Source organism: Oncorhynchus masou, chromosome 18 (assembly GCF_036934945.1).
Source record: "Oncorhynchus masou masou isolate Uvic2021 chromosome 18, UVic_Omas_1.1, whole genome shotgun sequence".
NCBI classification, from domain to species: domain Eukaryota; kingdom Metazoa; phylum Chordata; class Actinopteri; order Salmoniformes; family Salmonidae; genus Oncorhynchus; species Oncorhynchus masou.
The window spans coordinates 48,849,434-48,917,749 of NC_088229.1; the positions used below are offsets into that span (position 1 = coordinate 48,849,434).

The following is a 68,316-nucleotide window of genomic DNA, read 5'->3' on the forward strand; positions in this document are numbered from 1 at the left end:
ATGTTCCCGAGCCCAGGTCTCGTCCATAAAACAGCCCTCCGCCCCAGAGTCTATCAAGGCACTGCAGGAAGCAGATGAACCGGGCCAGCGGAGATGGACCGGAAAGGTAGTGCGTGATCCAGAAGGAGAGGCCTGAGTAGTTGCGCTCACCAGTAGCCCTCCTCTTACTGATGAGCTCTGGCTTTTACTGGACATGAGGTGACAAAATGACCAGCGGAGCCGCAGTAGAGACAGAGGCGATTGGTGATTCTCCGTTCCCTCTCCTTGGCCGAGATGCGAATACCCCCCAGCTGCATAGGCTCAGCATCCGAGCCGGCGGAGGAGGGTGGCAGTGATGCGGCAGGTGGCAGTGATGTGGAGAGGGGAGCAACGGAGAACGTGAGCTCCTTTCCACGAGCTCGGCGACGAAGATCAAACCGTCGCTCTATGCGAATAGCGAGAGCTATTAAGGAGTCCAGACTGGAAGGAACCTCCCGGGAGAGGATCTCATCCTTAACCTCGACGTGGAGACCCTCCAGAAAACGAGCGAGCAAAGCCGGCTCGTTCCAGTCACTAGAGGCAGCGAGAGTGCGAAACTCAATAGAATAATCCGTTATGGATCTATTCCCCTGACATAGGGAAGACAGGGCCCTGGAAGCCTCCTCGCCAAAAACAGAACGGTCAAAAACCCGTATCATCTCCTCCTTAAAGTCCTGATACTGGTTAATACACTCAGCCCTCGCCTCCCAGACTGCCGTGCCCCACTCACGCGCCCGTCCGGTAAGGAGAGAAATGACGTAGGCGATGCGGGCTGCGCTCCTGGAGTAAGTGTTGGGCTGGAGAGAGAACACCACATCACACTGAGTGAGGAATGAGCGGCACTCAGTGGGCTCCCCAGAGTAACACGGCGGGTTGTTGATCCTGGGCTCCGGAGACTCGGAAACCCTGGAAGTGGGCGGTGGATCGAGGTGGAGTTGGTGAACCTGTCTTGTGAGGTCGGAGACTTGGACGGCCAGGGTCTCAACGGCATGTTGAGCAGCAGACAATTCCTCCTCGTGTCTGCCTAGCATCGCTCCCTGGATCTCGACGGCGGAGTGAAAAGGGTCCGGAGCCGCTGGGTCCATTCTTGGTCTGATTCTTCTGTTATGAACTTGAGTGAAGACCCAAAAGCGGTTTTAACAGAAAACAGAGTTCTTTAATGAAAATACAGGAATGGCATAAATCCTCTTCCAACGTTGTCAGCGGAACAAAAAGAACGTTAGTATAGTGCAGGATGCTCCTGCCAGGCAGACTCCGACAGGACAGGACAAGGTGGAAGCAAACGAGACGACAGCTTGCTTCTGGCATCAAAAAACACAAACAAGAATCAGACACTGAAAGTAGCAGGAACAGAGAAAGAAATAGAGACCTAATCAGAGGGGGAAGAGAGAACAGGTGTGAAAGAGTGAATGAGCTAGTTAGAGGAGATGTAGAACAGCTGAAGAATGAGAGACAGAGAAGGTAACCTAAAAAGACCTGCAGAGAGAGAGAATGAAGAGAAAGGACAGGAACAGACATAACAAGACATGACAGTTGAGAAATAAGGTGATGAAAGAAATCAGACAGGCCAAGGCAAACTTTTTTATTAACATAATTGGTGAAGCAAAGGGAAATTCTAAATTGATATGGGAGAATCTAAAAAAGTTAACAGGGAAAGACCATAGTAACACTGCAAAAAGACTAGAAATCATGGTGAATAACAATCTAACACAGGATGCAGTCGAAATAGCAATAGCCTTCAATTCCTACTTTATTGACTCTGTCAGGGCACTGACACAGAACCCCTCCACTGGTTTCTTGGGCTCAGTGCTAGTGAATGACAATCAACCTGTCTTCGTCATAAGGGAGGTTTCTGAGTCAAAGGTGAACAAGGTGATTAGCTCACTAAAGAACTCTAAAGCCAAAGATGTGTTTGGGATGGACTAACTTTCTTAAAAACTACAAAGAATCACTCATTGGGCCCATTACTAAGGTCACCAACACATCTATTGGTCTCGGTGTGTTTCCAAGGGTATGGAAGTCGGCCATAATAACGGCCATCTTTAAATCAGGCGACCCTGCTGACGTGAGTAACTACAGGCCCATTAGTATACTACCTGTGGTGTCAAAGGTTGTTGAAAAGTGTGTAGCAGAACAACTGATTGCCCACCTCAACAACAGCCCCTTCACATTACACTCCATGCAGTTTGGCTTCAGAGCGAAACACTCCACAGAAACGGCCAACTGCTTTCTTCTGGAAAATGTGAAGTCCAAGATGGACAAATGGGGTGCTGTTGGGGCTGTGTTTCTGGACCTAAGGAAGGCTTTTGATACTGTTAACCATGAGATTCTCATCACAAAATTGTCCAAGTTCAACTTTTCCCCTGATGCCTTGAGATGGATGAAATCATACCTTGAAGGCAGAACTCAGTGTGTCAGAGTGAGCAATGAGCTGTCGCCCACTCGTAGCTATGATGTGGGCGTGCCCCAAGGGTCAATACTGGGGCCCCTCCTGTTCAGCCTGTACATTAATGATCTGCCTTCTGTCTGTACTGGGTCTGAAGTTCAAATGTATGCAGATGATACAGTGATATATGTACATGCAAAGAGCAAACAACAAGCTGCACAAGAACTCACTACTGTAATGGTCCAGGTTACAAAGTGGCTCAGTGACTCGTGTTTGCATCTCAATGTCAAAAAAACTGTTTGCATGTTCTTCACAAAGAGGGCAACAGATGCTACTGAGCCAGATGTCTATGTGTCAGGGGAGAAGCTCCAGGTGGTATCCGATTTTAAGTACCTTGGCATCATACTTGATTCCAACCTCTCTTTTAAAAAGCATGTGAAAAAGGTAATTCAAATAACTAAATTCAACCTAGCTAATTTCCGATTATTACGAAATTGTTTGACTACAGAGGTAGCAAAACTGTACTTCAACTCTATGATACTCCCCCACTTAACATACTGCCTGACTAGTTGGGCCCAAGCTTGCTGTATAACATTAAAACCTATTCAGTCTGTCTACAAACAGGCTCTCAAAGTGCTTGATAGGAAGCCCAATAGCCATCATCTTTGTCACATCCTTAGAAAGCATGAGCTCTTGAGTTGGGAAAATCTTGTGCAATACACCGACGCATGTCTTGTATTCAAGATCCTTAATGGCCTGGCTCCCCCTCCACTCAATATTTTTGTTAAACAGAAAACCCAGACATATGGCAGCAGATCCACAAGGTCTGCCATGAGAGGTGACTGTAAAGTTCCCCTAAGGAAAAGCACCTTTAGTAAATCTGCATTCTCTGTGAGAGCTTCCCATGTCTGGAATACACTGCCATCAGACACACATAACTGCACCACATATCACACTTTCACAAAATGCTTGAAGACATGGCAAAAGGTCAATCAGATTTGTGAACATGGTCCCTAGCTGTGTGTTGCCGATTTCCATGTTGTCTGTTGTCTGTAGCTTGTGAGGTGTGGAAACACTTTGTTACTTTTATGAATTTTGTCTTGCTGCTTTTTGCTCTATGTTGCTCTGTCTGTATGCTACATCTTGCTTGTCCTATGTTGCTCTGTCTGTATGCTATGTCTTGCTTGTCCTATGTTGCTATGTCTTGCTTGTTCTATGTTGCTATTGTCTATATTGTAATTGTTTTTAATAACCTGCCCAGGGACTGCGGTTGAAAATTAGCCGGCTGGCTAAAACCGGCACTTTTACTGACACGTTGATTAATGTGCACTGTCCCTGTAAAAATAAAAATAAACTCAAACTCAAACTCAATATATTCAATATACAAGCTACAATGTGGGGATCTCATGCGTGGTAATAACTACAGTACATGTACAGTGGGGAGAACAAGTATTTGATATACTGCCGATTTTGCAGGTATTCCTACTTACAAAGCATGTAGAGGTCTGTAATTTTTATCATAGGTACACTTCAACTGTGAGAGACGGAATCCAGAAAATCACATTGTATGATTTCTAAGTAATTAATTTGCATTTTATTGCATGACATAAGTATTTGATCACCTACCAACCAGTAAGAATTCCGGCTCTCACAGACCTGTTATTTTTTCTTTAAGAAGCCCTCCTGTTCTCCACTCATTACCTGTATTAACTGCACCTGTTTGACCTCGTTACCTGTATAAAAGACACCTGTCCACACACTCAATCAAACAGACTCCAACCACTCCACAATGGCCAAGACAAGAGAGCTGTGTAAGGACATCAGGGATAAAATTGTAGACCTGCACAAGGCTGGGATGGGCTACAGAACAATAGGCAAGCAGCTTGGTGAGAAGGCAACAATTGTTGCCGCAATCATTAGAAAATGGAAGAAGTTCAAGATGACGGTCAATCACCCTCGGTCTGGTGTTCCATGCAAGATCTCACCTCGTGGGGCATCAATGATCATGAGGAAGGTGAGGTATCAGCCCAGAACTACTCGGCAGGACCTGGTCAATAACCTGAAGAGAGCTGGGACAACAGTCTCAAAGAAAACCATTAGTAACACACTACGCCGTCATGGATTAAACTCCTGCAGCGCACGCAAGGTCCCCCTGCTCAAGCCAGCGCATGTCTATGCCCGTCTGAAGTTTGCCAATGACCATCTGGATGATCCAGAGGAGGAATGGGAGAAGGTCATGTGGTCTGATGAGACAAAAATATAGCTTTTTGGTCTAAATTCCACTCGCTGTGTTTGGAGGAAGAAGAAGGATGAGTACAACCCCAAGATCACAATCCCAACTGTGAAGCATGGAGGTGGAAACATCCTTCTTTGGGGATGCTTTTCTGCAAAGGGGACAGGAAGACTGCACCGTATTGAGGGGAGGATGAATGGGGCCATGTATCGCGAGATCTTGGCAATCAACCTCCTTCCCTCAGTAAGAGCATTGAAGATTGGTCGTGGCTGGGTCTTCCAGCATAACAACGACCCGAAACACACAGCCAGGGCAACTAAGGAGTGGCTCCGTAAGAAACATCAAGGTCCTGGAGTGGCCTAGCCAGTCTCCAGACCTGAACCCAACAGAAAATCTTTGGAGGGAGCTGAAAGTCCGTATTGCCCAGCGACAGCCCCGAAACCTGAAGGATCTGGAGAAGGTCTGTATGGAGGAGTGGGCCAAAATCCCTGCTGCAGTGTGTGCAAACCTGGTCAAGAACTACAGGACACGTATGATCTCTGTAATTTAAAAAAAGGTTTCTGTACCAAATATTAAGTTCTGCTTTTCTGATGTACCAAATACTTATGTCATGCAATAAAATGCTAATTAATTACTTAAAAATCATACAATGTGATTTTCTGGATTTTTTTTTTTTTTTTTTAGATTCCGTCTCTCACAGTTGAAGTGTACCTATGATAAAAATGACAGACCTCTACATGCTTTGTAAGTAGGAAAACCTGCAAAATCGGCAGTGTCAAATACTTGTTCTCCCCACTTTATATAGGACTTGCATCCTTGGCACAATAAAGTTATTATATTCTACGCAATCCATAGGCTTCATTAATGCCATTCAGACTTGAAGTCGACACAACTGAGGTTCATAGATAGGTTCTGAACTAATATTCATACCAAATGTTTTATGGTCCATACACAGATTGACTACATACTGTAGCTAGCTACACATCCATAGGTATACAGTTATTTTTATCCTCCACTACACAATAAGCAAGTAAATAGTTAGCTATGTTACTTCAGCTGCATTGCAAGGCAAGCTTACAAAACTGTACATTCAATTTGCAGTAAATGCTTTCGCTAGCTATATTCTTTACATCCACTGTTTCACAAGACAACAGCCTGGTTTGCTGGTTTTCTCAGGAGTCCCTAAAACATTAAACAACACGAATTACAAATTAATTCATACTCATGTCATAACACTAGTTAGCTAGTCAGCTAACTTGCTAAATAGCGATTTTTGTATATTAACTTTATGACAAAAAAATATGCACAATCTTTTGTCTCTACAATAACTAACATATTCCTCTCAATTGTACATTTTTTGCCTACTGTAGCTCTGGAAATTAATAATTCCCCCTACACAGTCTGACCCTTTGTCAGGTATACAACACCGGAGTCAATCTCTCCCTGCTATCTGAGTCGAAAAGGAACCGCGCACACCCTCTCAACTACAATACTGCCTACTGCTCTTTGGTGTATAACGTAATTTGCTACACATGTCCTGTAGACTGAATTCAACAGTAAAGCCTAATTTAGTCTTAGATTCCTTGCAAAGGGCTCCAATATGTTGCGACCTGACGAACATTAATCTGAAGACAGTTCGGTAATTAGATAAATAACCATGTTTAATTATTACCTGATTTTAAATTAATCATGTAACAATTAGGATTAGTTAATCCTAATTAACATTGGGATCTGGGGCACCATAAGTGGTTCTTTAAAAATACTCTGAAAAGGTCTTTACCTATAACTAAACAGTAAACTTATTAATCATAACCTCGTATCATATCATCATTCTGAACAGTTGTAACCTCCTTGCATCTGCAACCCCCTTTGATATGAAACCCCTAAATAAGATCTGGTGCAACCAATTACCTCCAGAAGTCACATAATTAGTTAAATAAAGTCCACCTGTGTGTCAAGATCTCAGTTTATATATATATATATATATATATATATATATATATATATATATATATATTAGTATATATACTTAGTATATATATTCTGAAAGGCCCTAGATTCTACAACACCACTAAGCAAGGGGCACCACCAAGCAAGCGGCACTATGAAGACCAAGGAGCTCTCCAAACAGGTCAGGGACAAGGTTGTGGAGAAGTACAGATCAAGGTTGGGTTATAAAAATTATCAGAAACTTTAAACATCCCACGTAGCACCATTAAAAACATTATTTAAAAAATGGAAAGAATATGACACCACAACAAACCTGCCAAGAGATGGCCACTCATCAAAACTCACAGACCAGGCAAGGAGGGCATTAATCAGCGAGGCAACAAAGAGACCAAAGATAACCCTTCAGGAGCTGCAAAGCTCCAAAGCGGAGATTGGAGTACCTGTCCATAGGACCACTTTAAGCCGTACACTCCACAGAGCTGGGCTTTACGGAAGAGTGGCCAGAAAAAATAAGCAAACGTTTGGTGTTCACCAAAAGGCATGTGGGAGACTCCCCAAAAATATGGAAGAAGGTACTCTGGTCAGATTAGACAAAAATGTAACTTTTTGGCAATCAAGGAAAACGCTATGTTTGGCGCAAACCCAACACCTCTCATCATGCCGAGAACACCATGGTGGTGGCAGCATCATGCTGTGGGGATGTTTTTCATCGGCAGGGACTGGGAAACTGGTCAGAATTGAAGGAATGATGCTAAATGCAGGGAAATTCTTGAGGGAAACCTGTTTCAGTCTTCCAGAGATTTGAGACTGGGACGGAGGTTCACTTTCAAGCAGGACAATGACCCTAAGCATACTGCTGAAGCAACACTTGAGTGGTGTAAGGGGAAATATTTAAATGTCTTGGAATGGCCTAGTCAAAGCCCAGACCTCAATCCAATTGGGAATCTGTGGTATGACTTACAAAATTGATGTACACCAGCGGAACCCATCCAACTTGAAGGAGCTGGAGCTGTTTTGCCTTGAAGAACGGGCAACAATCCCTGTGGCTAGATGTGCCAAGCTTATAGAGATACCCCAAGAGACTTGAAGCTGTAATTGCTGCAAAAGGTGGCTCTACAAAGTATTGACTTTGGGGGGGGAGGGGGGGGGGGGTGAATAGTTATGCATGCTCAAGTTTTCAGCTTTTTTGTCTCATTTCTTGTTTGTTTCACAATAAAAAAAACAATTTGCACCAAGACTTAAGGCTGCAAGTACAAACAACCAGACATTGTGACATAATTTACATACAAGCCATACTGCCCCATGTTACAGAACGCTGTGGCAGAGAGCTAGAAGCCGGCAGCATTCACAGAGGCAAATACCAGTGGTAGACATGTTGTGTAAATCAAATGATACATACCCCCCAAAAATCTATTTTAATTCCAGGTTGTAAGGCAACGAAATAGGAAAAAAGCCAAGGGGGTGAATACTTTCACAAGCCACTGTTTTTGCCACCTTCTCTTTAACAACCTCTACCGTCACAACCTCTTTATGTTACCTCCACCCCCTTTACACACACACACACACACACACACACAAATCCATGGGTTACATGTGGGTAGACCTGGAATGCATCTCAAATGGCACCCTATTCCCTATATAGTGCACTACGTTGATCATAACCTTATGGGCTCTGGTCAAAAGTAGTGCACTAAATAGTGCCATTTTAAATGCCGCATGCTTCTTCCTTTGGGGAGCTCAATTCTAAATCCTCCCCATTTCCTCTCTGGCTGGACTTCCAGTGGGGGATTATTCTGAAAGGGGGAGGGAAACATGGCATAACAGTCTTCCTCATGTCTAATGTATGAGTTAGACTAAGCGGTGACATGAACAGGGCCCTTGAGTGAGCATTTTACTGTTTGTCTACACTGGTTGCTTATGTGGCACATTACATTTGATTTGATCAGATCTGCACCCTTCGGCCTCGTCTACTTTACCAGGCTTTCCTGGTTCACTGTGTATCCAATGGCTTATATGAACGAGGATATGGGTCTATTTTTACTGAGTGTGAGAGTGACTGTCAATATCCCAAATGGCACCAAATATCCCAACTGGTAATGGATGCCGGAGGAGATGGCCGCTGTTTTATGGTCTCCTAACCAATTGTGCTATTATGTGTTTTTTTGCGATATTTGTAAATAATTTTGTACATAATGTTTCTGCAGCCGTATCTTATGGCAGAAAATAGCTTTTAGATATCAGGACAGCGATCGCTCACCTCGGATTAGACAAAGATTTTGTCAACAACAACAACAGCAGCAAGCAGGACTCACATGATATTCTCCAAACACCCCACAGGGCAGACATCCCAATTATTCACGAAAGGAAGCGACGCAGAGGAAGAACCCACAGAAGGCAACTAGGACCGTCAATATTACTCGCCAACGTGCAATCAATGGACAATAAACTAGACGAGGTACAATCACTAATATCCTACCAACGGGATATCAAAAACTGTAATATCCTATGTTTCACAGAATCGTGGCTGAATGACGACATGGATATTCAGCTAGCGGGATACACGTTGCACCGGCAGGATAGAACAGCACACTCCGGTAAGAGCAGGGGGGGGGGCGGTCTGTGCATATTTGTAAACAACAGCTGGTGCACGGAATCTAAGGAAGTCTCTAGATTTTGCTATATATTATGATAAATTGCAGGCCCCACTACTTGCCTAGAGTTCTCAGCTATACTTTTCGTGGCTGTTTATTTACCACCACAGACAGATGCCGGCACTAAGACCGCACTCAGCCAACTGTATAAGGAAATACGCAAACAGGAAACCACTCACCCAGAGGCGGCGCTCCTAGTGGCCGGAGACTTTAATGCAGGGAAACTTAAATCAGTTCTACCAAATCTCTATCAACATGTTAATGTGCAACCAGAGGGAAAACAAATCTAGATCACCTGTACTCCACACTCAGAGATGTGTACAGAGCTCTCCCTCGCCCTGCATTTTGTAAATCCGACCACAACTCTATCCTCCTTATTCCTGCTTACAAGCAAAAATGAAAGCAGGAAGCACCAGTGATTCGGTCTATAAAAAAATGGTCAGATGAAGCAGATGCTAAACTACAGGACTGTTTTGCTATCACAGACTGGAACATGTTCCGGGATTCTTCCGATGACATTGAGGAATACACCACATCAGTCACTGGCTTTATCAATAAGTGCATTGAGGACGTCTTCCCCACAGTGACTGTACGTACATACCCCAACCAGAAGCCATAGATTACAGGCAACATTCGCACTGAGCTAAAGGGTAGAGCTGCCGCTTTCAAGGTGCGGGACTCTAACCGGGAAGCATTAAAGAAATCCCGCTATGCCCTGCAACAAACCATCAAACAGGCAAAGCGTCAATACAGGGCTAAGATTGAATCATACTACACCGGCTCCGACGCTTGTCGGATGTGGCAGGGCTTGCAAACTATTACAGGCTACAAAGGGAAGCACAGCCGCGAGCTGCCCAGTGACACGAGCCTACAAGATGAGCTAAATCACTTCTATGCTCGCCTTGAGGCAAGCAACACTGAGGCATGCATGAGAGCATCAGCTGTTCCGGATGACTGTGTGATCATGCTCTCCGTAGCCGACATGAGTAAGACCTTTAAACAGGTCAACATTCACAAGGCTGCGGGGCCAGATGGATTACCAGGACGTGTGCTCCGGGCATGTGCTGACCAACTGGCAGGTGTCTTCACTGACATTTTCAACATGTCCCTGATTGAGTCTGTAATACCAACATGCCTCAAGCAGACCACCATAGTCCCTGTGCCGAAGAACACAAAGGCAACCTGCCTAAATGACTACAGACTCGTGGCACTTTGAAAGGCTGGTAATGGCTCACATCAACAACATTATCCTAGAAACCCTAGACCCACTCCAATTGGCATACCGCCCAAACAGATCCACAGATGATGCAATCTCTATTGCACTCCACACTGCCCTTTCCCACCTGGACAAAAGGAACACCTATGTGAGAATGCTATTCATTGACTACAGCTCAGCATTCAACACCATAGTACCCTGAAAGCTCATCACGAAGCTAAGGAACCTGGGACTAAACTCCTCCCTCTGCAATTGGATCCTGGACTTCCTGAAGGGCCGCCCCCAGGTGGAGAGGGAAGGTAGCAACACGTCTGCCACGCTGATCCTCAACACTGGAGCTCCCCGGGGGTGCATGCTCAGTCCCCTCCTGTACTCCCTGTTCACCCACGACTGCATGGCCAGACACGACTCCAACACCATCATTAAGTTTGCAGACGACACAACAGTGGTAGGGGGCCTGATCACTGACAACGATGAGACCGCCTATAGGGAGGAGGTCAGAGACCTGGCCGGGTGGTGCCAGAATAACAACCTATCCCTCAACGTAACCAAGACTAAGGAGATGATTGTGGACTACAGGAAAAGGAGCACCGAGCACGTCCCCATTCTCATCGACGGGGCTGTAGTGGAGCTGGTTGAGAGCTTCAAATTCCTTGGTGTCCACATCATTAACAAACTAGAATGGTCAAAACACACAAAGACAGTCGTGAAGAGGGCATGACAAAGCCTATTCCCCCTAAGGAAACTAAAAAGTTTGGCAGGGTCCTGAGATCCTCAAAAGGTTCTACAGCTGCAACATTTCAGAGCATCCTGACCGGTTGCATCACTGCCTGGTACGCTATTGCTCGGCCTCCGACCGCAAGGCACTTCAGAGGGTAGTGCGTATGGCCCAGTAATTCACTGGGGCAAAGCTGCCTGCCATCAAGAACCTCTACACAAGGCAGTGTCAGAGGAAGGCCCTGAAAATTGTCAAAGAACCCAGCCACCCCAGTCATAGACTGTTCTCTCTACTACCGCATGGCAAGCGGTACCGGAGTGCCAAGTCTAGGACAATTTTTATTTTATTTTTTACCCCAAGCCATAAGACTCCTGAACAGGTTACCCGGACTATTTGCATTGTGTGCCCCCCCCCCAACCCTTCTTTTAGGCTGCTGCTACTCTCTGTTTATCTTATATGCATAGTCACTTTAACTATACATTCATGTACATACTACCTCAATTGGCCTGACCAACCAGTGCTCCCGCACATTGGCTACCCGGGCTATCTGCACTGTGTCCCACCACCCGCCAACCCCTCTTTTTACGCTACTGCTACTCTGTTCATCATATATGTATAGACACTTTAACTATACCCACATGTACATACTACCTCAATAAGCCTGAATAACCAGTGACTGTATATAGCCTTGCTACTCTTATTTTCAAATGTCTTTTTACTGTTGTTTTATTTCTTTACTTACCTACACACACACACACACACACACACACACACACACCACTTTTTCTCCGCACTATTGGTTAGAGCCTGTAAGTAAGCATTTCACTGTTGTATTCGGCGCACGTGACAAATAAACTTTGATTTGATATAGTGCACTACTTTTGACAATAGCTATGGGCCCAATGAGCCCTGGTTAAAACTAGTGTACTACATAGGGAATAGGGTGCAATTGCCTGATCATTGTCTATAATGTTGGTATTCATTCACTCTGAATATTATTAATTCAATACCGTTTCTCAATGTGGACTGTCTCAGGATATCCTCCAATTCAGTTGAGGCGAACTGAAAGGAGACCCTGTGACAGATGGGTGCCATTGAGCCTCATTCATGAGACTTACAGCAAAAAACATAAGCTTTATTCATAGGCATCCAACATAACACAGACAGACTCCATTCATAGGTGACTGCTGCTACCTTCTGTTCAGCTGGTGAACTTCATTCATGAATTCATTCTTTCTAGAGAAATCTTCTATAGATGGGTTAGTTGACAACGTCAAAACAATGTGCGTGGTTCCATGTGGCAGAAGTCAGAGTGTTGTGATTCTGGATGGCCAGATTGCTATCAAGAATAAGAAACTGCCATGTGGGGAATCGTAAGTGGCTCGTTTGAGATTCATCTTGTTCTTGATACCATGTCTTGTTTTGAGGTGTTTTGACTGATGTGGTGTCACCTTCCTCAGTCCGAACGGCTATGATCACAGGACCTTCCACCTCAGAGTGACAGACTTTAGCATGGCCCAGCGGTCCTCCCTCCTCACACAGCAAGTCCATGGGCTCCCCTGAACAGCACATGGTCACAATTAGTTAGTTATACTGTAACCACCAGTTACATGCAGACAATAATATGATTATTGTGGATAGTCAGATTTAATATAATAGTTTATATGCTTTGCAAGAAGAACGATTCCCTAATAATCATGCTTACATGGACACATCTGAAATCAGGCTCCCTGATGGGACATTGATAAATGCAGAAAATCGGCAATCAAAATAAAGGTTCTACCACCATGTTATTTTTGGGAAGCCTAGTTGAAAACTAATTCTGAACTCCATTGCGCTAAAGAGGGAGGCTCACTCAGATGGTGCTAGCACATGCGCAGATCAAACACACAGCTGGAAAACCAATTAAGGTGTTTACATGTCCTATTAATTCTAAAGATTAATCAGAAAACCAGGTGTTTTAAATTGGCATATGTTTACTTTTATTATGACAGTCTGCCTATTAAGATAAGCAGAGTAAGGCATTTACCTGACCAATGTCAGGTAAATGCCTGACCAATGTCATACTAGGCAGTGACATTTTTTACAAGGAGCACATGTGCTTCCAAGTTGAAAATGTAGGAGCACACAGAAATTTAGGAGCACAATGACAAATATTAGAGCTATTAAAGTGGCAATCAGCAGTTTCGTGGTATCCAATGTTTCGTGGTATCCAATTGTTAGTAGTTACTATCTTGTCTCATCGCTACAACTCCGGGCTCGGGAGAGATGAAGGTCGAAAGCTACGCGTCCTCCGAAACACAACCCAACCAGGCCGCAATGCATCTTCAACACAGCGCACCTCCAACCCAGAAGCACCAATGTGTCGGAGGAAACACCTTGCACCTGGCAACCTGGTTAGCGTGCACTGCGCCTGGCCCGCCACAGGAGTCACTGGTGCGCGATGAGACAAGGATATCCCTACTTGCCAAGCCCTCCCTAACCCGGACGACACTAGGCCAATTGTGCATCGCCACACGGATCTCCCGGTCACGGCCGGCTGCGACAGAGCCTGGGCGCAAACCCAGAGGCTCTGGTGGCACAGCTAGCACTGGCTAGCACTGCCCTAGACCACTATGCCACCCTTACTTTTCTTGATTTTTTACAAACACTGGAAAAACAAGCTTACATTTTGGCAATGGATGGGATATGACTGTTAATCTAAGCTTGTGGGGAATTTATAAATTATATTCAAGAATCAATGGGTTTATTAAGTCCAAAAAGTGATGTAGTAACTGCAAACTGCCCCTAATGACAATAATTGCCAACATTTACAAAACACAGGATTTAGCAGCACCATAAAAAATAGAGATATAGCCTACATTGGGCCTATATGAATCCTAGCTGCTGTACTTTTGAAGCACATCTTCTGAAGAATATCTAACTTTTCCTTTTCCACCACGTGTTTGCATACTACTGAGGCTGTCGGAAAGTGAAGAAATTCTTACAATTATTACCTAGATGATTTTAAATCTAAGGGCACTGATTTTTCCAAATTAAAATTCCAGCTAACACAGAAAGATATTTAGGAGTACAGTGGGGCAAAAAAGTATTTAGTCAGCCACCAATTGTGCAAGTTCTCCCACTTAAAAAGATGAGAGAGGCCTGTAAATTTCATCATAGGTACACTTCAACTATGACAGTCAAATGAGATTTTTTTTCTCCAGAAAATCACATTGTAGGATTTTTAATGAATTTATTTGTTATATACCCTTTGTTGGCAATGACAGAGGTCAAACGTTTTCTGTCAGTCTTCACAAGGTTTTCACACATTCCTCCATGCAGATCTCCTCTAGAGCAGTGATGTTTTGGGGCTGTTGCTGGGCAACACGGACTTTCAACTCCCTCCAAAGATTTTCTATGGGGTTGAGATCTGGAGACTGGCCAGGCCACTCCAGGACCTTGAAATGCTTCTTACGAAGCCACTCCTTCGTTGCCCGGGCGGTGTGTTGGGGATCATTGTCATGCTGAAAGACCCAGCTACGTTTCATCTTCAATGCCCTTGCTGATGGAAGGAGGTTTTCACTCAAAATCTCACGATACATGGCCCCATTCATTCTTTCCTTTACACGGATCAGTCGTCCTGGTCCCTTTGCAGAAAACAGCCCCAAAGCATGATGTTTCCACCCCCATGCTTCACAGTAGGCATGGTGTTCTTTGGATGCAACTCAACATTCTTTGTCCTCCAAACACGACGAGTTGAGTTTTTACCAAAAAGTTATATTTTGGTTTCATCTGACCATATGACATTCTCCCAATCTTCTTCTGGATCATCCAAATGCTCTCTAGCAAACTTCAGACGGGCCTGGACATGTACTGGCTTAAGCAGGGGGACACGTCTGGCACTGCAGGATATGAATCCCTGGCGGCGTAGTGTGTTACTGATGGTGGGCTTTGTTACTTTGGTCCCAGCTCTCTGCAGGTCATTCACTAGGTCCCCATGTGTGGTTCTGGGATTTTTGCTCACCGTTCTTGTGATCATCTTGACACCACGGAGTGAGATCTTGCGTGGAGCCCCATATCGAGGGAGATTATCAGTGGTCTTATATGTCTTCCATTTCCTAATAATTGCTCCCACAGTTGATTTCTTCAAACCAAGCTGCTTACCTATTGCAGATTCAGTCTTCCCAGCCTGGTGCAGGTCTACAATTTTGTTTCTGGTGTCCTTTGACAGCTCTTTGGTCTTGTGGAGTTTGGAGTGTGACTGTTTGAGGTTGTGGACAAGTGTATTTTATACTGATAACAAGTTCAAACAGGTGCCATTAACACAGGTAACGAGTGGAGGACAGAGGAGCCTCTTAAAGAAGAAGTTACAGGTCTGTGAGAGCCAGAAATCTTGCTTGTTTGTCGATGACCAAATACTTATTTTCCACCATAATTTGCAAATAAATTCATTAAAAATCCTACAATGTGATTTTCTGGATTTTCTTTTCTCATTTTGTCTGTCATTAGTTGAAGTGTACCTATGATGAACATGACAGGCCTCTCTCATCTTTTTAAGTGGGATAACTTGCACAATTGGTGGCTGACTAAATACTTTTTTGCCCCAATGTAAATGCACCCAAAATTGTTGCACTGTAGAGCCCTGCTCTGCCAACTGCCAAAATCAGTTTAATATAAATTTATTGGTGTGCATGTCAACATACTCAGTGATTTGCTGCACTAAGAATTGAATGTAAAGGGCTAGCCTGCTTAAACCAGACTGAACAAGTGAAACAATAGTAAGTGTTAACTATTTGAGTACTCACTAAGTAATGTTTGAGTACACACGGGTTAAAAATAATAACACATGCATATTTTTGTAAATTAAAACCATTCTGTTGCCATTAGACTACACCTTTTCTCATTAGGATTTAAATAATGAAAACAAGATATGGTACAGCAGTAAACCTGTTGTAACACACCTGGCATTGATAAAATCGAATATGTCAATTCGTTAATATGTGATGCAAACAAGACTATTTTTTGAGAGACCAACTGGGCTGTCTGTCCATCAAATAATCCAACCACAGCTGCAGGCATGGGGAGGCAAAATGGCAACATCATAAACATAATGTGTCCGATTTAATAGACTATCCCTGTATTTCACAATGTCACATGGACACTCGCTTTTAAAATGTCGACAAAACATTAATTCACCTATCAAAAAATGTGATTACTCGCAAATGAATGCAGACCTGCCAACATTGAAGAATTTTTACCACTTCAGCGTGGCGGCAGCATCCCCAGCCCCCAACGCTGCTCAAATTATGGGCAAATGCACCTTCTTTTGCCTAATAATGAAGCTGGCAGTAGACTACCTCAGTAGGAATGGTATGCTATAGACCAGTGTCTTCCAGAGCTTTTGCAAGATAATTGAATGCACATTTTTCTACCATAAGCCGCATCCAATGTAATTTTAGAGACTTTGGCAGTACGTCCAATCGGCCTCACAACCGCAGACCACGTGTATGGCATTGTGTGGGCGAGCGATTTGCTAATGTTATTGTTGTGAACAGAGTGCCCCATGGTGGCAGTTGGGTTAAGGTATGGCAGACATAAGCTACGGAAGAGGAACAATTGCATTTTATCGATGGCAATTTGAATGCACAGATATACCGTGACAATATCCTGGAGGCCCATTGTTGTGCCATTCATCCGGCGCCATCGCCTCATGTTTCAGCATGATAATGCACGGCCCATGTCGCAAGGATCTGTATATAATTCCTGGAAGCTGAAAATGTCCCAGTTCTTTCATGGCCTGCAAAATTACCAGACATGTCACCCATTGGGTATGTATAGAATGCTCTGGATGGACATGTACAACAGTGTGTTCCAGTTCCCGCCAATATCCAGCAACTTCGCAAAGCCATTGAAGAGGAGTGGGACAACATTCCACAGGCCACAATCAACAGCCTGATCAACTCAATGCGAAAGAGATGTGTCGCGCTGCATGAGGCAAATGGTGGTTGTGATCCACACCCCTACTTTTGTTTTATGGTACCAGTGACCAACCGATGCATATCTGTATTCCCAGTCCTTTGAAATCCATAGATATGGGCTTAATTTATTCATTTCAATTGACTGATTTCATTATATGATCTGCAACTCAGCAAAATCTTTGAAATTGCTGCAGGTTGCGTTTATTATTTTGTTCAGTATATTATGGTCTGAGAATAACAATACTGGCAGACCAGGTATCAAATCAAATTCAGGACCTCAATACCAGGCGATGTCAGTGGAAGGCCCTATAAATTGTCAAAGACTCCAGCCGGTCTAGTCATAGACTGTTCTCTCTGCTACCGCATGGCAAGCGATACAGGAGTGCCAAGTCTAGGTCCAAAAGGCTTCTTAACAGCTTCTACCCCCAATACATAAGACTCCTGACCAGCTAATCAAAAGGCTACCCAGAATGTTTGCATTGCCCCCCTCCTTTACACTTCTGCTACTCCGTTTATTATCTGCACTTTAAATTCTCCCTACATACATATTACCTCGACTAATAGGTGCCCCGCACATTGACTCTGTACCGGCACCCCCTGTATATAGCCTTACTACTGTTATTTTACTGTTGCTCTTTAAATTATTTGTAACTTTTATTTCTTAATGAACAAGTAATTTTCTTACAACTGCATTGTTGGTTAAGGCCTTGTTAGTAAACATTTCACTGTAAGGTCTATACCCGTTGTATTCGGCGCATGTGTCAAATAAAATTTGATCTTAACTCAGAAAAGGTTGGTGGCCAGGCACTTAGACAGCCTGGGTAGGCCACTGGCGTATCTTTTTCTAAAACTACCGCGAGTTCCGGTAATTTAGTGCAAGCAAAGAAAAATGACGATTAGGTTTGAATGTAGGACGATTACTAGTAAAACCGTTGCCTTGCTATGCTTAAAAGTGTACAAAGTAAGATTAGCTTGCACGAGATGCTACAGCTAACAAAGGGAGAGCAGCCATTTTGTTTCCTCTGTCATGTTGAAATGTCTCCATCGCGCCCTTTGTACTTCCATTTGATTTCAGCTTTCTGCGATCAGTGACCTCTGGGGGTGAAGAATAAACAGACAATTTATTTTTAATAATTAATTATGTGTGACACCCAACGTGTACAGTTGAAGTCGGAATTTAAAATACACTTAGGTTGGAGTCATTAAAACTCATTTTTCAACCACTTCACAAATTTCTTGTTAACAAACTATAGTTTTGGCAAGCTGGTTATGACATCTACTTTTTGCATGACACAAGTAATTTTTCCCAAAATTCTTTACAGATAATTTTACTGTATCACAATTCCAGTGGGTCAGAAGTTTACTTACATACACTAAGTTGACTGTGCCTTTAAACAGCTTGGAAAATTAAAGAAAATGTCATGGCTTTAGAAGTTTATGATAGACTAACTGACATCATTTCAGTCAATTGGAGGTGTACCTGTGGATGTATTTCAAGGCCTACCTTCAAACTCAGTGCCTTTTTGCTTGACATCATGGGAAAATCAAAAGAAATCAGCCAAGAAAAATAATTGTAGACCTCCACAAGTCTGGTTCATCATTGGGAGCAATTTCCAAACACCTGAAGTTACCATGTTCATCTGTACAAACAATAGTACGAAAATATAAACATCACAGGACCACGCAGCTGTCATACTGCTCAGGAAGGAGACATGTTCTGTCTCCTAGAGATGTGTCTCCTAGAAAAGTGCAAATCAATCCCAGAACAACAGCAAAGGACCTTGTGAGATGCTGGAGGAAACAGGTACAAAAGTATCTAAATCCACAGTATAACGAGTCCTATATCGCTCAGTAAGGAAGAAGCCTCTGCTCCAAAACCACCATAAAAAAGCCAGACTACGGTTTGCAACTGCACATGGGGACAAAGATCATACTTTAAGGAGAAATGTCCACTTGTCTGATGAAACAAAAATACAACTGTTTGGCCATCATGACCATCGTTATGTTTGGAGGAAAAAGGGGGACGCTTGCAAGCCGAAGAACACCATCCCAACCGTGAAGCGGGGTGGCAGGATCATGTTGTGGGGGTGCTTTGCCGCAGAAGGGACTGGTGCACTTCACAAAATAAGTGGCATCATGAGGAAAGGAAAATTGTGGATATATTGAAGCAACATCTCAAGACATCAGTCAGGAAGTTGAAGCATGGTTGCAAATGGATCTTCCAAATGGACAATGACCCCAAGCATACTTCCAAAGTTGTGGAAAAATGGCTTAACTTATTTGGGGTACCCCCCCCCCTCCTTCTTCTCAATTTTCTCCTAAAGACATACCCTAATCTAACTGCCTGTAGCTCAGGCCCAGAGGCAAGGATATGCATATTCTTCATGAGTATCATTTGAAAGGAAACACTCTGAATTGTGTGGAAATGTGAATTGAATGTAGGAGAATATAACACAATTGATCTGGTAGAATAAAATACAAGGAAATAAACATAAGTTTTCTGTTTTTCATTGTTGCTGCATCATCTTTCAAATGGCCAAGAACAGCCAAACATACAGATAGGATGCTGTGGATGATTTGAATGAATAACATAAGATGTCAACAATAGTTGAGCAAAGCTTGAAACAGATAACTTCAAAAATGAGAGAGTTACATGACATTGAGCATGAAGTCTCTTAGGTGTCCCACACAAATGTACCCAAATGTGCCTGTGGCCGAATTGGTACAGTGATACATTTTGAAGGAAAGAACTATATACAAAATACATAAATGCTATTCTAACACACCCCCAAAAAATGTGTGTATATATATATATGAAAAAAATAAAATTAAAACAAACAAACAAATAACAGGGGCAATGATTTACACATTTTCTATTTACAATATTGTGAAGACCCTCAGTCCTCTACACAATATTGTGCTGCTGGTGCCATGGCCCATAGCAGTCTCTTTCTGCTGTAAAGTAGAGGCTTACTGAACAGGTGGTGCAGGTGATGGGGCATTTCCTGTGACAAAGGGCACAACGACGCCTCCCTACTGTGCCCTTGTTGCCCTGAGGCACATTCATGCCTGCAGAGATCTGGGCAGGTGAACACACCTGTTTGGAGCAGAAGGTGCTGCAGTGTCACAGTCTCCTCTGCAGTGCAGGTGCGGTTCCTCCTGCAGGCAGAGGAGGGTCGTTCGTGATTGGAGTCACCTTGTAGTTTTGCATAGTTTTCACTCAGTCACCTCACACACACAGATTCACGCATCCCTGCACTTTACATACACCTTACTTTCACACCTCATTCCCTTTTCTTTGTTGAAAGTTAATGGTTTTGGTTTACAATAAAGAACCTTTTTGATTGGCCTATACCTGTTGTTCGTGTCCCCTCATTTTTGCCACAAGCTATGAGTCGGCCTGTGAAACAAGCTCCTGGATGAGCAGCTCCCTGAAGGCTAGCTGTGAGATGGGGGCTGTCCACAGCTCTTGCCATTTCCTTCTGGAGGATGAAGGAATTCACCACAGCAATGTCAATGAAATGATAGAAACATGTTTTGTACCATTTCATGGTCTTGTGAAGAACATTGTGGTATCCTATCAGCGCATCTGACAGGTCCACACCTCCCATGCTCTTGTTGTAGTCCCTCACAGCAGCTGGAATGGGGACATTTTTTGTGGTCCATGCCCTGGCACCGTCCTTCACACGCCTGGCGACGTGATCTCCACTGAAGGAGTTGTGGATACTGGAGCACATGACCACCTCTCTGGTATTCATCCACTTCACGAACAGCAGGCCACCTTCACGGATCCATCGCATGGTAACCCACTCAGCCCGTTTAGGCATGTCGTTCACCATGGTCTTTGGAAATCCCACCCTGTTGGTACGAATGGTGCCACAAGCCCACACCTCCCGCTTCCTCAGCTCTGTAAACAGGGTAGGGCTTGTGTAGACGTTGTCCACCAACAGGTTGTAGCCCTTCCCCAGCCGTTGAAAATCCAATAACTCCATAACGGAATCATAACTCAGTCCATTACCGGTAGCAAAACTGCTTTTCCCCTTATAAACAAAAAAATTGCAAGTGTAGGCACACACAGAATCAGCCAAAACAAACAGCTTGTAACCCCATTTGGTTGGTTTGTTACGCATGTATTGTTTGAGGCTGATTCTGGCCTTTGAGGCTACCATCCTCTCATTGATGGAAAGGTTCTGGGCTGGCTGAAAATAAGTCTTGCAGGCATCAACGATGCTGGGATAGAGAGGTTTTATTTTACAGAGCCTATCAAACCTTGGTGTGCCTCTCTTCTTGTCATTCTCCCCATCAACTTCTGGGTCACTGATGTGAAGCGCCTGTGAGATAGTCAGAAACCCTTTAGAAGACATGAGTCATGGGGAAAGGCAGTTGATAGAGAGCTGACGTTTTCCAGTAATCCCTTGGAGTTTTCAATTTCACCAGCCCCTAATGGCCATTGAGAAGTAGCAGAAAAGGTCTGACATGGAAATGGTCTTCCATGCCTCTTTCTTTCCTGCCTGCTTCTTAGCCCCATACTTATTGGTGTTCGCCACCAGGAAATCAACAACTGACGAGGTGAAAAACAGTTGAAAAAGTTGAAGGGGGCTGTGCTTTGCAGTCATGTCTAGTTGAGGTCCTGGCTGCCTTTTGGGTCTAAAAACTGGTGGATTTGTTTCCACATCATCTTCTAACACAGAGTGCCAACGACCCTCTGAGCCTCTGTCTGCAGGTTTCTCTCTTCCCCACCTCCTTTTCTTTGTCACTGACTTCACAACTCTAGATGGCCGGGTAGGTGTGGAGCCGAAGACAGCGGGGGTCCGGCTGGATGAACCAGATTCAGAGGGAGATGGACACCTAGACATTGGCGGCTCAAAACCAGAATCACTGCCACTGTGAAAGATTTTAAAAATCAGTAACAATACTTTCACGTATGAGCCCTGTATCAACATGTAAAATAAACAGATATATATACAGTGCCTTGCGAAAGTATTCGGCCCCCTTGAACTTTGCGACCTTTTGCCACATTTCAGGCTTCAAACATAAAGATATAAAACTGTATTTTTTTGTGAAGAATCAACAACAAGTGGGACACAATCATGAAGTGGAACGACATTTATTGGATATTTCAAACTTTTTTAACAAATCAAAAACTGAAAAATTGGGCGTGCAAAATTATTCAGCCCCCTTAAGTTAATACTTTGTAGCGCCACCTTTTGCTGCGATCACAGCTGTAAGTCGCTTGGGGTATGTCTCTATCAGTTTTGCACATCGAGAGACTGAAATTTTTTCCCATTCCTCCTTGCAAAACAGCTCGAGCTCAGTGAGGTTGGATGGAGAGCATTTGTGAACAGCAGTTTTCAGTTCTTTCCACAGATTCTCGATTGGATTCAGGTCTGGACTTTGACTTGGCCATTCTAACACCTGGATGACAAATCTCCGTCCGAGTCTCAGGTCTTTTGCAGACTCCATCAGGTTTTCTTCCAGAATGGTCCTGTATTTGGCTCCATCCATCTTCCCATCAATTTTAACCATCTTCCCTGTCCCTGCTGAAGAAAAGCAGGCCCAAACCATGATGCTGCCACCTACATGTTTGACAGTGGGTATGGTGTGTTCAGGGTTATGAGCTGTGTTGCTTTTACGCCAATCATAACGTTTTGCATTGTTGCCAAAAAGTTCAATTTTGGTTTCATCTGACCAGAGCTCCTTGGGATGTTTAAAGCTTGGGAAATCTTTTTGTATCCAAATCCGGCTTTAAACTTCTTCACAACAGTATCTCGGACCTGCGTGGTGTGTTCCTTGTTCTTCATGATGCTCTCTGCGCTTTTTACGGACCTCTGAGACTATCACAGTGCAGGTGCATTTATACAGAGACTTGATTACACACAGGTGGATTGTATTTATCATCATTAGTCATTTAGGTCAACATTGGATCATTCAGAGATCCTCACTGAACTTCTGGAGAGAGTTTGCTGTACTGAAATTAAAGGGGCTGAATAATTTTGCACGCCCAATTTTTCAGTTTTTGATTTGTTAAAAAGTTTGAAATATCCAATAAATGTCATTCCACTTCATGATTGTGTCCCACTTGTTGTTGATTCTTCACAAAAAAATACAGTTTTATATCTTTATGTTTGAAGCCTGAAATGTGGCAAAAGGTCGCAAAGTTCAAGGGGGCTGAATACTTTCGCAAGGCACTGTATATATTGATACTACTGTATCAATCAATCATTTATTAGTTCATGTCATCACACAAGGAATTTATGATGTGAAATGCAATCAACCATTTTTTTTAAAGAGATCATTGAATAATTAACGTAAACATTAAAATAAGCCTTTAATTTTGTTAATTTTACCTTTATTTAATTTTAGTCAGTTAAGAACACATTCTTATTTTCAATGATGGCCTGGGAACAGTGGGTTAACTGCCTGTTCAGGGGCAGAACAACAGATTTGTACCTTGTCAGCTCGGGGGTTTGAACTTGCAACCTTCCAGTTACTAGTCCAACGCTCTAACCACTAGGCTACCCTGCCACCCATTTCAGAAATTGCATTCACGAATGCATGCAACTGTTTAGTCTAATGCAATAAAGGATTTACAAAAAAACAGACTCTGTGCGCTTAGAATTTATTTAGTGTTAGTTACATTGTTCCAAAAGGTCCAAAAATGTATTTTGTCATCTAACAGGATATGCGAAGCATACATGTGTCACTTAAAGACAGCAAGCGTTGAGGGAATGTTTCCTTAAATTATGGAATTTCGGTAACATCTTTTCAGTCAGAAATGTCTAATTATGTTGAATCAACAGCAACACGGACAGCACTATACACACAAACCTACGTTATGTGGTGGTCGCTGCAGAAGGGAGGAGAAAGAGACAACAGGTGCGAGTCACTTTCCATCTTTTTCCTTAACTCTTAAAGGATCGGACCCTTTTTTTCAATTTCTGCCTAAAATGACATACCCAAAGCTAACTGCCTGTAGCTCAGGACCTGAAGCAAGGATATGCATATTCTTGATACTATTTGAAAGGAAACACTTAAGTTTGTGGAAATGTGAAATTAATGTAGGAAAATAACACATTAGATATGATAAAAGATAATTTAAAAAAACCATGCGTTCTCTTTTTTAAAACTCTGAAATGCAAGAGAAAGGCCATGAATTTAGCCACCAGATGGTAGCAGTGTGTGTGCATAGTTTCACGCGGATCCAGTGAAGCATTACATTACTGCACAACATTTTGAATCAAGTCTGCCCAAATTTGCCAAATTGGTCAACTGATATATTTTTAAGTACATAACTATAGAGAACATCGGAAATATATATATATATATATAAATAAAAAGCAGGGGTATATATATATATAAAAAGCAGGGGTTCAAAACTGTAAAACCCAGTTCGTACATTTAAATATAAAAATGGATAACAAATCAGAGCAAGATTACATTACTTACCTTCAGAGCTGAATGTCTCAAACCAGTTGCCGTGATAAGTATTTTGTTGTTGTGCACTCTCCTCAAACAATTGCATAGTATTTTTTCACTGTAATAGCTACTGTAAATTGGACAGTGCAGTTAGATTAACAATTTAAGCTTTCTGCCCATATAAGACATGTCTACGTCCTGGAAAGTTGGCTGTTACTTACATCATTCTAGTCACATTAGCAGCAACCATCCTGATATAGGGACACCGAACCTGTAGAGCAGTAGTTCCCAAACTTTTTATAGTCCCGTACACCTTCAAACATTCAACCTCCAGCTGCGTACCCCCTCTAGCACCACAGTCAGCACACTCTCAAATGTTTTTTTGCCATCATTGTGAGCATGCCACACACACACACTATACAATACATTTATTAAACATAAGAATGAGTGTGAGTTGTCACAACCCGGCATGTGGGAAGTGACAAAGAGCTCTTGTAGGACCAGGTCACATATAATAACAATTTTGCTCTTTATCAGGGATGCAAAATGGTGAGGGCCCAAAAAGGTGACACTTTTTTAAACATTGAAACAAGCAGAAAATCCCTGTTAGGGGGAAATGCAGGTTTTAACTAATTAAACAACAAAGAATATTATCTACATGATCAGTCTCTGTGTGTAAAATAAAGTGGTTAACGTGAACCTAACTCACAGCTAAAAAATGTAAAGAATGCAATCCAATGTTATTTGTTGCCTAGACTTCAAATGACACTCAAGACTTGGGAAAAACAATACACTAATATTGCAGTTAACCATGACAGCCTTTTATAATATAATACTGTGAACACACACACATCTAAATATTGCACTTGGGAAGAAAAAAACCCCATCTTAAAGTAGAAATAGAGTGAAACAGGCATTATATTTTTGCAATATTAAAGTGGCCACTATAGTAGACCCGATCAAGTGCACGTGTACAACAATAACGTTCACTGAGTAAAAAAATGTAATAATCCCCCCTCACAAACATTACTGTCATATTCAACAAAAGCAAAATCTTTGGGCTACACTGCACATTATTACATTGTACATGTTCTGCCTGTAGACATCTGTTCTACAAAGTGAGAAGGAGGGAAAGTGAGTGGTGTTCCCTTAACCTCTAGTGGCATCCAGCTTAAGCCAGGCCCAGCTCCACTTGTTTATTAACAAGCAACGCCTCATTCTGAAAATTCTCTCATTCTGAAAATTAGCAACATACTATGGAGGGAAAACATTAGTTCATTAGCTAGTTAACAGATTGCCAGGGTCCAGTAAGCAACTAACGTGTAATAACTTGAGGAGATTTAGCTCATCTGATGTTGTAACGAACTTTCTGACTTTATTATTTCTGACTTTACCATAAATTATCAGATCATTTAGTTTAAGTAGGCTAATATATCTCTACATTTATCTGGCTAGCTAATGGAGAATTCGATCCAGCTAGCAAGATACTTAACAATGCTAACAATACTTGACCCACCACACTTTCTACCTCACCTCAAGCTTTCCAAATGTCAGTCGTTTTTCAGTTACAGCTCATGAAGTACGCTTCATCTCCCCCGTCTCCATGGTCAGGCTTCTCACCTACCTCTTCATTATCATTCAGGGGATGCGCTGTTGTAAGTTAACTGGTAAACTGCCTTTAAACTCTTCAGCTGTCTTTCCAGAGGTCAGCATCCCGGAGTTGCCTCTTCACTGTTGACGTTGAGACTGGTGTTTTGCGGGGACTATTTAATGAAGCTGCCAGTCGAGGACTTGTGAGGCATCTGTTTCTCAAACTAGACACTCTAATGTACTTGTCTTCTTGCTCAGTTGTGCACCGGGGCCTCGCACTCCTCTTTCTATTCTGGTTAGAGCCAGTTTGCGCTGTTCTGTGAAGGGAGTAGTACACAGTGTTGTACCAGATCTTCAGTTTCTTGGCAATTTCTCGCATGGAATAGCCTTCATTTCTCAGAACAAGAACAGAGTGAAGAGTTTCAGAAGAAAGATCTTTGTTTCTGGCTATTTTGAGCCTGTAATCAAACCCACAAATGCTGATGCTCCAGATACTCAACTAGTCTAAGGAAGGCCAGTTGTATTGCTTCTTGAATCAGAACAACAGTTTTCAGGTGTGTTAACATAATTGCAAAAGGGTTTTCTACTTATCAATTCGCCTTGTAAAATGATAAACTTGGATTAACTAACACAACGTGCTTTTGGAACAAAGGAGTGATGGTTGCTGATAATGGGCCTCTGTACACCTACGTAGATATTCCATAAAAATAAAAAGCAGTTTCCAGCTACAATAGACATTTACAACATTAACAATGTCTATACTAATTCTGATCAATTTGATGTTATTTTAATAAACAAAAAATGTGCTTTTCTTCTAAGCAAGGACATTTAAGTGACCACAAACTTTTGAATGGTAGTGTATACCAGGAGATGTGCCAGGCCTGCCACTTCTGTTGACTCATCCAGCTGGTTTGAGAATTGAGTACGCCTACGAGGCTGAGCTGGCCAGCACTTATATTTCTCAGGGAGTCCAATTATACACCTCCCCTGCTTTTAACTTACTATTTATAAATCAGCCATTGCTTTAAAACCATCCTAGCTCCGTAAAGGTTCCATCATAAGACTTCAAACTCACTATTAAAGGGAAACTCCAGTCTCACTAGAATAACATCTAGCCTAGTTTAAATCTGGTGTTTCTAAGGTCAGTTCTCTGAACAGGAAATAAGGCCTAAACTGGCTAGCCCTTCCCTGAATAATACCTCAGAGGATATAGATTGCACAAGTTTCTGACCTTCATCACGTCGATCTAAGCCAGACAGAGGGTGTTAGATGTTCAAGGTTGGCTCAGTGCCATTGTCACCCATGACAGTATGTTGCATTTGGCAGCGTCAATTAGCCTGGTCCTCAGATGACCAGACAGATTTTTTGCAAAATAACTGAGTTCTAAGACTTATTTGCAAATAATGATCAACATAACATTAATGTGTCAGCCAAAATCCATCTCGCGCAATCTTCTCCCACTGCAGGCCACTGTGATTCCTCGCATCACCATATTCAGTTTTAAGCGAAAACGCAAACCGGATGCTTTAGATTTTAGCATCCGGTGAAATATCTGGCTCATTGTTCCATCTGCGGTGGTAACACAGATAGAAGAATGATTTAAAGTTTTTGGGGGTGCTACCGGCGTTAGCTAGCTAGTAAGGTTAGCTTGGTGTGCTTGACTAGCTAACGTAAACAATATGTTTAACTATGAAGTTGTAAACCATGTGTCAAATAACATGCCACATTTTTAACTACATAAAGTTAGCTATGTGTCTAGCTAAAATGATGTGATGGCTAGCTAACGTTAGATAGTGGACTCTTTGCTTATGGAAAATGGCTGGCTAACAGTTAACTAGCCAGCTGTCAACAACGAGGCCTTCACAAAGGACAGTAAAATAAAGTTGACCCACCGATTTTACAAATCAACATTTACCATGATAGAAGTTCCCCTTCTCATGTTTACAATGACGGCTACCACAGCGGTATCCGTCATCGCCCCCGAAATATTCCACTAATGTGTAGGACCTACCCGCTGATATTTCCGACAATAGATTTGCAGCAAACCACCCGGCGTTTTTAGGAGCGACAGAGCGTGAACACCATAGAAGACCGAAATGATTACAAAGATGGAAAAGGCCTATTGCACCCGTCTCCTAAAGTGGGAATGCACCTTAGGACTATAATAAACATATTACAGTATGGATACATTATAGTACTCTGTCTCTACTTTTGTTTGACGTTCTAAATCAATAGAGTCCCGAGATTCAAGTTCAATTATTCCATTTTCCACAAAGAGGAAGAACCCATAGTGGTTATTTTATATGTACAGTAACAGAAATATGTAAATGCAGTATATGAGGATATTCCAAGACGGAACCTGAAAACTGTTTACTTGAACAAAGATTATTATACATCAGAGCCCATCATTCAGAATTATTTAAAAAATATATGGCTGTGAGAGTAAAACAGGTGGGGGGCAGACAGGGATGTTTGTGAAGTCCAGTTTTCCAACTAACCTTTTTCAAACCTGTTTTGAGCAATGTTTTCCTCGGGACCAAACACCAAGTGTGCAACTCTATTGTCCGGACCTAGTAAATAGTCTAACTGTATTTGCATAACAATGGAATTCAATCTAAAGGGAGCATGAGGTTGACATGTGCTCAGTGGCATAGGGGCAGATAGAACAGTTTGTGCTGACATGATAACTCACGTGATTTTAATAACAATGCTCTATCCTTTTTCTCTGACACATAAAAGGCTCTGGGATGAGGACAGGCCTGTCCTGTTGACCTCCAGTCATGATGGGTAAGGTAAGCAGAGCATATAATTTTCCAATGAAAAAAAAAAAACATTAACAGACCGCCTTTTCAAGTCTATTGCCGTTCCATTTCAGATTTGATTTTGCCTGGTTCTAGATCTGTTTGTGCTGTATAACCAACTCCGGTGGCCATTGTTTGGCATGACATCGACAGTGACAATAGGTGTTGGTGAGACGGCACATTCAGATCTGGGACCAAGGCTAGGAAAATAGGTGTTCTATCCTTTGTGCCATTCTCAAATATATTTGCAGAGGCAATTTCATGTGTAAATCCAAACACAGGGGTGTTTTTCACCCAGAAAGAAGGTTCTAAGCTAGTTTGAGTAAAATGTAGAGATGTGCTTCTGCCTGTATTCCCATTAACTTTAGAAGCTCTCTGTTCAGATCATCTTCTACGAGGGCAGGAATTTTGAGGGACGCCACTATGAGTGCAGTGGTGACTGCACTGACATGCACTCCCACTTCTCCCGATGTAACTCCATTCGAGTGGACAGTGGGTGCTGGATGGCCTATGAGAAGCCTAACTTTTCTGGGTACCAGTACATGCTGACAAGGGGGAAGTACGCTGACCACCATCGCTGGTCCGGCTTCAACGACTGCATCCGCTCCTGTCGCATAATCCCAGCTGTGAGAACAGCTATATCTTCACCGTCATGACACAACATAACACAAACAAATGCTCTTGAATCTGTTTTACCTTTGTAAACATTTATAACAGCTGGTATAAGTTTGACATGGTTATAGGCAATTGACTTGACAAGAACCAATATTTAGGAATGTTTGTAGGAGGTATGCCTACAAAGTTTTTTTGCGAACCCTACCCAACATTGCAGGAGATGTCTTTCAGGTGGAAGCTGTCAGATGTTCTCAGATTCAAGATTCCCATAAGCTTACATCAGCTGTCATGGCTGTTTACAACAGCTGTTAGTTAATTATGACAATATTCTGTGTAGCTAGGGAGTTCATGTGAAGTTTCCCAAACTTTCCAAGCCTTCATACAACATTCAGGCCAAAAAGTCTGACATTGAAAAACCATTATTTCAGTTCTATGAAGTGAATCAATTTTCTCCTTGCACAGTACAATGGAAACTACAGGATGAAGATCTTTGAGAGATCAGACTTTGGGGGAAAGATGATGGAGCTGAGCGACGACTGCCCCAACCTGCAGGACCGCTTCCACCGGAGAGACATTTCCTCCTGCAATGTTATGGAGGGCTACTGGATCCTCCACGAGCACCCAAACTACAGGGGCCATCAGTACTTCCTGCGCCCTGGCGAGTACAACAAGCATAGCGACTGGGGCAGCATGAGCTCTACCATTGGCTCGGTGCGTCGCGTCACAGAGCTGAAGCAAAACAACCAATAAAGTGGTCTCTAGATCGCTCTGTCTAGCCAGGCTAGATCTGTCTGACAGCCTGCAGAAGTCTATACATATGTAGAGGGGATGCCAACATGAGTCAATCTCAGAATATGGTTGATATCAGGGAATAAGGAGATTGTCCTTTAGTAATTAGACCACTTACTGAGAATATGGCTGGGCTGAAGAAAGCAAGCAGTGGATTGGAATCCTGGTGTAGATTTGTATACAAGAACATTTAAAGGGCTTTATGCAGACAGTCGTCAATTTATACATACCATTTCCTCACATTGAATAATAAACTAGTGGACTGAAGGGACAGTATATTTAATTGTGTCACTAATGCAGCATGCAGCAGCAAAGATAGTTGCAATTTCTTCCAACAGCCTGCTTAAATTGTGTTTTTTAAAACATTATTCTGACCTATACCGAAACACGTGAACTTCATGTGTCTATGACAAAGTAACTTAGTTAACTTGTCAATGTAGCACTGTTTGGAATATAACAAAATCTTACTAGTTGATGTATGTGGTGTGAGACAATACAATGTTGGTGTGTTGACATTCACTACAAGTAAATCAAGTTTGAGCAATCAGGTATCAATCACAATAATTATTCATATCAACAAAAAACAAAAATATTTCTCTCTCACCGTGATTGTGAAACAAATGTGATTGAGAACATCAAGTACCTAACTGTACATCATATTTATTATTCAAATAATCTGTGGCATGAGGAACCAAATATAAAACTTTCACTATGGACCTGTACTGACACCAAACATGTTGACCATAAACATGAAAAACAAAGGGGAAAAAAGTTTATATAAAAAAAAATAAGTCAAATCAAATAGGGCCAACCAATCATGATTACAAATGATTTTACCATAAACATTTATGAGTGGAGGGGGAGGCACAAAATGTCCAACCTATGTGGTCACTATACAAAACATTCTGCCGAGACCTAGTGCAGGGGACTGTCAGACACACACGGCGAATGAATGGATATATACACTGAACAAAAATATAAAACGGAGCATGTAAACTGTTGGTCCCGTTTCATGAGCTGATATAAAAACTCCCAGAAATGTTCCATACACACAAAAAGCTTATTTCTCTCAAATTGTGTACACAATATAATCCATCCTCCTGACAGGTGAGGCATATGAAGAAGCTGATTAAACAGCACGATCATTACACAGGTGCACCTTGTGCTGGGGAAAATAAGGCCAACGCTACAGACGTCTCAAGTTGAGGGAATATGCAATTGGCATGCTGACTGCAGGAATGTCCACCAGAGCTGTTGCCAGAGATTTGAATATTAATTTCTCTACCATAAGCTGCCTCCAACATTGTTTTAGAAAATTTGGAACTACGTACAACCGGCCTCACAACCGCACACCACATGGAACCACACCAGCCTAGGACCTCCACATCCGGGATCAGCCACCTGGACAGCTGATGAAACTGAGGAGTATTTGTTTGTACTAAAGCCCTTTTGTGGAGAAAAAAATATATCTTTCTGATAGGCTGGGCCTTGCTCTCCAGTGGGTGGGCCTGTCTACCAAGTGGGTGGGGCTATGCCCTCCCAGGCCCATCCATGGCTGCATCCCATCTCAGTCATGTGAAATCCATAGATTGGGCCAAATAAATGTATTTCAATTGATTGATTTCCTTATATGAACTGTAATTCAGTAAAATCATTGCATTTATATTTTTGTTGAGAGAAATATTTGTGTGTGTATATATATATATCTCACACAGTACCAGTTAAAAGATTGGACACACCTACTCAAAGGGATTTTCTTTATTTTTACTATTTTGTGAAGACATCAAAACTATGAAATAACACATGCACATGTAGTAACCCCAAAAAAGTGTTAAACAAATCTAAATATATTATTTTAGATTATTCAAGGTAGCCACCATTTGCCTTGATGAAAGCTTTGCACACTCTTGAATGAGTTCCCACATATGCTGAGCACTTGTTGGCTGCTATTCTTCACTCTGCAGTCCAACTACAGTCCCTGGTTCGAATCCAGGCTGCATCACACCCGGTCGTGATTGGGAGCCCCATAGGGCGGCGAACAATTGGCCCCGCGTCGTCCGGGTTTGGCCGTGGTAGGCCGTCACTGAAAATATGAATTTGTTCTGAACTGACTTCCCTCGTTAAATAAAACATTTTTCTTTTAATTATAATAAATAAAAAGTACAATCATAAAAACCATCAAATGCTTTGAGGAAACTGGCTCTCATGAGGACTGCAACAGGAAAGGAAGATCCAGAGTTACCTCTGCTGGAGAGGATAAGTTCCTTTGAGTTACCAGCCTCAGAAATTGAAGCCCAAATACCAAATAAATGCTTCACAGAATTGAAGTAACAGACACCTCAACTGCTCAGAGGAGACTGCATGAATCAGGCCTTCATGGTTGAATTTATGCAAAGAAACACCTACTAAAAGGACACCAATAAGAAGAAGAGACTTGCTTGGGCCAAGAAACATGCAATGGACATTAGACCGGTGGAAATCTGTCCTTTCGTCTGATTAGTACAAATGAGGTTTTTGGTTCCAACCGCTGTGTCGAGAAAGAGTAGGTGAACGGATGATCTCCGTATGTGTGATGGTGCTTTGCTGGTGACACAGTCAGTGAATTATTTAGAAATTGAGGCACACTTAACCAGCATGGCTACCACAGTATTCTGCAGCAATATTCCATCCCATCTGGTTTGCGCTTAGTGGGACTATCATTTGTATTTCAACACGACAATGACCCAACACACCCCCAGGCTAAGTAAGGGTTATTTGACCAAGAAGGAGAGTGATGGAGTGCTGCATCAGATGACCTGACCTCCACAATCACCCGACCTCAACTCAATTGAGATGGTTTGGGAGGAGTTCGACCCCAGAGTGAAGGAAAAACAGCCAACATGTGCTCAGCATATGTGGGAACTCCTTCAAGACTGTTGGAAAAGCATTCTTGATGAAGCTGGTTGAGAGAATGCCATGAGTATGCAAAGCTGTCATCAAGGCAAAGGGTGGCTAATTTGAAGAATCTAAAATATATTTAGATTAGTTTAACAATTTCTTTATTACTACATGATTCCATATGTGTTAGTATTGAGGTCTTTCCAATTATTATACAATGTAGAAATGGAATTATTAGGTCTGTCCAAACTTTTGACTGGTACTGCCTGCATGTACAGTTGAAGTTGGAAGTTTACATAACCTAGTTTCAATGACTCCAACCTAGGTGTTTCAACCACTCCACAAATATCTTGTTAACAAACTATAGTTTTGGCAAGTCGGTTAGGACATCTACTTTGTGCATAACAAGTCATTTTTCACTTATAATTTACTGTTATCACAATTCCAGTGGGTCAGAAGTTTACATACAGTAAGTTGACTGTGCCTTTAAACAGCTTGGAAAGTCCAGACAATTATGTCATTGCTTTAAAAGCTTCTAATAGGTTAACTTACATCATTTATGTCAATTTGAGGAGTACCTGTGGATGTATTTCAAGGTCTACCTTCAAACTCAGTGCCTCTTCACTTGACATCATGGAAAAATCGTCATGGTTCATCCTTGGGAGCAATTTCCAAATACCTGAAAGTACCACGTTCATCTGTACAAACAATAGTACGCAAGTGTAAACACCACGGGACCACGGCGCCGTCATACCGCTCAGGAAAGAGACGCATTCTGTCCCTAAAGATTAACGTACTTTGGTGCGAAAAGTGCAAATCAATCCCAGAACAGCAGCAAATGACCTTGAAGGTGCTGGAGGAAACAGGTACAAAAGTATCTATATCCACATATATATATATATATATCCTATATCAACATAACCTGAAAGGCCGCTCAGCAAGGAAGAAGCCACTGCTCTAAACCGCCATAAAAAAGACAAACTACGATTTGCAACTGCACATGGGGACAAAGATTGGTGGGTAGAACTGAAAAGGCGTGGATGAGCAAGGAGGCCTACAAACCTGACTCAGTTACATCAGCTCTGTCAGGAGGAATGGGCCAAAATTCACCCAACTTATTGTGGGTAGCTTGTGGAAGGGTACCCGAAACGTTTGACCCAAGTTAAACCATTTAAAGGCAATGCTATCAAATACTAATTGAGTGCATGTAAACTTCTGACCCACTGGGAATGTGAAAAAATGAATCCTTCTCTCTACAATTATTCTGACATTTCACATTCTTAAAATAAAGCGGTGATCCTAACTGACCTAAGACAGGATTATATGTCAGAAATTGTGAAAAACTGAGTTTAAATGTATGGGGCTAAGGTGTATGTAAACTTCCGGCTTCAACTGTATGTATATTTTCACACACACTACATGACCAAAAGTAAGTGGACAACTGCTCGTTGAACATCTCATTCCAAAAGCATAGGCATTAATATGGAGTTGGTCCCCCCTTTGCTGCTGTAACTGCCTCCACTCTTCTGGCAAGGCTTTCCACTAGATGTTGGAACATTGCTGCAGGGATTTGCTTCAATTCAGCCACAATAGCAATAGGGAGGTCGGGCACTGATGTTGGGCAATTAGGCCTGGCTCCCAGTCTGCGGTCCAATTCATTCCAAAGGTGTTCGATGGGGTTCAGTTCAGGGCTCTGTGTAGGCCAGTCAAGTTCTTCCACACCGATCTCAACAAACCATTTCTTTATAGACCTGGTTTTTTGCAAGGTGGCATTGTCATGCTGAAACAGAAAAGGGGGGGGGTGCGTAAACTGCCCCCCCAGAACTTCATTCCAGCCCGCAAGACATAAAAATTCTCCCCAATTTCGTGGTATCCAATTGTTAGATATAGTGTTGTCCCATCGCTGCAACTCGGGAGAGGCGAAGGTCGAGAGCCGTGCGTCCTCCGAAACACGACCCAGCCAAGCCGCACTGCTTCTTGACACAATGCCCGCTTTACCTGGAAGCCAGCTGCACCAATGTGTCGGGGGAAACACCGACCGTGACGCAAGAGCGCGATGGGACAGCAAAATCTCAGCCTGCCAAACCCCCTCCTAACCCAGACCACACTGGGCTAATTACCACGAACAGTGCTTGTGCAGATGTTGCTTCAAGAGGCAGTTTGGAACTCGGTAGGGAATGTTGCAGGACAGAAGATGTTTACGTGTGAGGCCTACCACATCGCAGCTGAGCCGTTGTTGCTCCTAGAAGTTTCCACTTCACAATGACTGCACTTACATTGCTCTAGCAAGGCAGAACATTGACGAACTACCTTGTTGGAATGGTGGCATCCTATGACGGTGCCACATTGAAGGTCACTGAGCTCTTCAGTAAGGCCATTCTACTGCCAATTTTGGGCTATGGAGATTGCATCGCTGTGTGCTCGATTTTATACACCTGTCAGCAACGGGTATGGCTGAAAAAGCTGAATCCACTCATTTGAACAGGCCTCCACATACTTTTGTATTTGTGTGTGTATATATATATATATATATATATAGTACACACACGTATACTTTGACCATTTGCTTTCCTGTGCAACCGTTCACCACCTCTTCATTAATTTCCAGGTCATCTTAATGCTTTACACGCTCCGACACTGTAGCAGATACAAAACAGTCTCCTGCTGCTTTCATGTATGTGGTATCTGAAAGTGGTTTGTTGACCCCCACAGTCACGTACAGATCCATATATAAGGTTGCAATTTAAGCCCTACTCATAAAAATTAACTTTAAGGTTTTCACTTCCCACTTTTACATGACAGTTCCTGTATTGGAGGGTTCTGTGACTGACTGTGGTTCCTAGCTGGGGAATCTCTGAGGAACAGGGATGTTCTCATGAAGGTACTTCATACTGCCCGCCTCTGAGAACTCTGCCACTGTGTGCCCCTCACCCCGGAGGACCCACTTGGTGGTCAGCAGCCCCTCCAGACCCACTGGGCCCCTCGCATGGATCCGAGCTGTGCTGATGCCAACCTCCGCACCTGCAGCACCACAATATGGATCAGGATGTGCTGGTCTAGACACTTTATAATAACCGATTATCATTAATACGAATTAATAATTTTACAGATAAAATAAAAAACTGTACTCAACATGAATACACATTTATAAGCATTATAACAAACTAAGCATTACAATTCATAAGTATACAACATTTATACATTTTTAAAAAGCATTTAACTATATTTACTGTTATATTTTTGTACAATGAAATTATTTGTACTCACCAAGACCAAATCTGTATCCATCAGCAAAGCGAGAGCTAGCGTTCCAGAAAACACAGGCACTGTCCACCTGCTGCATGAACTGTTCAGCTGTATTCTCTGTGCAGAAAAACATTACAATATATATTATTCTAGGAAGCAGTTAGTGCATTTTAAATAATTTGACATCAACAATACTTTGTTGGAATCCTATAGTGTAAACATAAATGTATTTTGTTGTAAATAAATGCATGGTAGGCCTATACACTAGGACAGGACAACATTGGAACGTTGACATGCAGTGCTACAGAACTCATTGAAAACTGTGTTTTTATTTTATATTTATTTCACCTTTATTTAACCAGGTAGGCTAGTTGAGAACAAGTTCTCATTTGCAACTGCGACCTTGCCAGGATAAAACATAGCAATTCGACACATACAACAACAGAGTTACACATGGAAAAAACAAATAACGATCAATAATACAGGAGAACAAAATAAAATAAAAAGTCTATATACAGTGAGTGCAAATGAGCTAAGATAAGGGAGTTAAGGCAATAAATAAGCCATGGTGGCGAAGTAATTACAATATAGCAATTAAAAACTGGAATGGTAGATGTGCAAAGGAGCAAGATAAATAAATAAATAAATACAGTATGGGGATGAGGTAGGCAGATAGATGGGCTGTTTACAGGTGCAGTGATCTGTGAGCTGCTCTGACAGCTGGTGCTTAAAGCTTGTGAGGGAGATATGGGTCTCCAGCTTCAGAGATTTTTGCAATTCATTCCAGTCATTGGCAGCAGAGAACTGGAAGGAGAGGCCACCAAAGGAGGAATTGGCTTTGGGGGTGAACAGTGTGACCAAATATTTATTTTCCACCAAATACTTATTTTCCACCATAATTTGCAAATAAATTCATAAAAAAATCCTACAATGTGATTCTCTGTATTTTTTCCCCTCATTTTGTCTGTCATAGTTGAAGTGTACCTATGATGAAAATTACAGGGCTCTCATCTTTTTAAGTGGGAGAACTTGCACAATTGGTGGCTGACAATACTTTTGCCCCACTGTATACCTGCTGGAGCGCGTGCTACGAGTGGGTGCTGCTATCGTGACCAGTGAGCTGAGACAAAGAGGGGCTTTACCAAGCAGACTTGTAGATAACCTGTAGCCAGTGGGTTAGGCAACGAGTATGAAGCGAGGGCCAACCAACGAGTGTGTATAGGTCGCAATGGTGGGTAGTGTATGGGGCTTTGGTGACAAAACAGATGGCACTGCGATTGACTGCATCCAATTTGTTGAGTAGAGTGTTGGAGGCTATTTTATAGAGGACATCACCGAAGTCGAGGATCAGTAGGATGGTCAGTTTTACGAGGGTATGTTTGGCAGCATGAGTGAAGGATGCTTTGTTGCGATATAGGAAGCCGATTCGAGATTTAATTTTGGATTGGAGATGCTTAATGTGAGTCTGGAAGGAGAGTTTACAGTCTAACCAGACACCTAGGTATTTGTAGTTGTCCAGGTATTCTAAGTCAGAGCCGTCCAGAGTAGTGATGCTGGACGATCGAGCAATTTCTGGCAGTGATCGATTGAATAGCATGCATTTAGTTTTTCTTGCGTTTAAGAGCAGCTGGGAGGCCACGGAAGGAGAGTTGCCTGGCATTGAAGCTCGTCTGGAGGTTAGTTAACACAATGTCCAAAAAGGGGCCAGAAATATACAGAATGGTGTCGTCTGCGTAGAGGTGGATCAGAGAATCACCAGCAGCAAGAGCAACATCATTGATGTATAGAGAAGAGAGTCGGCCCGAGAATTGAACACTGTGGCACCCTCATAGAGACCGCCAGAGGTCCGGACAACAGGCCCTCCGATTTGACACACTGAACTCTATCAGAGAAGTAGTTGGTAAACCAGGAGCAGCATTCATTGAAAATAAAGAATTTGTTCTTAACTGACTTGCCTGGTTAAATAAAGGTAAAAAAAAAAAAAAACAAGGCTGTCGAGTCTGCCAATAAGAATGTGGTGATTGACAGAGTCAAAAGCCTTGGCCAGGTCGATGAATACGGCTGTACAGTAATGTCTCTTATCGATGGCGGTTATGATGTCGTTTAGGACCTTGAGCGTGGCTGAGGTGCATCCATGACCAGCTCTGAAACCAGATTGCATAGCGGAGAAGGTACGGTGGGATTCGAAATGGTCGGTAATCTGTGTGCGTGTGTGTGCATTGCAGGATTTGCTCACCGTTATCTGTAACAATGACATCTGTGTGGGAGCTGCCGTATTTGTGGATGTGGTCCACGGCGTCCTGCATACTATCCACCACCTCAATGCAGCACTCCAGGTCCCCGTACTCTGTCCTCAGAGACTTCACCTCAGATGGACTAAAAGTCAGGTAGGAGGCAAACCTGGGGCCTGCGTGGATCTTTACCTGTGGGATGACAAAAAACATTACATTTTCAATGATAACTGTATTTGACCATGTACACATCTCTACTGTGTAGTGAAAGGGACATAACATTTCAAATCAAAGAAGGATGTGCGCATACAGTATCTCAACATTAGAATACTTTTTTTTTTACCAATATCCCATTAAACTGACCAGGTAGATGCTTCACCGATTTCAATAAAAAAGACAGAAAGCCTTCCCCCTTACAATTGGTCAGATAGGGTGGCAAGGTACTACATGAATAAGTTATTGTTGGAAAAATGAACTATTCTGCTGTGGGGTTCTCCGGTAAGTTTATTTATGAATGGCTGCTTTAAAGACGACAATGCTTTGGATGACAACACTAAAAGGTCTAACAGAGTGTTGGCCCGGTCTCTCCCTTTATAAATTATGTCTCTATATAGTGTGTTAATGCTCTGGATTGTGTAATGTCTGTCATCTGTATAAAAGTTACTGAACAAGCCTCAGTATGAGTATTGTCTACATGGAGAGATGGTGGGTGTATGCACATCTCACCTGTTCCACTCTAAGCATATCTATAATCTGGTCAAACAGAGGTGTCCTCAGTAGATCTCTGTGGAGGAGTAGGGTCTCCATGGCATTGCAGGCCGCAGGGTAGTCACATTTAGAGTCTTTGACTGCAGAGAGAACATTTATTAGACTACCGTTCACTTAGAGCAGGTTTTCTCAGGGGTACGCACAATGCCGTAGGGGGTACACCAAATAAAAATGTGATGCACATAAAAAAATACAAATATTTGTTTAATTCACATTTTCAAACAGTACATTTTTGTATTTTCCAACGGGGCTATACATTTGGGTAAGTTCCCCCCCCCCCCTCGCCTGATTAGCCTCATTTCACTGCCAAAAATTTAAATTTAAAACCACCTAGTGTAGAGCGAAATAACACAATGTCAAATACAGGTAGCCTAGTCAAATAATTAACATCCAATCACATTAACCATAACTCTCCAGCAGGAAACCTGAACTTTAGCGTAGACATTTAGAAATGAAACATGACAATTTGAAAAATAAGCAACGGGAGTTTGAGCAAGAATAAAAACCACTTTCGAGTAGTAAGATGTACAAAAGCAACAGACCATTAATAAGAAGGGGCTAGAAGCATCTTATATGGTGAGCTACCGAGTGGCTAGGACAGGCAAGCCCCGTACTATTGTAGAGAGAAAATATACAGGCAATGCCTTCCTCAAACAACACTTTCATGATGCATCAGTGACACGGCAGGAGATGTTTTGAAACAATTACTGCTTTTCATACAAGCCAGTGAATTATATGCGCGACAGCTGGATGAGTCAGACGTGGCGGGCCTGGCACAGCTCCTGGTATATGTCCGTTACGTTTACGGCAGGTCAATTAAGGAAGACATCCTCTTCTGCAAACCACTGGAAACGGAGGACAACATGAGGATATTTTTAAAGTACTGGACAGCTTTGGGCCATCAAATGGACTTGTGGTCAAGATGTGTTGGTATGTATACTGATGGCGCAAAGGCCATGACAGGGAGACATAGTGGAGTGATAACGCGTGTGCAAGCAGTTACTCCCGACGCCACTTGGGTACACTGCAGCATCCACTGAGAAGCTCTTGCTGCCAAGGGAATGCCTGACAGCTTGAAAGACGTTTTGGACAGTACAGTGAAAATGGTTAACTTTGTTAACTTCATTCAAATCAAAATCAAATCCAATTTTATTTGTCACATACACATGGTTAGCAGATGTTAATGTGAGTGTAGCGAAATGCTTGTGCTTCTAGTTCCGACAATGCAGTAATAACCAACGAGTAATCTAGCTAACAATTCCAAAACTACTACCTTATACACAGAAGTGTAAAGGGATAAAGAATATGTACATAAAGATATATGAATGAGTGATGGTACAGAGCGGCATAGGCAAGATGCAGTAGATGGTATCGAGTACAGTATATACATATGAGATGAGTATGTAAACAAAGTGGCATAGTTTAAAGTGGCTAGTGATACATGTATTACATAAAGATGCAGTAGATGATAGAGTACAGTATTTACGTATACATGAGATAAATAATGTAGGGTATGTAAACATTATATTAAGTAGCATTGTTTAAAGTGGCTAGTGATATATTTTACATCAATTCCCATCAATTCCCATTATTAAAGTGGCTGGAGTTGAGTCAGTGTGTTGGCAGCAGGCACTCAATGTTAGTGGTGGCTGTTTAACAGTCTGATGGCCTTGAGATAGAAGCTGTTTTTCAGTCTCTCGGTCCCAGCTTTGATGCACCTGTACTGACCTCGCCTTCTGGATGATAGCGGGGTGAACAGGTAGTGGCTCGGGTTGTTGTTGTCCTTGATGATCTTTATGGCCTTCCTGTAACATCGGGTGGTGTAGGTGTCCTGGAGGGCAGGTAGTTTGCCCCTGGTGATGCGTTGTGCAGACCTCACCACCCTCTGGAGAGCCTTACGGTTGTGGGCGGAGTAGTTGCCGTACCAGGCGGTGATACAGCCCGACAGGATGCTCTCGATTGTGCATCTGTAGAAGTTTGTGAGTGCTTTTGGGGACAAGCCAAATTTCTTCAGCCTCCTGAGGTTGAAGAGGCGCTGCTGCGCCTTCTTCACGATGCTGTCTGTGTGGGTGGACCAATTCAGTTTGTCTGTGATGTGTACGCCGAGGAACTTAAAACTTGCTACCCTCTCCACTACTGTTCCATCGATGTGGATAGGGGGGTGTTCCCTCTGCTGTTTCCTGAAGTCCACAATCATCTCCTTAGTTTTGTTGACGTTGAGTGTGAGGTTATTTTACTGACACCACACTCCGAGGGACCTCACCTCCTCCCTGTAGACCGTCTTGTCGTTGTTTGTAATCAAGCCTACCACTGTTGTGTCGTCCGCAAACTTGATGATTGAGTTGGAGGCGTGCGTGGCCACACAGTCGTGGGTGAACAGGGGTAACAGGAGAGGGCTCAGAACGCACCCTTGTGGGGCCCCAGTGTTGAAGATCAGCGGGGGTGGAGATGTTGTTACCTACCCTCACCACCTGGGTGCGGCCCGTCAGGAAGTCGAGTACCCAGTTGCACAGGGCGGGGTCGAGACCCAGGGTGGACTCGAGACCCAGGGTCGAGCTTGATGACGAGTTTGGAGGGTACTACGGTGTTAAATGCTGAGCTGTAGTCGATGAACAGCATTCTCATGTAGGTATTCCTCTTGTCCAAATGGGTTAGGGCAGTGTGGTTGAGATTGCATCGTCTGTGGACCTATTTGGGCAGTAAGCAAATTGGAGTGGGTCTAGGGTGTCAGGTACGGTGGAGGTGATATGGTCCTTGACAAGTCTATCAAAGCACTTCATGATGACGGAAGTGAGTGCTACAGGGCGGTAGTCGTTTAGCTCAGTTACCTTAGCTTTCTTGGGAACAGGAACAATGGTGGCCCTCTTGAAGCATGTTGGAACAACAGACAGATAGGGATCGATTGAATATGTCCGTAAACATACCAGCCAGCTGGTCTGCGCATGCTCTGAGGGCGCGGCTGGGGATGCCTTCTGGGCCTGCAGCCTTGCGAGGGTTAACACGTTTAAATGTTTTACTCACCTCTGCTGCAGTGAAGGAGAGTCCGCATGTTTTGGTTGCGGGCCGTGTCAGTGGCACTGTATTGTCCTCAAAGCGGCCAAAAAAGTTATTTAGTCTGCCTGGGAGCAAGGCATCCTGGTCCATGACGGGGCTGGTTTTCTTTTTGTAATCCGTGATTGACTGTAAATCCTGCCACATACCTCGTGTTTGAGCCGTTGAATTGCGATTCTACTTTGTCTCTATACTGACGCTTAGCTTGTTTGATTGCCTTGGAGGGAATAGCTGCACTGTTTGTATTCGGTCATGTTTCTGGTCACCTTGCCCTGATTAAAAGCAGAGGGTCGCGCTTTCAGTTTCACACGAATGCTACCATCAATCCACGGTTTCTGGTTTGGGAATGTTTTAATTGTTGCTATGGGAACGACATCTTCAACGCACTTTCTAATGAACTCGCAGGCCGAATCAGCGTATTCATCAATGTTGTTGTCTGATGCAATACGAAACATATCCCAGTCCACGTGATGGAAGCAGCCTTGGCGCGTGGAATCAGATTGGTCGGACCAGCGTTGAAGAGACCTCAGCGCGGGAGCTTCTTGTTTTAGCTTCTGTCTGTAGGCAGGGAGCAACAAAATGTAGTCGTTGTCAGCTTTTCCGAAAGGAGTGCGGGGGAGGACCTTATATGCATAGCGGAAGTTAGAATAGCAATGATCCAAGGTTTTACCAGCCCTGGTTGCGCAATCGATATGCTGATACAATTTAGAGAGTCTTGTTTTCAGATTAGCCTTGTTAAAATCCCCAGCTACAATGAATGCAGCCTCAGGATATATGGATTTCAGTTTGCAAAGGGTCAAATAAAGTTTGTTCAGAGCCATCGATGTGTCTGCTTGGGGGGGAATATATACGGCTGTGATTATAATCGAAGAGAATTCCCTTGGTAGATAATGCGGCCGATATTTGATTGTGAGGAATTCTAAATCAGGTGAACAAAAGGACTTGAGATCCTGTATGTTTTTGTGATCACACCACGTCTTGTTAGCCATAAGGCATACGCCCCCGCCCCTCTTCTTACCAGAAAGATGTTTGTTTCTGTCGGCAAAATGCGTGGAGAAACCAGCTGGCTGCACCGACTCCGATAGAGTCTTTCGAGTGAGCCACGTTTCCGTGAAGCAAAGAACGTTACAGTCCCTAATGTCCCTCTGGAATGCTACAGTGCTCGGATTTCGTCAACCTTGTTGTCAAGAGACTGGACATTCGCGACTAGTATGCTAGGGAGTGGCGCGCGTTCGGATAGGGGGCAGCATTTTCACCTTTTGGATAAAAAGTGTGCCCAGAGTAAACTGCCTCCTACTCAGTCCCAGATGCTAATATATGCATATTATTAGTAGCATTGTATAGAAAACAAACTGAAGTTTCTAAAACTGTTTTGAATGATGCCTGTGAGTATAACATAACTCATATGGCAGGCAAAAACCTGAGAAAAAATCCAAACAGGAAGTGGGAAATCTGAGGTTTGTAGTTTTTCAACTCAGCCCCTATTGAAGATACAGTGGGATATTGGTTGTTGCACTTCCTAAGGCTTCCACTAGATATCAACCGACTTTAGAACGTTGTTTGATGCTTCTACTATGAAGGGGGGCTGAATGAGAGGGGAATGAGTCAGAGGTCTGCCAGCAGCCACGAGCTCAGTCATGCGTGTTCACATGAGGTAGCTCCCGTTCCATTGCTTTTCTACAGACAATAGAATTCTTCGTTTGGAACATTATTGAACATTTATGATAAAAACTTCATAAAGATTGATTCTATACATCGTTTGATCTGTTTCTACGACCAGTAATATAACTTTTTCGAATTTTCATTCGACCTTTCCGTTGGAAGTTGCACGCGCGTTTCGATTTGTTTACAAAACGCCCTCACAAAAGGAGGTATATGGACATAAATGATGAACTTTATTGAACAAATCAAACATTTATTGTGGAACTGGTATTCCTGGGAGTGCATTCTGATGAAGATCAAATGTAAGTGAATACTTATAATGCTATTTCTGACTAATGTTGACTACACAACATGGCGGAACATCTCTTTGGCTGTTTTGGTCTCTGAGTGCCGTACTCAGATTGTTGCATGGTTTGCTTTTTCTGTAAAGTTTTTTTTAATCTGACACAGTGGTTGCATTAAGGAGACGTTTATCTAAAGTTCCATGTATAACAGTTGTATCTTTTATCAATGTTTATGAGTATTTCTGTTAATTGAACTATTGGAACTACGGAACATAACGGCAATGTAAAATTAGAACTTTGGATATAAATATGTACTTTATCGAACAAAACATACATGTATTGTGTAACATGAAGTCCTATGGGTGTCATCTGATGAAGATCAAAGGTTAGTGATTAATTTTCTCTCTATTGTGCTTTTTGTGACTCCTCTCTTTGTCTGGAAAAATGGCTGGGTTTTTCTGTGACTTGGTGGTGACCTAACATCATTGTTTGTGGAGATTTCACTGTAAAGCATTTTTGAAATCAGACACTGTGGCTCGATTAACGAGAATTTTATCTTTAAAATGGTGCCTAATACTTGAGAGTTTGAGAAATTTGATTTATGAGATTTCTGTTGATTTGTATTTGGCGCCCTGCAAATTCATTGGCTGTTGGCGAGGGGTTCCACGTTGCCAGACAGGTTAAAGCATTTTCTGCACTACGCAATATTGGCAGTGACCATGTAATGCTTTTACAACATACATGCGTGCGCTGGTTATCAAGGGGCAAAGCACTGACATGTCTTTTGAATTGAGAGATGAGCTTAAAGTTAACTGACCACAATTTTCACTTGTTTGACAGCTTGCATGATGACAAGTTTCTCACACGACTGGCCTATCAAGGTGATGTTTTTTCTCACTGAACGATCTGAATTTAGGATTACAGGGACTCTCCGCAACTACATTCAATGTGCAGGACAAAATTGAGGTTATGATAAGGTACTTGCTTGCAGATCATATTACTTCCACTAGATGTCAACAGTCTTTATAAATTGTTTGATTTTTTTCCTTTGAGAAATTAAGAAGTAGGGCTGTTCAGAACGAGGCTCGAGTCTATTGTACTGTTTATTAGGGGCGCGTGACCTGAAAGCTCGCTACACTTTGTTTTCCAAACTTTGTTTGGAACAAGTTTACAGGTAACTTATTAGATATTTTATAGTCATGTTGCGCGAGTTGGAACCAGTGTTTTTCTGGATCAAACGCGCCAAATAAATGGACATTTTGGAGATTTAACAACAGAATTTATCGAACAAAAGGACCGTTTGTGATGTTTATGGGACATATTGGAGTGCCAACAAAAGAAGATCTTCAAAGGCATGAATCATATTGTTATTTCTGTGTTTTGTGTCGCTACTGGCTGGTTGAAATATGAATGTCATGTGTTTGTTTGGTGGGGTGCTATCCTCAGATAATCGCATGGTTTTCTTTCGCCGTAAAGCCTGCGATTTCATGAAAGTTTAATATTTATAGTAATTTAAATTGAATTTGGCGCTCTGCCATTTCACCGGATGTTGTCGAGGGGTTCCGCTAGCAGAATGTCTAGCCGTAACAGGTTAAGAAGATGGAGCGCTTTTCTGTCTGCATTAACAAGGACAACACAGGTCTTTCCATCATTGCATGATTTTTTGTGTGTAAATTAACTCAAGCTCACAGAAAATTCATATGTGATATAGCGAAACGGACGACACAAAACTGGATTCGTGATCTCTTTCATGCCCTGCCTCCAGTCCACTTACCGATATCTCAACAAGAAAGCCTCATGGAAATTGCAACAAGCGGTTCTGTGAAAATTGAATTTAAAATCAGAAGCCACTGCCAGATTTCTGGATTGGGCTGCTCTCAGAGTATCCTGCCATGGCAAATCACGCTGTTAAGACACTGATGCCCTTTGCAACCACGTACCTATGTGAGAGTGGATTCTCGGCCCTCACTAGCATGAAAACTAAATACAGGCACAGATTGTGTGGGGAAATCGATACAACCCAACATTGCAGAGTTAAACTTGAAGTCGGAAATTTACATACACTTATGTTGGAGTGTAGAGGTCGACCGATCAGCATGGCCGATTTAAAGTTTTCATAACAATCGGTAAACGGCATTTTTGGACGCTGATGATGGCCGATTACATTGCACACGCTGACCACCAGTTATGCGAGTGCAGCAAGGAGCCATGGTAAGTTGCTAGCTAGCATTAAACTTAACTTTTAAAAAACAATCAATCTTAACAATCACTGGTTAACTACACATGGTTTATGATATTACTAGTTTAACTAGCTTGTAATGAATTGCAAAATCATCAATGCGGTGCCTGTTAATTTATCATCAAATCACAGCCTACTTCACCAAACGGGTGATGATTTAACAAGCACATTCGTGAAAAAAGCAATGTCGTTGCACCAATGTACCTAACCATAAATATCAATGCCTTTCTTAAAATCAATACAAAAGTAAATATTTTTTAATCCCGCATATTTAGCTAAAAGAAATTCATGATAGCAGGCAATAATAACTAGGGAAATTGTGTCACTTCTCTTGCGTTCTGTGCAAGCAGAGTCAGGGTATATGCAGCAGTTTGAGGCGCCTGGCTCGTTGAACTGTGTGAAGACCATTTCTTCCTAACAAAGACCGTAAATAATTTGCCAGATTTTACATAATTATGACATTACATAACATTGCACAACCTTCAATGTAACAACAATATTTGGAACGGTTCCGTATTTCACTGAAAGTATAAACGTTTTGTTTTCTAAATGATAGTTTCCAGATTTGACCATATTAATGACCTACGCCTCTTATTTCTGTGTGTTTATTATAATTAAGTCTATGATTTGATATTGATAGAGCAGCCTGAGTGGTGGTAGGCAGCAGCAGGCTCGTGTGCATTCATTCAAACAGCACTTTCCTGCGTTTGCCAGCTGCTCTTCGCAATGCTTAAAGTACAGCGCTGTTTATGACTTCAAGCCTATCAACTCCGAAGATTAGGCTGGCAATACTATAGTGCCTATAAGAATGTCAATAGTCAAAGGTATATGAAATGCAAATGGTAGAGAAATAGTCCTATAATAACTACAACCTAAAACGTCTTAACTGGGAATATTGAAGACTCATGTTAAAAGGAACCACCAGATTTCATACTTTCTTCTCCAACACTGTGTTTTTGCATTATTTAAACCAAATTGAACATGTTTCAATATTTATTTGAGACTAAATTGATTTTTATGTATTATATTAAGTTAAAATAAGTTTTCATTCAGAATTGTTGTAATTGTCATTATTACAAATATATATAAATAAAAAGCATCCGATTAATCGGTATCGGCTTTCTTTGGTCCTCCAATAATTAACGTTGAAAAATCATAAATCGGTCGACCTCTATTTGAGTCATAAAAAATCGTTTTTCAACCACTTCTTGTTAACAAACTATGGTTTTGGCAAGTCGGATTGTACATCTACTTTGTGCATGACAAGTCATTTTTCCAACAATTGTTTACAGACAGATTATTTCACTGTATCACAATTCCAGTGGGTCAGAAGTTTACATACACCAAGTTGATTGTGCCTTTAAACAGCTTGGAAAATTCCAGAAAATTATGTCATGGCTTTAGAAGCTTCTGATAGGCTAATTGACATCATTTGAGTCAATTGGAGGTGTACCTGTGGATGTATTTCAAGGTCTACCTTGAAACTCAGTGCCTCTTTGCTTGACATCATGGGGAAATCAATAGAAATCAGCCAAGACCTCAGAAAAATGTGTAGACTTCAACAAGTCTGGTTCATCCTTGGGAGCAATTTCCAAATGCTTGAAGGTACCACGTTCATCTGTACAAAAAATTGTACGCAAGTATAAACACCATGGGACCATGCAGCTGTCATACCATGCGTTCTGTCTCCTAGAGATGAACGTACTTTGGTGCGAAATGTGCAAATCAATCCCAGAAAACAGCAAAAGGACCTTGTGAAGATGCTGGAGGAAACAGGTACAAAAGTATCTATATCCACAGTAAAACGAGTCCTACATCGACATAACCTGAAATGCAGCCCAGCAAGGAAGAAGCCACTGATCCAAAACCACCATGAAAAAGCCAGACTACGGTTTGCAACTGCACATGGGAACCAAGATCGTACTTTTTGGATAAATGTCCTCCGGTCCGATGAAACAAAACAAAAAAACTATTTGGCCATAATGACCATCGTTATGTTTGGAGGAAAAAGGGGGATGCTTGCAAGCCAACGAACACCTTCCCAACAGTGAAGCACGGAGGTGGCAGCATCATATTGTGGGGGTGCTTTGCTTCACAAAAAGATGGCATCATGAGGTATGGAAAATTATGTGGACATATTGAAGCAACATCTCAAGATATCAGTCAGGAAGTTAAAGCTTGGTCGCAAATGGGTCTTCCAAACGGACAATGACCCCAAGCAAGTTGTGGAAAAATGGCTTAACCTCTTGAATATATATAGGGGCGCCATTTCATTATTGGATAAAAAAAACGTGCCCGTCACAAAAAGATGCTCGACTATGCATATAATTGACAGCTTTGGAAAGAAAACACTCTGACGTTTCCAAAACTGCAAAGATATTATCTGTGAGTGCCGCAGAACTGATGCTACAGGCGAAACCAAGATGAAACTTCAAACAGGAAATTAGCAAAATTTTTGAAGCTCTGTTTTCCAATGTCTCCTTATATGGCTGTGAATGCGACAGGAATGAGCCCACAATTTCTGCCGTTTCCCCAAAGTGTCTGCAGCATTGTGACGTATTTGTAGGTATATCATTGGAAGATTGACCATAAGAGACTACATTTGCCAGGTGTCCGCCCGGTGTCCTCCGTCGAAATTGGTGCGTCATCTTCAGCTGCAAGTATTTTTCCATGGGATTCAGAGGAGAAAGTAGACTTCCACGAACGATATATCAATGAAGAGATATGTGAAAAACACCTTGAGGATTGATTCTAAACAGTGTTTGCCGTGTTTCAGTCGATATTATGGAGTTAATTTGGAAAAAAGTTCGCCGTTTTGATGACTGAATTTTCGGGGTTTTTTGGTACCCAAACGTGATGTACATAACGGAGCGATTTTTCCTACACAAAGAATATTTCAGGAAAAACTGAACATTTGCTATGTAACTGAGAGTCTCCTCATTGAAAACATCTGAAGATCTTCAAAGGTAAATGATTTTATTTGAATGCTTTTCTGTTTTTTTGAAAATGTTGCCCGCTAAATGCTACGCTAAATGCTACGCTAGCTATCAATACTCTTACACAAATGCTTGTTTTGCTATGGTTGAAAAGCATATTTTGAAAATCTGAGATGACAGTGTTGTTAACAAAAGTCTAAGCTTGAGAGCAAATATATTTATTTCATTTGCGATTTTCATGAATAGTTAACGTTGCGTTATGCTAATGAGCTTGAGGCTATAAATAGGATCCCGGATCCGGGATTGCTCGACGCAAGAAGTTAAGGACAACAAAGTCAAGGTATTGGAGAGGCCATCACAAAGCCCTAACCTCAATCCTATAGAACATTTGTGGGCAGAACTCAGAAAGTGTGTGCGAGCAAGGAGGCCTACAAACCTGACTCAGTTACTCCAGCTCTGTCAGGAGGAATGGGCCAAAATTCACCCAACTTATTCTGGGAAGCTTGTGGAAGCCTACTTGAAAAGTTTGACCCAAGTTCAACAATTTAAAGGCAATGCTACCAAATACTAATTGAGTATATAAACTTCTGCCTCACTGGGAATGTGATGAAAGAAATAAAAGCTGAAATAGACCCTTCTCTCTACCATTATTCTGACATTTCACATTCTTAAAATAGTGGTGATCCTAACTGACCTAAGACAGGGAATTTTTACTAGGATTAAATGTCAGGAATTGTTTAAAATATATTTTTCTAAGGTGTATGTAAACTTCCTACTTCAACTGAATGTGCATCCTTTCAAGCACACCCTTCTCATTAACCTGTGGTGAGTTTGTTCCTCAAATTGTGAATAATAAGGTTTTATATGTAAGATGGCTAAATAAAGAACAAAATGATCATTATATTATTATTTGTGCCCTGGTCCTATAAGAGCTCTTTGTCACTTCCCATGAGCCAGATTGTGACAAAAACTCACTCATTCTCATATTTAATAAATGTATCGTAGTGTGTGTGGCAGGCTTACAATAGCGGGAAAAAACAACATTTGAGAGCGCGCTGACCCTGATGCTAGAGGGGGTACGCAGCTGGAGGTTGAATGTTTGAAGGGGTACGGGACTATAAAAAGCTTGGGAACCACTGACTGGGTGTATGAATGAGTACATAATTTAAATGTAAACTAAAGCAGTCTGCTGGTTTTTGGTTTTTAAGACCTAGACAACCAGCTGAGGGGAGTTCCTTAGCAATCATGACCTTAATTCATCAATCAAGTACAAGGGAGGAGCGAAAACTGTCAGACACTGCCTTCTGCAGAACGAGTTTGACACGTGCCCTAGACTCAAGGACTGACAGTTCATGACATCCACAAGATAGCTTCACCATAAGTTGCTTGAATGAGGTAATGAAGCACTCACTGATGTCAATAGCCTTTTCGATGCAGGCCTCAGAGTCGATGTAGACATGGCAGATGCCCTCACTGTGTCCCAGCACAGGGATGCCCTTGGCAGCTCTCTGGATGTCTCTGACCAGCTGGGACGAGCCTCGAGGGATGATCAGGTCTATCATCTTATCTAGTCTACACAGGTCCTCCACCTCCTCACGGGTACTCACCTACAGCACACAAGTTAATAACATACTTTACTATGATGCAAACTAAAATCATATGTACCTGCAACAGGGCTGGGGTCGATTCCATTTTAATTAAGTCAATTCCAATTATCTTCTCATAGAGAAGGATTGAGGAAAATGTGAATTTCAGTTTACGTCCTAAAATGACTGAATTAAATTAATTAAATTTACTCCAGCCCTGACCTACAGTACAAATGTACCGTTGTTCACACCAAACAAATGATTTCTCCTATCTGTAAAGTAAGTGTATCTAATAACAGTGTTAGGCTTAACCTAAAACTCAAATCCTGCCTCAAATGTCCCATTGATTTGGATCAAGCTCTTACCAGCTGAATAGCATCCTTCACCCCGTGGATAGAGAGCGCCTCCTGGGTCAGCTGATGCAAGATACGGTTGGTGTTGGCCGCTTCTTTTCCACCCTTCAGTAACAGAGCATTTCCACTGGCAATAGCCAGAGCTGACACCTGTATTTGGTACAAGTCCATACGACACTTCAGTCACACATCAGTACTATCATGTCTCTGAAAATAAAAGACAATAGGGTGGAATCTCAAATAAACCCTTAGACCATATGTCCTGTGTACTTAAAATCTGTGTAAATCTGAGAGGATTTGAGGCCTCCCGAGTGGTGCAGTGGTCTAAGGCACTTTTGCAGTGCTGATGTGCCACTACAGCCTCGGGTTCGATCCCTTAGACCATATGTCCTGTGTACTTAAAATCTGTAACCGTGGCACCCATGGGGCAGCTCACAATTGGCCCAGCATCATCCGGGTTAAGGGATGGTCATGCCGGCCGCGATTTCCTTGTGTCATCGTGCTCTCAATCAAATCAAATTTTATTGGTCACATACACATATTTAGCAGATGTTATTGCGGGGATAGCAACTGCTTGTTGCGGGCCGGGAGCCTGCAAGCTGAATCCGGTCGTCAGTTGGATAGTGTTTCCTCCGACACATTGGTGCGGCTGGCTGCGGGGTTAATTTGTAACTAGGGGGCAGTATTTTCATTTTTGGATAAAAAAACGTTCCCGTTTTAAACAAGATATTTTGTCACGAAAAGATGCTCGACTATGCATATAATTGACAGCTTTGGATAGAAAACACTGACGTTTCCAAAACTGCAAAGATATTGTCTGTGAGTGCAACAGAACTGATGTTATAGGCGAAACCCAGATAAAAATCCAATCAGGAAGTGCTGCCTTTTTTGAAACCGCCTCATGCCAATGACTCCTTATATGGCTGTGAATGAGCTACGAATGAGCTTACGTTTTCTACGTATTCCCCAAGGTGTCTACAGCATTGTGACGTCTTTTTACGCATTTATGTTGAAGAATAGCCGTAAGGGACCACATTTAGCAAGTGGTCACATGATGGCTCCTGCAGAAAATCGTGCGTAAAGTACACAAGTAGCCATTTTTCCAATCGCTTCTTATGAGAAACCAATTGTCCCGACAGATATATTATCGAATTGTTGTGAAAAACACCTTGAGGATTGATTCTAAACAACGTTTGCCATGTTTCTGTCGATATTATGGAGCTAATTTGGAAAAAAGTTTGGCGTAGTAGTGACCGCATTTTCCAGTCGATTTCTCAGCCAAACGTGAAGAAAAAACGGGAGCTATTTCACCTACAAAAATAATATTTCTGGAAAAAAGGAACATTTGCTATCTAACTGGGAGTCTCCTGAGTGAAAACATCCGAAGTTCTTCAAAGGTAAATCATTTAATTTGATTGCTTTTCTTATTTTCGTGAAAATGTTGCCTGCTGCCAGCAGAGCCTAGCATAGCATTATGCCATGATAAACTTACACAAATGCTTGTCTAGCGTTGGCTGTAAAGCATATTTTGAAAATCTTAGATTACAGTGTGACTAACAAAAGGCTAAGCTGTGTCTCAATACATTTAATTTGTGATTTTCATGAATAGGAAGATTTTGTAGGAAGATTTATGTCCGCTGCGTTATGCTAATTAGTTTGAGGCTATGATTACGCTCCCGGATCCGGGTTTGATAGTCGCAGAATTTAAGCGAGCAGTGTGTCAAGAAGCAGTGCGGCTTGGCAGGGGTGTGTTTCGGAAGACATGTCTCTCGACCGTCGCCTCTCCCGAGTCCGTAGGGGACATGCAGCGATGAGACAAGATCGTAACTACCAAGTAGACAAAGGGGGTTAAGAAAAAGGGGGTAAAGTAAAACAAATGTTTAGATAACTAATAAATTAGAGAGGATTTGACAAATGTAAACAATATGGTAATAGCCTATTAGAGAGCAAGGTGAAGCGATGTTAAAGTTTCACCATATTGCTTATTTTCCAATCAAATCCTCTCAGATCTCCACAAGTGCCTAGGGTGAAGGGTCTGGGGGTCCATTTGGGATTGGACCCAGGATGAGCCTTGTGGTTTAGCAGCATGGCCACCATCAGGTGACTGACCTGAGGAAGGCAGTCGGGTCGGGACTCAAAGATGACCAGCAGGACTCCGATGGGCACAGTGATCTGTTCGAGCTCCAGGTTGTTGGCGACTCTGGTCCTGCGGAGCACCTGCCCCACGCTGTCCCTGGACGATACAGCAATCTGACGCAGGCCTATGGCTAGGCTGTTCAGCTTCGATGTGGACAGACTCAACCTTGCCAGCAGGGGTTGGGAGAGACGGCCTAGGGGGAATCACACTAAAATATAACACCAACATTCTTATGTCTTTTATCAATTGCTGATCGACAGACAGCAATATTAACAATATCTGGTATGATCCTAATTTGTGAGGCCATTGTGACCTGATGAAGCTACATTGAGTACCTGATGATGCTGCAGTCTCCATGTCTCTCTTGTTGGCACTGAGGATCTCATCCTTCTTCTCTGTCAGCAGATCAGCCAGACGGCAAATTATCTCTCCTCTCTGGTTGAGTGTGAATGAATACAGACCGTCTTAAAAAGATGACTAAAGTACAGCAGAGATAGATAACACATCAGCTCAGATGGGCACTCTGTAACCAGGCCAGTCAGTATAGCTCGGCACAGCTCTGTAGTGTGAAAAGGGTAAAAAGGGAACGCTCACCTCATCTGGGTGAAGAGTGGCCAGAGTCCTGCCTGCCTGCCTGGCCATTTCTGTCTGCTGCTCCACAGTGGGACCTGTGTGTCACATCCCACAACAACATGAACCTGAGTGGGGCATCTCACCAACTTAACTGTTTCAGTGACTCTTTATAACCATTTTCATACATGAGCCATTATAAATGCTTTTTGAAATGCTTATAAATTCTTTATACATTATTATAAATGTTACAAATGCTCATGAATTGTAATGAACTGCATTTTTACAAAAAATGTAGTTTATTTATGAGTGTAACTACTGCTTCTAATCTACTGTAGGTTGGAGTTTATTTCTCTACAAAGGTATCAGTGACTCACCAGCAGGCTTGACCTCAGAGAAGAATGTGCCCACTTTCTTTCCCTCCACTATGTCTGTGATGACGTGGCCCGTGACTTTGGGGTCGGTGCCATTGGCAATGACGACCGACGTGCCACCCTGAAGCGCCCACAGAGCAGACTTCACCTGGGTGAGACATGGTTCTAATAAACATTTACAATGAAACATACCCCGTACAGCCTGTGGAGGGTGTGTCCCCCATCTGGCCCTGGTTCCTCCCTAGGTTTCTTCTATTTAGGGAGTATTTCCTTCCCTCTTTCTTTCTGCTTGCTTTTGACTTTAGGGCCTTAATCCGAGTTACTGTAAAAGCACTTGTGACAACTGCTGATGTAAAGCGTTTTATAAATTAAATTGATTGATTGATTAAACCTTCTTTCAAACGGCCAACCACATTATTTTAACACTTGGAGTGTAGATGGTGGTTGCTTGCCACTAACCTTTGCCTCCATGCCCCCAATGCCCACTTTGGACTTTGAGCCATATCTGATAGACTGCTGGTCTCCGGGGTAGAAGATATCGATGAGTTTAGCGTCATCTGTTCCTGGGGGGCTGTCATACAATCCTGTGGGATACAACATGGTCAACGCAAATACTTTTTATTTTAGCTGAGAGTAAATTAACAACAACGTAGCTAATTTCGAAATGCATTACATACCTTCAACATCAGATAGAGCAATAAGAAGGTCTGCTTTCATTTCAACAGCCAGTCTTGCAGCCAAGCTGTCATTATCCTTGATGTGTATTACCTAAAAATGCAAGAAAAACATAAAAAAGCATGACCCCATTTAATACATGCAAACAGCTCATCATAGCCATGTATCATAACTATGCAATGTACCCTAGCCATGTCATATACTAACTTCCACATTAGCCAAGTTTTCACTTAGGTTTGCATTGGCATCAATGGAAGACTAAGTGGAAGTCCAGATTCGCCACTCAGATGTATGAAGCAGTACTAATAAAAGTAGAAATCGTCAAAGCTAATTACATATATTTTCAAACAAATGCTAAACCAAAATGAAACATTTGTGTGGGTGGAGAAAGTAAAAAGACAATATATGCCTTATGTAATAAACCATCACAACCACACTACGCATTCCCAGCATGTCCTTCACAAAGTACCCACATTTACCCCCTGAAGGTCACTGTTTGGAACAGGGGGCGGTACAACTGCGTCATTGGTGTTGATGATGGGCACTATGTTCATGCGCAGCAGCTCGTGGAGGGTGCTGTTCAGGTTGCGACGCTTCTGCTCATCGTGGAAGTCGAGGTTCGTCACAAGGATCTATTGAAGAGGCATACGAAAGATCTCAGTATGAGGGTTTAACGTAGGCATATAGTAATTGGGGCCAAGCTTCCTACCATCCAAGACCTCTATACCAGGCGGTGTCACGGGAAGGCCCTAAAAATTGTCAAAGACTCCAACCACCCTTGTCAGATTGTTCTCTGCTACGGCACGCAAGCAGTACCGGAGCGCCAAGTCTAGGTCCAAGAGGCTTCTAAACAACTTCTACCCCCAAGCCATTAGACTCCTGAACATCTAATCAAATGGCTACCCAGTCTATTTGCATTGCCCCCCTCCTTTACACAACTGCTAATCTGTTGTTACCATCTATGCATAGTCACTTTAATAACTCTACTTAAATGTACAAAATACCTCAACTAACCGGTGCCCCCACACATTGACTCTATACCGGTACCCCCCATGTATATATAGTCTCGCTATTGTTATTTTACCACTGCTCTTTAATTACTTGTTACTTTTATTTCTTATCTGCATTTTTTAAAACTGCATTGTTGGTTAGGGGTTCGTAAGTAAGCATTTCACTGTAAGTTCTACATTTTTTGCATTCGGAGCATGTGACAAATAACATTTGATTTGACAATACAACTTTGGCTAAGAAAAGGAATAGAAAAACAAGACATGAATGTAGTGACATCAGACACTATGCAATTCCATCTGCAAAGAATGATATAGTAATTATTTTGTAAGTGTGTTTGTACCTGTGCAGTGCAGGTGCTGTACTGGGTGAACATAGCTTCATACAGAGCCATCAAGCCACTCTGTCCTGCAGCTGCACACGCCCGGGCCTCCAGAACTGGAAGTGACTGAAGCGCAGAGAAATAGAAATCATTAGTAAAAGCCAATATGCCAATAGTTATTGATCTATTGTCATCCAATCTGTTGTGAGGAGATTTGGTATACCATTTCTTTGAGTTGGTTCTGTCCAGAGTGCAAGGCTTGTCTGACGCTCTGAGATAGCAGGATCTCGTGTCTCAGTCTCTGCCTTCCGAAAGCAACGGCCCCACTGGTGACAATCATCATCTCCCTGCCTTGGTTCTGCAGCACGGCCACCTAAGGGACAGACAACAATGAGCTCTTGTTACACACCACTTAGTGTAAGTGTTCTCTAAAGACCCACCAAAAATGTAACTGAACATTACCTCAGCAGTTTCTCCCCTTAAATTCTAGAAGATACCGTTCAATGCCAGTCTTCAATTTCAATATTCTGGCGTCTTCTATTTCTACATTATTTCTGGTTCTCATTAGTAGTTCCTGGTCATTACAACTTATATAATTATTGACCGGGTTGTGACCTCACCTGCTCCACAATGGAGGCGAGACGCCCGAGGGCCAAGCCACACTCATCTCCCCGCGTCACCACAGCACTGCCCAATTTCACCACAATGCGCTTGGCCTGTCTGAGCTCACTGCGGTGCGCAGCTGACTTCCCAGGAGAATGGGTGACAGGGACTGCAACAGATAACAGGACATTAATTTAACACCAGTCATGTTCATTAGAGTACACCGTAGCAAAACATTACGCAACGAAAAACAAAAATGAAAGTTTTAGTTCAGACAGTACCCTCATATTTAACTTGTTTGCTTCCATTTCATGCCTACTGAACATGACCCAAAATAACTTTATCCAAAACGTACTGAAAAGCAGTTCTCGTCGTAAGCCTTGGGTTGTCTGACAACAGCATATGTTAGGCTATTATATGGGCATACATCAGACTGCCAAAGAGGTGTGTTAAGTGCCATCTGTAGTGGGGTGCACCAGTGCAGTGTGTTTTGGAATGGTGGAATGGGGTTGGCTACTTACACTTGGTTTGGGACACTGCCCTGGCAAAGCGTGGGCAAACATTTGCTTGCAGGCTCCTGGAACGTAGACTGGAACACAAGGCCAGCCTCTGCAACATCATGGCAATGTGGTCTGAGGACAGTACACAGCTATTTATAAATCAAAATAAAGTGGGCATCCTTTAGGCTGAAATACAGGTGTACATCTGCTTGAGAGTAAGCTAAACCAAATTGTCTCGTTGTAGATTAATTGGTGGAAAATAGCTTGGTGCACCGGCTTGCACCAATTGTTGTCAACAGTCTAAAGCACCAAAGTTAGCCAGCTATACTACACACAACAAAAATATAAAATGCAACATGCAAAGTTTTGGTCCCATGTTTCATGAGCTGAAATATCAGATCCCAGAAATGGTCCATTCGCACATAAAGCTTATTTGGCGCACAAATTTGTTTACATCCCTGTTAATGAGCATTTCTCATTTTCCAAAATAATAAATCCACCTGACAAGCGGCATATCAAGAATATGATTAAACAGCATGAGCATTACACAGGTGCCTCTTGTGTTGGGACAATAAAAGGCCACTAAAACATGCAGTTTTATCATACAACACAAAGCCACAGATGTCTCAAGTTGAGGGAGCATGCAATTGGCATGATTGCAGGAATGTCCACCAGATCGGTTGCCAGACAATTGAATGTTCAATTCTCTACCATAGCCGCATCCGTGTTTTCGAAAATTTGGCAATACCTCCAATCGGCCTCAGAACCGCAGACCACATGTATGATGTATGGGCCAGCAGTTTGCTGATGTCAACGTTGTGAACAGAGTGCACCATGGTGGCAGTGGGGTTATGAATGGTATAAGGTAGGTTAAAACTACAGACACAATTGCATTTTATCAATGCATAGAAATACCCGAGGCCCATTTTTTTAAAGGTATGTCTGTGACCAGATGCATAGCTGCATTCCCAGTCATGTGAAATCCATAGATTAGGGCCTAATTTATTCATTTCAATTGACTTATTTCCTCATATGAACTAACTAAATTATTTGAAATTGTTGCGTTTATTTGTGTTCAGTATAGTTAGTTGTGTTTTTTTTTTTACTCAGGTTTGACAGCTGAAGTTACAGAAATAGTGCAAATTCAGTGCACACTGCTTATCCTACGACTAGCTAGGCTGGGCATAGACCTCCACCGTCGCGTGGCTTGATGTGGCCAGCCAGTAATACACGTGACCCCTTGACCGGTTCGTACTTAACACTTTATCTGCAAATGTTTCGATTTCCTCAGCAACTTTACTTAATGACGAGAAAACTGGGGAGGACGACAAAATATGCGATTAACGTTACTACAATATGGCCGCTTCTAGCGGACGTTAGCTACAGCAGGCTATGATCTGACTAGCTAGCGATAGACGAACGTTGAGGTAGGCAAATAGAGAAACTAAATAGAGAATTAATTCAAAAGATGTCTCACCAACAGTCAGTACTTATAAAAGTCGAAGGTTCCCGCTGCAGCAAAATTGACAACTGCTGAGCAAAGACACGTCGTCAGATTGCCACATCCACAGGCAGCCATAGACCGTGTTCCCGAAACGTGTGGGTGGTGTTGTGAACAACATAACCGTGAATCAGCGGTTCGCTTTCAAAATAAAGGTACCCCATTGAAAGTGATGCAAACAGATACAAAAATGTAGAATCATCCAAGAGCCATAGTAAAGGATGTACATAGCAATATGAATGTCCGATAAGACTGAATGGTGAGGTGATTTCTCACGGTTAAAGTCCCGTTATAAGAGCTACGACGCTAATATTTGTGTAGTCTTTAGAATTGTATTCTATGTGTAGCACTGAGTAAACTAATAAATGTAATGGACCCAAAAATCCATACAGTAGCTTGCAATATGAGTATGCCCCCAATGCAATTCTGAAGTCTAATACATCCACAGTGCCATTTCAATAGATGTTTTTCAAATGAACTAATTACTGTCTTTTGATGAATCCAGTGGTGGTCTGTGCCGTTTAAGGTTAGGGTGGATGATACATTTTTTATGAGCACAGACTTATTTCTATTACAGCATATGGGATGACTGTCAATCATATTCCAATCACCCAGCTCAATGTAACATTGATAGGTTTAGGCTACTGATACTCGAATTTGCCCTATAACCCCTCATGAGGTTGCTACAACCGAGCCTACAACTTAAAGTTTATAATGTAGGTGCATAGATCGAAAGAAAAATTGGAGTAATCAAGGTGACAGAAAGTGAAACAGTCGTTACCACCTAGCACACTCTTGCCTACATCTTGCTAAACTAGGGTGTAATCATTAGTCCAAACGTTACGTTTTGCAACTAAAATGAGAGATACTATTGGACAAATTCAGGTAGGTCCATTCCAGTTTCGCTCCATTTGCTTCCGTTTAAAAAAACATTTCTCAACTGAATTGGCTGAATGAACACTCCCCTGATCACCCATCACATCTACGTGCTCTCCTCCTCTCACATTTTCCCTTCACTTTTGGAATTCAATGCACAACACAACAGTGGTCTGATCAGATGAAAAAATTATCTACACACAGCCTACATTGTTATCACCATATTAGCTAATGTCATAGTCAACACATAGCTACTAGAACTAACGTGTTAGTAAACTCACAGTCTATTCCATTTGTAAAATCACGCAGTACAGTGTAAAGCAAGAAGTTTAGCATTTACACAGATGAGCCCCAGAGGCAATAAATTAATAAAACCAAAAGCCTTACCTTGACTTGGAAGAGTTGGAGTGCTGGATAGACTTAGCCAGCTAGCTAACATAAATGTCATTGCTCTCTGTTTGAGTCAGGTTGTTGAGTAGGCTAAAATGTAACTTGTTTCAGGAAACTAGGCGTATGTTACGGGTCAATACTTCACAGGAGAGCCATTTGAACTAAAACCTTTTTAACTTAATGAAATGCGTTTTTTTGTAAAAATGCTTTGTGGAACATGTGAACTTTCATGTTCCTTAGTAACAGGCTTGTATGCCATCTATAAATACAACTAAAATTGTTAAATTACGAGCCTAGTTGGTTAAGCCACAGAAAAAGTCAGCAACCTTCCCACTAGGCATGGGGGGGGGGGGCAGGTAGCCTAGTGGTTGGAGCTTTAGGCCAGTAACCAAAAGAATGCTCAATCGAATCCCTGAGCTGACAAGGTAAAAATATGTAATTCTGCCCCTGAACAAAGCAGTTAACCCACGGTTCCTAGGCCGTCATTGTAAATAAGAATTTGTTCTTAACTGACTTGCCTAGTTACAGTGCCTTGAAGAGCATCATGAAGAACAAGGAACACACCAGGCAGGTCCGAGATACTGTTGTGAAGAAGTTTAAAGCCGGATTTGGATACAAAACGATTTCTCAAGCTTTAAACATCCCAAGGAGCACTGTGCAAGCGATAATATTGAAATGGAAGGAGTATCAGACCACTGCAAATCTACCAAGACCTGGCCGTCCCTCTAAACGTTCAGCTCATACAAGGAGAAGACTGATCAGAGATGCAGCCAAAAGGCCCATGATCACTCTGGATGAACTGCAGAGATCTACAGCTGAGGTGGGAGACTCTGTCCATAGGACAACAATCAGTCGTATATTGCACAAATCTGGCCTTTATGGAAGAGTGGCAAGAAGAAAGCCATTTCTTAAAGATATCCATAAAAAGTGTCGTTTAAAGTTTGCCACAAGCCACCTGGGAGACACACCAAACATGTGGAAGAAGGTGCTCTGGTCAGATGAAACCAAAATTGAACTTTTTGGCAACAATGCAAAACGTTATGTTTGGCGTAAAAGCAACACAGCGCATCACCCTGAACACACCATCCCCACTGTCAAACATGGTGGTGGCAGCATCATGGTTTGGGCCTGCTTTTCTTCAGCAGTGACAGGGAAGATGGTTAAAATTGATTGGAAGATGGATGGAGCCAAATACAGGACCATTCTGGAAGAAAACCTGATGGAGTCTGCAAAAGACCTGAGACTGGGACGCAGATTTGTCTTCCAACAAGACAATTATCCAAAACATAAAGCAAAATCTACAATGGAATGGTTCAAAAATAAACATATCCAGGTGTTAGAATGGCCAAGTCAAAGTCCAGACCTGAATCCAATCGAGAATCTGTGGAAAGAACTGAAAACTGCTGTTCACAAATGCTCTCCATCCAACCTCACTGAGCTCGAGCTGTTTTGCAAGGAGGAATGGGAAAAATGTTCAGTCTCTCGATGTGCAAAACTGATAGAGACACACCCCAAGCGACTTACAGCTGTAATCGCAGCAAAAGGTGGCGCTACAAAGTATTAACTTAAGGGGGCTGAATAATTTTGCACACCCAATTTTTCAGTTTTTGATTTGTTAAAAAAGTTTGAAATATCCAATAAATGTCGTTCCACTTCATGATTGTGTCCCACTTGTTGTTGATTCTTCACAAAAAAATACAGTTTTATATCTTTATGTTTGAAGCCTGAAATGTGGCAAAAGGTCGCAAAGTTCAAGGAGGCCGAATACTTTCGCAAGGCACTGTACTATTAAATGTCTTCGTTCGCCGTGGATCTCTGTTGGAACCAGCTCTCCTTAGGAAGGGTGTTGGGCCTTTCAGCGGCACGCTTGTAAGGCTCTGATTGTCCAAAAGGGATCACCCCTCCCCAGTCTTCTACTGTTGTTCACTCTGGAAGATGCTCCTTGGAAGATAGGCTAGCCAGCGGTGTTGACGGTTCCCATTGGTGATACGAGTAGTAGAATAAGGTGATTCGAGAAGAGTAGTAGAATAGGATGGTTTGAAGAGTAGTAGAATGGTCCTACATAAATTAATTTTTCTAGATATTTAACTAAGGACAGCTTATCAGCCGTACTGTGATTGTTCGGGGGGCGAGCTTCTCACGTCTTTCGGGGCTTGGATACCGACTGTGCAAATTTTATAGAAGACAAATCATCCCTTAAAATCACATTCTTATCTTAACAAAAATAATTTGAAAATCTTTCATATTTCATATACGAAGTATAGGATGGAGACTTTGTACATGTAGTGTATACTGTATATACAGTATTTCCTTTATAACCTTTAATGACATCACAAAATAACAACTATATGACATTATTATTATTTAGATTACCACTGACCATTCCCCACATTGTTATGTTAGAAATATTGTTCCAGTATTCGCTTTAGAATGTGTTAGAGTTTCGGGTGGATTTGGAGAGGGATGTTCTCTGGATTTCCTCTCCTTTAATTAATCTACAACAGGGCGGAAGGTGTCAACCCTCCACCAGCTCCCTCCTCTCCCCCTCTATGGGTGAGAGAGAGTCTGGTTACTGTCATCCATTGCACAGCTGCTCTGACCCATTCGGATCCTCACAGGACAGTCATGACAGTCTCCCTCTGGTAGGTTAAATCTTGGAAGGATTCTGCAAGTGAAATTAACACAAAAAATGACAACAGGATGTCCTGTATTGAAGGGCGACTCCGCCAAGCCGGAGTGAAGGGCGGGTCCGGCAGCTCCTGACTGACGAGCGGCTCCGTCAGCTCCTGACTGACGGGCGGCTCCGGCAGTTCCTGACAGACGGGCGGCTCCGGCCGCTCCTGACTGATGGGTGGCTCCGGCCGCTCCTGACTGACGGGCGGCTCTGGCAGCTCCTGACTGACGGGCGGCTCCGGCAGCTCCTGACTGACGGGTGGCTCTGGCAGCTCAGGACAGACGGGCGGCTCTGGCAGCTCAGGACAGACGGGCGGCTCAGGACAGACGGGCGGCTCTGGCAACTCAGGGCAGACGGGCGGATCTGGCAGCTCAGGGCAGACGGGCGAACCTGGACGGAGGAGATGGAGAGACAGCCTGGTGGGTCCTGTGGCAGCCCCACGCACCAGTCTGTCTCTCCGTCTCCTCCCTCCAGGTTCGCCCGGGCTGTGGGTGTGCACTGGAGATCATGTAGTAACCAAAAAGCGTTAAACAAATCAAAATATATTTTATATTTGTGATTCTTCAAAGTAGCTAGCCTTTTCCTTGATGACGGCTTTCCACACTCTTGGCATTCTCGCAACCAACTTCATGAGGTATTCACCTGGAATGCATTTCAATTAACAGGTGGGCCTTGTTAAAAGTTTATTTGTTGAATGTCTTTCCTTCTTAATGTGTGTGCGCTAATCAGTTGTGTTGTGACAAGGCAGGGGTGGTAAACACAAGATAGCCCTTTTTGGTAAAAGACCAAGTCCATATTATGGCAAGATGAGCTCAAATAAGCAAAGAGAAACGACAGTCCATCATTACTTTAACAGGGGTTGGACTGGCTGTGGTCTGTCCTGGGGCTACACTGGGCTTTAGCACTGCTGTAGGCTCCTCTGGACCTGCTGAGGGTTTGAACGGTGTTGGTTTTGGCATGGGTGTTGCAAAAGTGGGCTTGGGACCAGTAGTAGGCTTGGTACCAGCATCTGTAAGGGCCACAGCTGAAAAATGACATGGGAAATTCAATTGAATACAGCTTCAGTTATCCCCTCGGGAGAAATTATTAGGCCTCTTGTTAACTTGTTGTCCATACAGGCAGTGGTCAGAGATATGATATTTAAGGCTGACCTGTGGGCTCAGCATACCCCTGACATCACAGTGATCCCACAGCAGCTTCCGGCCTCTTCCTATGAAGCACCATGGCTGAGTGTCAACATCTGTGTTTCTGGACCAGAGTCAATGCACAACAGTGAACAGTTGTGGGTGTATACAACAATATGTTTGAATTTGAGAAAGTATATAAGGTGTCTTTTTATACAGATACTCTATGTATTGTGTGACAAATTTATTTATTTGTCTTAAAGGCAATTTAAGTGTTGGAGTGCTGTTCTAGGATCAGTCTCCCTGTCCATATAATCAATTTAATTATTATCTAAAATTGATCACATATCAGTACTGATACTCTGACACTCATAGTGAATATGTGACCTGACCTGAAGATGTTATGAGGGCCCAGTCCATCGGCATCCTCAAAGTCATTGAAGGGATCAGCGCCTTTCTCCAGGATAAAATGGGAGTTCCAGTGGAGACATTAATCTCCATCGTCTGTCTCACTCACATTGATGCGATACGACATCCTGTCATACTTGAGCTTGTAACAGTTGTCGTGACTTTTACTTTACTTTAATTTATCTGATGACTGTTATTTATCTGATCAACTAACTATGCTTAATTGTTACCCAATTAAATTAATAATGTAATAATTAACTCATTAGGATTTGAGGCACCACGAGAGTGGTTCTTTAAAGGGTTACCTTCTCCCGAATTAAACTCTAGAGGTTTTTACCTATCACATCCATAAAACAGTAAATGTATGAATCATAAACTCGTATCATATCATCATTCTGAACAGTCGTAACCTCCTGTGTCTGCAAACAACCCAGCCTTATGATTCAGCACTACACAAATTGGTTTCATTATTTATTTCCTAGCTAACAAATTGATGACACAGAATAACCATACACACTTAATACATGAGAAAAGGTCCCTAGTGGACTGACATAACATATGGTGGAGTGAGAGAAAGAGACACTTATTGTTGATAAATTTGTGACCCAATTCATGAAACTAGGCATATGTCGCAAGTCACGACTTCACAGGAGAGCCGTTTGAACGTAAATATTTTTTTAAATCAAAATGCATTTGTTGGCAGAAAAGCCTGAACATGTGAACTTTCATGTGCCTTAATTACAAACGTGTATGCCATCTGTAAATATGAATAAAAATGTTAAATTACGAGCCTTGTTGGTTGAGGATCAAGCTTTGAAATCAGTTGAATTATAGTATGATAGCTAATGCCGTACCCTAACTGGCCACGCGCCATCATGCGCCATCATGCACAAATTGATTTTGTTCCCCCACAACAAACGCGATCACGACACGCAGGTTAAGATATAAAAAAACTGAAACAATTATATTAAACATTAAATATTTAAGGCAATTTAGCTAGCTAGCTTGCAGTTGCTGGCTAACTTGTCCTATTTAGCTAGCTTGCTGTTGCTACCAAATTTGTCCTGGGATATAAATGTTATTTTACCTGAAATGGACAAGGTCCTCTACTCCGACAATTAATCCACTCATAAAACGGTCAACCGAATAATTTCTAGTCCTCTCTCCTCCTTCCAGGCCTTTTCTTCTATGGCCTTATATGGCAATTGGCAACTAACTTTCATAACGTGTATTACCACCATCGACCTCCGTTCATCTTCAGTCACCCATGTGGGTATAACCAATGAGGAGATGGCGCGTGGGTATCCGCTTCTATAAACCAATGAGGAGATGGGAGAGGCAGGACTTTCAGCGCAATCAGCGTCACAAACAGAACTGACTTCTATTTTAGCCCGTGGTAATGCAGACGCTAATTGGCGCGCGAGCAGTGTGGGTGCAATAATTGAATAACATTTATGTTTACATTTATTTTGCAACGCGAGCGCACGCAACGCAAGCGGTGTAGTCAGCATGTAAAGAGATGGAGAAAACACCTGTCTCCGGATTACATCTTCAAACTAAGGGTAACCGTGGTATGGCATTCCTGACAGGGAGATGCATCCGGCATCATGCATGATGATGTATACAGGTAAGATAGTCTAGCGTTAGCTTGCTACATTTTCAGATATTACACGTTTCTAATTTTGACAGAAAGTGTACTGTTAGCTGGCTGGCTCCCTAGCTGACGTTATTACTTGTTTCCCAGAGCCATTTGCTTTTCTAGTTAGAACCTAATGTTAGCTAGCTAACATTGGACCTGGCTGGTTAGCTTCCAGCACTGTGGCATTGTTGGCACTTTATTTATTGTTGTTTAACTAGCTAACGTTAACTGGCTGGCTCATTAGCTAACGTTACATGACGTGTGATCTTAAATGTTGTTCATTATTTACCTAGCTAGCTATATGTCTTGTGTCTTAAGCTAAAGTGTACTGTTAGCTAGCTAGCTAACGTTAGATGGCTGGCTCCCTAGCGGACGTTATTATTTGTTTCCCAGAGCTGTTTGCTTTTCTAGTTAGAGTCTAGTGTTTGGCATTGCTGGCACTTTGTTCATTGTTGGTAAACTAGCTAACGTTAGCTGGCTGGCTCTTTAGCTAACATTACGTGACGTGTGTACAACACCCACTGAATATGGCTGGTGTCAGTAAACGTCTGAAGAAACGCGTAATGAAATTGTTGCCAGCAGAGCTGGTTAGGCTGTTTTCATGTTATCGAGAGGTAAACTAAGCATCAGCCAGAGCATCAAGTGTGCGCTCCGAGAGTGAAACCAGATGGGTGGGGCTAAAGTTTAAGAGGGTGTGATACCAAAACATTCAAAGGCGATTTTCTCAAAAGTGAGTTCATAAGTTGATCAACTTTCAAATCACCATTACTTTCCCATTGTTCCTCTGAGTCTCTACTTTTATCCAATGTAAAAAAATCGAATTTCACATATTGCTACATAAGACCGAATCCAGGTGGTGAGTCACATTTTAGGAAATATTCTCACAGTAATCATTATTTTGCACATGAACTGCCACCCATTTGGAGTAAGAAATCATGAATTATATTACCAAGATGGCATAGCAGTTCAGACGTCATTTGTCCTCATCTTGTTGTGTCCCTTATACAGTGCCTTGCGAAAGTATTCGGCCCCCTTGAACTTTGCGACCTTTTGCCACATTTCAGGCTTCAAACATAAAGTTAATACTTTGTAGCGCCACCTTTTGCTGCGATTACAGCTGTAAGTCGCTTGGGGTATGTCTCTATCAGTTTTGCACATCGAGAGACTGACATTTTTTCCCATTCCTCCTTGCAAAACAGCTCGAGCTCAGTGAGGTTGGATGGAGAGCATTTGTGAACAGCAGTTTTCAGTTCTTTCCACAGATTCTCGATTGGATTCAGGTCTGGACTTTGACTTGGCCATTCTAACACCTGGATATGTTTATTTTTGAACCATTCCATTGTAGATTTTGCTTTATGTTTTGGATAATTGTCTTGTTGGAAGACAAATCTGCGTCCCAGTCTCAGGTCTTTTGCAGACTCCATCAGGTTTTCTTCCAGAATGGTCCTGTATTTGGCTCCATCCATCTTCCCATCAATTTTAACCATCTTCCCTGTCCCTGCTGAAGAAAAGCAGGCCCAAACCATGATGCTGCCACCACCATGTTTGACAGTGGGGATGGTGTGTTCAGGGTGATGCGCTGTGTTGCTTTTACGCCAAACATAACGTTTTGCATTGTTGCCAAAAAGTTCAATTTTGGTTTCATCTGACCAGAGCACCTTCTTCCACATGTTTGGTGTGTCTCCCAGGTGGCTTGTGGCAAATATCTTTAAGAAATGGCTTTCTTCTTGCCACTCTTCCATAAAGGCCAGATTTGTGCAATATACGACTGATTGTTGTCCTATGGACAGAGTCTCCCACCTCAGCTGTAGATCTCTGCAGTTCATCCAGAGTGATCATGGGCCTCTTGGCTGCATCTCTGATCAGTCTTCTCCTTGTATGAGCTGAAAGTTTAGAGGGACGGCCAGGTCTTGGTAGATTTGCAGTGGTATGATACTCC

General features: G+C 42.4%; 2 protein-coding genes across 3 annotated transcripts; one reads left to right on the forward strand and one right to left on the reverse strand.

Annotated features, from left to right (window-relative positions):
- The first annotated feature begins 28,921 nt into the window (after positions 1-28,921).
- On the forward strand, positions 28,922-30,376 carry LOC135559377 (gamma-crystallin S-1-like). Its single transcript, XM_064993537.1, has 4 exons — positions 28,922-28,930; positions 29,323-29,565; positions 29,725-29,727; positions 30,017-30,376. The coding sequence occupies exons 1-4, from the start codon at positions 28,922-28,924 to the stop codon at positions 30,302-30,304; spliced, it is 543 nt and encodes a 180-aa protein (XP_064849609.1). The 3' UTR covers positions 30,305-30,376.
- Positions 30,377-30,983: 607 nt separating this feature from the next.
- LOC135504730 (delta-1-pyrroline-5-carboxylate synthase-like) lies at positions 30,984-59,371 on the reverse strand. Of its 2 annotated transcripts, none has more exons than XM_064923549.1 (18): positions 59,243-59,371; positions 57,787-57,897; positions 57,283-57,434; positions 56,886-57,035; positions 56,684-56,788; positions 55,812-55,964; positions 55,335-55,425; positions 55,117-55,241; positions 54,661-54,805; positions 54,308-54,381; positions 54,049-54,148; positions 53,686-53,906; positions 51,589-51,726; positions 51,049-51,244; positions 39,424-39,545; positions 38,703-38,889; positions 36,488-36,583; positions 30,984-36,241 (listed from the first exon to the last, which is right to left on the reverse strand). In XM_064923549.1, the coding sequence occupies exons 2-18, from the start codon at positions 57,884-57,886 to the stop codon at positions 36,060-36,062; spliced, it is 2,337 nt and encodes a 778-aa protein (XP_064779621.1). In that variant the 5' UTR covers positions 57,887-57,897; positions 59,243-59,371; the 3' UTR covers positions 30,984-36,059. The 2 variants fall into 2 exon arrangements, with proteins under 2 accessions (XP_064779621.1, XP_064779619.1); XM_064923547.1 differs by having other exon boundaries at positions 55,806-55,964.
- Between the last annotated feature and the right edge of the window lie 8,945 nt (positions 59,372-68,316).

Bases quoted from the DNA above. Each gene is read 5' to 3' on its own strand.
- LOC135504730 (XM_064923547.1), bottom strand. From the start codon at position 57,886: ATGATGTTGCAGAGGCTGGCCTTGTGTTCCAGTCTACGTTCCAGGAGC. The intron at 53,907-54,048 runs GTACTCAATGTA...GATTCCCCCTAG, and splicing joins GGAGACTGCAGCATCATCAG to GCCGTCTCTCCCAACCCCTG. The intron at 36,584-38,702 runs GTGAGCAAATCC...TTTTCTGCACAG, and splicing joins TGTCATTGTTACAGATAACG to AGAATACAGCTGAACAGTTC.